Here is a 72,089-nt window from a genome sequence, read left to right on the forward strand (position 1 = left end):
ACACTCTATGTAAGAAAATAGGGAAAATAGATAATCAAGAAGTAATGTTGCTCATTTGCATGAATAGTTTGATATATCCAAAATCCATGAAAGAAATGGTTTGAACCCCTTGGGTTATTCACCACTTTAAAGGTTTATAGAAAGGATGTATGAGGGGTTATTAAGTGGAATGATCATTCCAAGTGCAATTGTAAGATGAGTTCATGATTAGGTCATTTGTTTTCTTTTCGGCCAGCTATTGAATTAAGTCATCATATGGAAGAATTGGTTATATGTTATTCTAATGTTAAATTTTGGATGTGTAGATTTAAGGGTGTGTTTTAATTTTTGGAGGTATAAGGTTGAACAGTTGATGAGCCATTCATTGATTCAAATCAATATTGTCATTTTTTTAATTTATGGCTAGATGCATATCTCAAAAATTACTTGTTCTTTCGAAGCTATCTTTGTTACACATGGCATAACCTTCAAATTCTCATTTGAAACATCAAATCGATAAGATATAACAATATCATATCAAAGGTTGGAGGCAATGGAGGCAAGATTTGTTTTATCATCTTGAGCAATTTTTTTATTTCTCAAGGATGATTCATTACATGAGAAGCACCCTATTTGTGTTATTGAAGAAAAGAGGGGTCTTGGCATGATGTTTATCCTTTCAAGGAGAAAGGGGGGGCAATATTTCTTGTGGGTCCATTTGGTGTATTCACATTTGGTTGGCGATTAGTGTAGAGCTTGAGGAGGCATTATGCATGCTTGAAGGAGATGTGGAATTTCAGAGGAAATGTGTCTTGAATGTGCAAATGTTTGTTTGGTGATTTGTACAACTAAGGAAGGTTTGTTTCCACAACACTTGAGGAGGCATTGGACACACTTGGAGAAGATGTTGACTTTTGGAAGGAAAGATGTCACACATGTGCAACACTAGAGGACACAGTAGACACACTCGGAGGATCTAGGCAATTTTGAGGGAAATTTGTCTCATTGTGCTTGGAAGTTGGGAACACTTTATGTTCTCTCATGTTGAGAAAATGGTTGTGGTTGTACAATTAAGATATCCACTGATTCAATCAGTTAGGTGTTTCTTGGGTGACCAGGGAGGGTAAAGGTGCTTCATCAAAGTCTCAAGAAGTGTTGTGTTCAACCCTTGCAATGTTCCACTCTTGTTTGAATTAATGTAATAAGGGGGGAATGTTGGAGTTTTACTTTAACTAATATAGTTTCAGGTTAATAGTTAAATAAAATAAATTAGTTGGTATGTTAGTTTTGGGGAAGTTATTAGTATAGGTATATTTCATAAGGGAAAATAAGGCTTTAAAAAGTCATTGAGCTATAATGTAATATTATCCTGTTGCATTCAAATATGAACTTCATGTTTTGGTTTTGTTATGTGTTCATAGTGTAATCAATATGTTTTGGAGAGTCAAATGTTAACTTTAAGGGGGGGGGTGGTCATGAGTACATTTGCAAGAACAATGTAACAAAGAAGGGAATGTTAGCTTAGCTTAGTATTACATTATTTAGCAATTAGTTATAAGTGGGAAATTATTACAATTGGATAAAATTGTTTTAAACATATTTTAATACTTGATGTTATCAAATAAATAATCAAACATTTTTACTCTCATTTTTTGATTTTTCATTTCTCCCATTTTACTTTTATTTTTGTTTGTTCTTCTATTTTCTTCTCTTTCATTTTTTTTTTGTTTTTTTGTTATATATTTCTAGGGTTTAGATATTGTATCATAAATCAAAATAAATCAAAGTCTCTAATTGCAATTATATCATAATTTAAATTAAATTAACCTTTAAATGAATCACAAACCTTAATTCTTATAAATATCAATTCACCTATTAATTAGCATATCACTTAGTATTTCTAGGATTGAACTATTATATCATAAATTAAATAAAATTAAACTCTATGTTGTAAATATTAAACCATAAAAAAAGTCATCAAAAAAATGTTGGTCTAGACGATGGCGTGCGGTCGAGCTAGGGCTTCACGGCCATAGCTCGCGCATTGTGATTGGCTCTAGTGCGAGAGTTGTAGGTGTCGGGGGTTTGGCAGGAGTGGAAGTGTTGGGCGGGGAGCAAAAGCCGTGGGGAGGGTTTCAGGGCTGCTAGGTGAGGCAGAGGCTGCACGGGGGCAGAGCTTTGGCAGCGTGGGGGTGGTGTTGAAGCGGTGCGGGGGTGGGGTTTAGGTGGCCTACAGGTGGGGATCCGGATAGGGGTGTCTCATGGGTCTCCCATGTGCTTGGGAGGCCGGCTGGCTTTGACCTCCGGTGGTGCTTGGGCAAGGTGGGGTCTCAGGATCCGAGCCACTTTGAAACAGTTGGTTGGGGTGTAGTTTTTTAACATTCTTTTCCTATTTGTCATTGCGATGTCAAGTTTTGGGGGTGAGGCCTCATAGGTGGCACCTACTTTGGATTTTCGTGCAGCGGTGGGATCAAAACCCCCACCTCAGAGTATGAAGACCTTTAACAATAATATGTATGCATCAGATTCTGGGCTGGGGAGTGGTGCAAATTCACGCATGACGAAGATTAATGGTTGTCTGGAGAGATGTAGCGAGCGACCAAAGTTAGTTATCCCTCCAGAGCTGATAGCGGAAGATATTGAGTATTTTTCAAAACACTCACTGTACTGCAAGTTTTTGGGAATGAGGGTTTCCATGCAGTTTTTGGAAAACTAAGTGCGGAGGACGTGGGCACCGGAAGGGGAAATGGAAATCATGTTGTTAGCCAATAGCTACTTCATGGTTACTTTCAATTGCATGGAGGATCGCAATAGGATCTTTGAAGGGGGCCCGTATTTTTACAACCAAGTGGGATTATTCATCAAGCCTTGGCATGCAGGGTTTAATCCCTCTGAGGAGCTACCAAATCGGGTTCCAGTGTGGGTTCGGTTACCTTGTTTTCCGGTGGAATGCTGCCTGGAGGATGTGTTGCGGATGCTTTCCGCTCTACTTGGGAGGCCTGTGGGCTCATCAACACAAACCCTCAAGAGAAAGGTGATGACCTATGCTTGCATCTGTGTTGAAATCGATCTTAGCAAGCCTTTGCCAGATGCTATAGATATGAGCACAGGCTCTTATTCTTGGGTTCAGCAGTTAGATTATGAGACTCTACCTTTCTGATGTTGGCTATGTCACGAGTATGGTCATCTGCAGCGTAAATGTACTAGATATAAGCCAGATGCACGCCAACCTCACTAATCTGACTCGAGCCTAGATAGGGTTGAGAAGGGGAAAGCTCCCATGATGGTCGAGGGTGAGGGTGCTGATGGGTTTGTCCCAGTTAAGACAAAGAATAGGAACCGAGGACAGAAGAGGCCATTACAGGAGCGTAAAGAGGGGGACTCATTCAACAGATTTGAAGTTCTAGATGACCTTGGCCATCAAGAAGTAAACCTGGGGTTTACCCCTTTGGATCAAGGTGCTTCAGGGGGGCTCCGGAAAGAGTAATTGAGAATCCTTCCCAGGCCTTGCTTGTGGTTGGAAGTCAACAGATGGAGATGGATCAACCTGTAGTGGCTCAGTTGGAAATCTCTTCAGGCCTTGAGGTGATCTCGGTTGCGGGGGAGGGGTCTCCACTAGCTCTGAATATGGAACCGGCTGGAGCTAGAAGTAATAAGCCCTCTGTTCACCTGGGGCTGCATCAGAAGGATATTAAGAAAAGTGCTTCAAAGAAGAGTTCAAAGGTGGGCAGAAAGAAAGATCTGGAGAAGATCAAATTGATGGGAGAGAACCTAGTTGAGTCAGGGTCAATGAAGACTTTGGATACTAACTTTTCCAACCCTCCTAAATGATTGTGCTTTCATGGAATGTGAGGGGCTTGAACAATGGCCCTAGACAAAAAGTTGTTCGAGATTTGATTAGGAATCATTCTCTTGATGTCCTATTTCTGCAAGAAACTAAACTTTCAGTGGAAAGTATGATGGGTCAGGTGCCTAAGCTATGGGGGTGAGGCGAGGGTCAATGTGTTGGGGCAGATGGTGCTTCTGGAGGTGTGGCCTGCCTTTGAAACCCATTAAGAGTTCGCCCGGTCTGGTGGGTTGCATCTAGATCCTCGGTATCCGGAGTTATGTCTAGTCTGGAGACTGGGGAACTTATCTTGTTTTCTAACATCTATGCCCCTACAGACTATCAGGGTAAGCAAAACTTATGGGCCTATATTTCAGGTGTGCAAAGATTGGCCCCCTTTCACCGTTAGATTATGGCAGGAGATTTTAATACAATCCTCGAGTTGAGTGAAAAGAAGGGGGGGTTATGAGGTTGGAACCCTCTTCCTACCTATTTCAGGATAATATAGCTTTGTTGCACCTTGTTGACATTAAGTCTGGCAATGGGTTGTTCACTTGGAACAATAGGAGGGTGGGAGATTTTTGGATAGCAGAGAGCTTGGATCGCTTTTTGGTCTTTAATTTTTGGATTGGGGGGGATTGGTTCACTAGCTCTGAGATTTTGGACTGGAGAGGGTCAGATCATTGGCCCATCAAGTTGGTGTCTTCTTCAGCTTGGGTTGCTCGCTCACCTTCTTTCAAATTCCAACTTATGTGGCTTTGGGATCCTATCTTGCAGGATCTGGTAGCGGGGTGGTGGAGGAAAGGGAGGCCGGCCTTTGGCACAGCTATGTACTCTTTTGCCAAGCAGCTGCAATTTGTTAAGCTTCAGCTTAAGTGGTGGAACCGTCAGGGGTTCGGGAACATCTTTCATGCTAAGGAAGCTGCTCAGAGCAGGCTGAATGGGATCACCAATGAAATCAGAGAGCATGGGTTGTCCAAGGACTTGCTTAGGGAGGAGGACAGGGCTCTCAAGGTGGTGGAGGAATGGGAGCTTAGGGAAGAAATTTATTGGAAGCAGAGAGCTCATATTGATTGGTTGAAGGAGGGGGACAAGAACACTGCTTTCTTCTTCAACTCAGTGAAAGTGAGAAGACATGGAAACTCCATCCCTATTCTAGTTAATGACATAGGCAAGCAGTGCCTATCCCTGTAGGAGATTTCGAGGGAGTTGCTTCATTTTTTCCAGACCCTCTTCAGGGAGGACTCACAAAGGGACATGGTGGTGGAGAATCAGGTTCTTGCTTGCGTTCCCTCTTTGGTCACAGGGGAGATGAATGAGAAGCTTTTGTGTCCTATTTTGATGGAAGAGCTGGAAAGGGTTGTCTTTCACATGAGGAAAGGAAAAGCTCCTGGACCAGATGGGTTCCCAGTTGAATTCTTCCAAGAATTCTGGGATATTATCCAAGTTGATCTATTGGAGGTTGTCCAGGAGTCTCAAAGAAATAAGAAGATGCTGAGGGCATTGAATGCAACCTTCATTGCTCTTATCCCCAAATGTGAGGGGGCTGACCGGTTAGGCCAATTCCGACCTATCTCCCTCTGCAATGTGATGTATAAGATCATATCTAAAGTGATTGCAGACAGATTGAAGCAGTGTCTGGGGAATGTTATCTCTGAGGAGCAGAGTGGTTTTGTGGAAGGGCAACAAATTTTGGATGGTGTGGTTATTGCTACGGAAACCATTCACTCTATGGCATCATCCAAGGAAAAAGCTATGTCCATCAAGCTAGATATGGCTAAAGCGTATGATAGAGTTCGGTGGTCCTTTCTTTAGAAGATCCTCAGGGCTTTTCATTTTGCTAATGAGTGGGTCCAGTGGGTTATGAGTTGTGTTACGTCGACCTCATTCTTAGTGCTTATCAATGGTGACCATACAGAGTTATTTGGGGCTTCTAGGGGTCTTCGCCAAGGGGACCCCTTATCCCCATATTTATTCATTCTTATGGCTGAGGGTCTGGGAAGGCTAATTAAGCATAATGTGGGGTTAGGTGTTATTCAGGGATGGAATTAGGGTAATGAATTGCAACTGCAATCTCACTTGCAATTCGTGGATGATATGGCCCTGATGGGGCTGGCTCAAATCAGGGAAGCTACTAATCTGCATAAGGTCTTGGATGTTTATCTTGCGGCCTTGAGCCAGTTGATCAATGAGGATAAATCTTCAATCCTATTCTTCAACACTCCTGATGCCATTTAGAGAAGGATTGCCCTTATCTTGAGATTCCAAGTTGGTACTGCTCCCTTGATTTATTTGGGTATTCCTATTTCTCCTGGCAACCCTCCTAGGGAGACTTGGCAGGGTTTCTTGGATAAGTTTCGATCGAAGGTTGAACATTGGACTCATAGATGGCTATCCTTTGCTAGAAGGGTTCAGCTGATTCAGTCGGTGGTTCAGGCTCTTCCAATTTATCGTTGTATGCTTCATGTGGTGCCTAAGTGGTTCCTGAAGGAACTAGATTCTCTGGCTAGGCAATTTTTATGGGCAGGCAATCTCTCCACTTCCAAATGGAGTCTGGTCAATTGGGATTTGGTGTGTAGCCCGAAGTAGGCAGCGGGGCTTGGTTTAAGGCAGACAGTTCTTTTTGGGGAAGCACTCGTAGCTAAACTTTATTGGAGGTGGTGTGTGGAGCAGGATCGAGGGTGGGCCAGGATTCTGGCTAACAAGTATATGCAAAGGATCCTGAGGGAGGATATCCCTAGGTATCCACTGGAGGGAAAGGGCTCTTCAATCTGGAATACTCTCAAAAGGGGGGCCTCTCTCATTAAGGATGGACTCTTTTGGATATGCAGAAGGGGGGAAGAGGCCCTTTTTTAGTACGACTCTTGGGATGGTTATCCTCCCATTCTAGACCAGTTCTCTAACCTTGGGAGTCTTTGCCTGAGGTTTTTGGAGGCGGGATGGTCTAGGGTGAGTGACTTTAAGGTTACTTATAGGTGTGGTTGGCTGGAGATGGAGCGATGGAAGGTGCCTTCTGAGTGGCCGGTTGTTGAGATGGAGGAAGCGTGCGCTGAGCTGCAAGGCATTTTGGTGAGTAGACATTGTAGCTCCATTAAGAGTAGGGATGGGTTGGCTTGGCTTCCAAATCCTAAGGTCATTTATACTGTGGCTAGTGGCTACTGGGAACTGGTGAAACGAAGATTAGAGGGAAGAGAGGTGGTCTGGTGGAAATAGGTGTCGAATAAGGTTTCTTGGCCGAAGTGTAATTGTTTCACTTGGACTTTGGCTTGGACCAGATGTCTAACTTGGGATAATATCCGCAGGCGACAATTTTTGGGACCCTCTATTTGTGCTTTGTGTGGTTATGGGGAAGAAGATTCCTCACATCTGTTCTTTAGATGTCCCTTCTCCCAGCTTATTTGGCATTACTGGTGGGGGACATGGAAGCATCCTTGTGTCCACGCAGATTCTCTGGTTGAGTTCTGGAATAGGTTGGGAAGACCTCCTATCCTATCCCCCTTCCCCCAGACTGTCTGGTATATTGGGCCCATCTTCATTCTGTGGTAGATATGGCTTGAGAGGAACAGGAGGATCTTTCGGGAGGACAGACTATTTGTTCAACAAGTTTGGAATAGGATCATTGCTATGGTTCGGGAGACAGTGGAAGCTAAATGTGAGGTGAATTTTCCACTGAGTAGAGAGGAGATTGATTTGGTGAGTAGGCCTGGTCTGCAGGAGATGTCTTCTGGTTTAGCGTGTGTCAGGAGAGGTAGAGGGGCTATGAAGAAGGTGCAAAGGGCGGGAAGGTGGATTCCACCCTCAGAGGGGATTCTCAAGATTAATACTGATGGTTCTTCAAGGGGGAACCCAGGCCCGGCTGGAGTTGGTGGTGTTGGCAGGAACAGCAGGGGGGAGGTTGTGTTCCTCTTTTCGGTGCACAAAGGGTGGCAGTCCAATAATGTTATGGAGGGATGGGCGATTCTCTATGCACTAGAGAGGGCTTGGGAGAGGGGTCAAAGGAAAGTGATTTGTGAATCAGACTCACAAGTGGTTGTTAATTTGTTAAATGATCATAAGCTTAGCGGGATTCAGTGGCAGTTGGCTGGGATTGTCCAGCAGATTCTCCAATTCAGTACTTTAATGGAACAGGTGTCTTTCATCCACATCCCTCGGGAGTGGAACAAAGCTGCGGATTGCTTGGCCAAATGGGCATCGGATCATGATAGTGGCTGGAAAGTTGATGGTTGGGAGCTTCTTTCCAAGGAATACAGTCAGGACCTGCAGAAGATTCTTACGGAGGACAGGGATGGTTTTGAAGTTGGTTAAGATGGGGCTGGTCTTGTGGCCTTGGGCTGGGGCCTCTGGGCTCTGACTCTCTTTGTAATTCTTATGATTTTATGTCAATAAAGTTTTTACCACTTTATTCAAAAAAAAAATATTAAACCATAAGTTTAAGTTTTATCAATTTTAGTTTAAATGTCTTAGGGTTTAGAATAGGTCCTATGATTTTCATTGTTAGTAAATATAGTTTGGTTAAGGGTATTAGGTTTGAAAAATAAATTTAAATTTAGAAATAGAAAACAATGTAGAAAGGACATAAAATAAATATAAACAAGAATCCACCTATCTAATAATAGATAAAATTACCTTTCATGGATGCAGGTCAAAAATAGGTGTTGTTAAGGTTTCTAGATGTGGGAATGTACTTTGGAATGTTCTTTTTCTAATCATATTTTCCATGTGAATAGAGGAATAAATGAGTGCATATGATAAAAATAAATTAACACCTTTTAAGAATTCATACTCATTCCTAAATTAATACCCAATCATTTAGAAATGGGTATGATTTTGTAAATGCATAACATTCCTAATAGAAAGACATTTAGGAATGGGATCCAAAATGACATGCATGTCCCTTATGTCAGTTACATCAGGTAATGTCAACAATGTGTAATTATATTATATTATGTGATGATTGTGCCTTCATTAGGATTATCCCTCCATTATGTTAACGGTAGGCAGCATATATAAATAAGTTGAATGTAGTTATAAGGCTGTGTGTGGAGTATGATATTATATTTGAAGTCTCTTTGAGATATATTATGATTTGGGAAAAGTTGATGATGAAACCCTAATTTTTAAATCCTCACCTATATCTTCCAAATGATTGAGAGTTTTATATTTTTATTACTAAAATCGGAGGATAATATAAGGGACCTATAGTCCACAAAGAACATTTTAATGAACGGTTTATTTCATGGGTTATTATTATTTTATTTTTTTACATAAATTAATTTCGTCGGCTACAAATGATGAATTTCTTTTAAATATTTTTTACATTTCTAGAAATCTCATTAAAATTCATTAGGGGTCTATTAGTTGCATTTTTGGATTTTAGGTTGGCCACATTAATGATTGATTGGGATAGTGATATATTGTAGAGAAGTACATTTAATGAAAGATTTTATTTTCTATACCCTAGTCTTAATTGATATTCCTAAACTTGATGGAAGTGGAGATACACTAGAATGGTGGAACCAATATAAGAGAATTTGTAGTTGCAAAATAGGTTTTATTCTATTCATAAATATAGAAACTAGTCATTGCATAATAGTAGTTATTCTTTGGATGAATTATAATAGGTATTCTAGATATATGAGCATGGAAAAGAAAAAAAAGAAGAAAAAGAATATGAAGAAAAATGAGACAAAGAAGGACAAGAAGGTTTTAAAAAGGAATAAAAAGAGAGAAAGAAAGAGTATAAATGATATGTACATGAACATGTACTTTAATTATAATGAAGAAAGATTCAATCCTTCAATTTAAAGAATGCATTCAAAAGTCAAAATTTATTCCTACATCATAACACCAAGTAGATGAAATTAGTAAGAAATTATAAATACAAACAAAAAAAATAAAAATTAGTTAAATAGTAAAGAAAAAACATTCATATCAATTTTTTTAAGGTTTAAAACTCTTCATACCAAGAGAAGTGTCAATTATGTAAAAAATAAATTTGTTGGAGATATGCCAAATGAGGTCCCCTTTAGCTAAGAGCCAAGGTGTGAGGGGTATCCATTTTGCCAAAATTCCCCTGAGGCCCAATCTTGTTGTCATCATTTATGGTGTCAGGGCTTTGCACTCAACAAGATTCGATTCCCTATGGGCTCAATTAGAACCTTTCAACTTCACCACCAAACCAGACCCATTGACAATTATGTATTTTTTGTGACATTATTTTATGATTGTATAATATGCATGATTGAGATAAGTAAGTGCAAGGTTATATTATTTTAAGGATTAAATCTTTTAAACACAATTAAAAAGTGGTGAGAGAAAGAGGTTAAGAATGGTACTAGTTTTCCACTATCTTCACGAGCTTCGGACAATGTGAAAAGCAAACAAAACCAAAATAAAATAGGGAAGGTGTGAGTGTGATCATGATAAGTTTTTGTAGCATGCTTGTTATGCATATACAGCTAAGGATGTTTAATTTAATGGTTCACCATGTGACACATGGTTGCTTCTTTTCCACAATATATCTTTCATAAAAAATTATAATCTTTCATTCATATAACCCAGTCTAACCACTATGCGGAGGCCAGCGCTGCCCACATTGGGTTACACATGGCTAAAAGAGAAGGCTTTAGAAAATTCTGGTTAGAGTCTGACTTGCTAAACACTGTCAACTGTCTGAATGGATGCACGGATCCTAGCTAGATGACAGCTAATCTGATCAAGGATTACCGAGAAATAATAAATGAGCTGGTTTATTTCAAATTTTTGCATGTATACCGGGAAGACAACAAAGCGGCGGATCTACTGGACAATCTGGTGGTGGGATACGTGGCGACTAAATGGTGGAGCAGTAGGGATTCATTCCCCAAAAACCTGTACGATTTGGCTCATGATGATTATGCCCACCTGCGTTAATCAATGATCTTTAATCATGATTTCATAGAGTTGATGGGGAAATGACTCTTTTTTATTTTCCCTAACCGAAGATCTAGAAACTTCCTGGTGACTGGATTTTCTGTCTTATAGTGTGGCCCTTCTTTTGCTACTGTTTGGAGACTTTTTTGGTATGGCCCATTTCCTACGACTGTTCGGAGACTTCTCTGGTGTGACCCATTTTTTGCTATTCGACGACCATGAGCATAAAGGGTGGGGACAAGAACAGGCAAGAACCATCTACTTGCGAGAAATGGAAGAAAAATAAGCATGTGTGGCAGGAAGTCGTTGATGGGGGAATCATCCCCTTTTTGGATAGACTTTATGGCCCTTCTCCTCTACTCATGGAGTCCTTTGTCAATGGGTGGAAAAAAGAGATCCTGAGGGCTTATGGAGCCGAGTATCAAATTGATGAAACCCTGGTGGCAAAGGTCACTAGTTTGGCGACGAATGACAGTAGATTTTATAAAGACAGGATGAATGGGGAGGAGGACTTGATGAGTTTCTTCGACAAAGATAAGGAGTGCTCTAGAGTTACCAAGATGGTTGATGGCGACTACAATAGGAAAGATCTTATGGCTCCCTGGATAGACATGGCCGAGTTCATCATGAGGTATATTACGCTCAATGGCAGATATGTCAGCATCTTTCCTATCATTTTACCATTTAGAATCATTTTAGGCATGGTAAAATCATCTCTGTTCTTTTCTATTTGGCCTCCTCTCTAGAAAATAGCCTGGAAAAACATTTGGAGAATCCAAACAATCCTGTTCTCCATGAAGGGCTTATTATGCTCATGATGGAGAATGCTAAATCCCTTGAAGTTGTTCCCTCTCTAACCGAGAAAGGCCAATAGACTAACATCCAGGATGTCTCTGACTCAAAAATTGATTTGGAGGATAGTGGGGGTGCCATTCCTTTTGATGACCCTGATTATAAACCTGTGGAAGAAGGACAGATGATGGTCAGCCCTGGAACATTTACTAGTAAGAATCCTCCCAGATGGGTGGCCAGCAAATATAAATCCACTAACAAACTGATATCTAAGGTCGAGCCCCTTTCCAAAAAGAAGAAGCTTGTGACAAAGGACTATGGTCCGAAGAATTCAGATCAGGATTTTAAACTAGACATCCCAATCAACATCCTGAAAGAAAAATAGGGGACCATGGCCAAAGAAGAGAAAGTGGGATACAGAGGGCTGGTAATTTGATGAACCTACTTATGGAAGCTACCAAAAGCTAGGAGAGCTGTTGGAAGTGGGTGGAGTGAGAAATTGACACCCTCAAAGTGGGGGTTAAAGAGATTTTTGATATCTTCACTACCTCCCCTGAGCCCAGCAAATCTGAGAAACTCATGATTATGACCCAGAAGCTCTCCTAGGACGTCGAGGTAATGAAATGCAATCATGAACAAAGAATTGAAAGGGTGGAATAGTCTATGTGTCTCTTTTGCTTTCATGACTGTTTGGGGGTGATCCCCTATTTTGTTGATGGTTCATCTCTATTTGGCTGATGGTTGGATTTTGTAAAACTTTTGGTTTCAGGTCCATGTAAAACCCGTTTATCTTTATCAAAAACTTGGTTACACAAGATGCATTCAGTGAAGCAATCAACCTCATAACATAACCATATAAATGATTGAAGCCAATTGAGGTTTAAACATGAGTATTTGACAAGATAATAAATAGAGTAACATTACAATTTTTCATTTTATAACAATTTAATTTAGATTGTGTACTTCACAAATTTGAATTAATGATTCTTAATGATTAACATTCTATTAGATAAATGATTAATGACTCTTTTTCAATGCAATACTAGTTTTATATTAGGATAAATAGGTTTTGAGGGGACCAGAAACCTCGTACAACAAGTTTTGAAGGGACTTGAAACCCTCAAATTTTTCATGGATTTGAAACCAACAAAGGGACACTACCGAAAGATATATCAAACACAAACAGCAGCATAGCCACAAACACAAATAAAAGATCAAACTTTACATAAGTTGTGGCAAAAAGGCTGAAAAAAATAGAGCAACCACAACCAAACCAATGCTAGCTAATCCACAAGGATAAACCAATACAAATCAAGCTAGCAAAAACAACATATCTAGAACACTTAAAGATCTAAAAAACAAAACATGAGGGTTTATCAAGCACCCACAGCCAACAAGAAGGGTTTTCCCAGGCTCCCTTAACCTGTAAAAGAGTCTCCAAGCCACCAAAGGAAAAACCTAAATGTAACCAAAAACAAAAACTAGCCAAACTTGACCCTTGAAAACTGCCAGCATCCAGCCTATCCTTGGAAAGAGCAAAAAACATAGGGCTTTTCTAGGCTCCCTCAACCTTGAAAGTGCATTTTAAGGCTCCCACAACCTAGCAGGGTTTTTCCAAGAACCCATAACCTTCACCCCATCTCTCCACAAGGGGAAAGAAAGAAAACCCAAGACCTAAAATAGCATAAAACACCAAGCAAAAAAAAAAACCCCTCAACCCACAAAACAGATTGGGATATAGGGTCATGATAGGTAACCCAAGATCTTCTATGAAGAACACCATGAGAGTAATGGTAGGTCACTGCCACCCATCAAACGAACAAAAGCAGATGAAGAGATCCTTCACCCCATCTCTCCACCTCCATAGGAAAGAAATCCACCTCTATAGGATAGGAAAGAAAGTAGACCGACAACCCAGAATGTCCAATCTTAGCATGCAGAAGTCGAACCACTCCATCCCTCCTAATCTCCACCTCAATAGGAGAAAGGGCCACCTCAAATAGACATAGAGGAGAGTAGCCTGAAAACCCATACACATCTCTCATAGTGTAGCACAGAAGCAACCTCTCCACCTCTAGAGGAGAGCATCCCAACACCAATAAGGCAAAATAAAACCCAACAAGAAGAGCATAAGCTATCAACATCATAGATGAATCCATAGGAAAACCAAGGCTCTGCTTACACCAGGGGCTAGAAACAACCAATAGAACCAAAAATCCTCCAAGATCATGAACCAAAGCCAACTTCAAGCACCTAGTCAGGATAGAGAACTTCTAGTGCTAGCAAATGAAAGCAGGGGAGAACAAGAAAAGAAGGGCGTAAGAGATAGCACCCACAACGATGCCACCAACCCTACTCCCCTCCCCACTACCCTCCCCCCGAACCACGCCCCGTGGCACACCCTAGAAACCATGTAGGACAAATCCCCCAAGGAGGAGACCACCAAATGCAGGACACAAATAGATGAAGCCCCACTAGCCACAAAGCCACAAAGGTCCAACCGAAAGAAACAACTGCAAATCCTCGAGGAAAACAACCCAAAAACAACAACCAAGCCAAGAACAGGGGCTGACAATCCATTCCCACTAGAAAACAAACTTCAGAGAACACATACCTATTAGCAAATGACACTCATCCAATGGATATTGATGCTTGATTAATGGTTTAGGGCTATCATTGATGGAAACTCTCTTGTAAATCTTATCTGGTAATCACAGATTTTGATAACTGGGAGTTATTGTGGTCCGGTAACCAGTAATCTGGCTCTGCTATTTCAGGATAAACAATGCAGTTTTAGTCTGGAAGCTTTCTGGTGATTGTGGTGGTGAGATTCGTGTATGGGGTGATAGGGCCAACTTGTGGAAGTCATTTTGACATCATTTGATGGATCCGCATATGTTTTGATGATCCGGTTCAAGTTGACTCATGATTACACATTACACTATAGGCCAACTTGATAATTGTTTATTTTATGATTGCAGATATATAAGACCGATGAAGAATATCTTTTTGGTGTGTGCTATGAAGTGATATAAGCGAATTGTGATCAATAAATCTTTTTGGCGTAGTTTTACATGCGCTTTCTTGATCTGGTAGCTGACTAAGACATAAAATAGAGAAAAGTAGCAAAGGTAGTACAGTCAGACTTTATGCACTTAACCGGAACTCATCCAGGCATTGTTTGATGCTATTTTGGAGTTCAATAATTTTAATTCATCATTGTAAATAATTTGTAAGGCAGTGAGCCTTCCAAATTAATTTATCTTGAGTTGTAAGCTCTAGGCAGTGTACCAGAATACTAGTGCATTCCCCTTTTGTAATATTATTTTGCTACTAGCCATAGTAGAATACTATTGTGGCTTCAAATCCCATCGTGGCTTTTCCCATTTGGGTTTCCATGTAAAAGTCTTGGTGTTATGATTTTGTGGTTAATTATCTTGTGTTTCTACATTTTACTTTCTTGCATATGCTTATGGTGGTTTGAGATTAAGTCAGAAAATTTGTTTGTCAGTAGATCATTGATTCACCCCCCTCTCAGTGATCCTTGATTCCAACAATTGGTATTAGAGCGTAGTTCCTCCAAGGAAGCCTAACCACTTGAGGAAGGTCTGGGAGATTGAATCAATGGATTCTGGTTTTTAGAGACAGCTTTGTGTCGCACTTGAGGATCTTGATGCAGCAAGAAATGAGATAAGCTCCTTAAAGAGAAACTTGAATGCAACTGAAGACTTCATTAATGATTTGAAAGATCGGGTCAACACTTCAAGAGACAAGAGGAAAGAACTGATGGACAAGCTGAATGAGAAAGAAGATCAAAGCATGGAAAATCAGGACAAAGTCAATGAATGTGACAAGATTGCTAGAGAGGATGTTGTATTGAAGAATGAAATCCAATCCATTGTGATGAAGTTGACTAAGGAGATTGAAGACCGAAAGAAGAATGAAGAAAGTTTGACTCAATCATTAAAGGACAGAGAAGATGAATGCTTCAGGATTACCTATGAGAATGATCAGTTGAAGCTTGAGTTGACACAATCAAGGAATAATGGTCAATAACTTGAGAGACAGATTATTGCCCTAAGAGATGAACTTGAAACTACAAATGATTACAAAGACAAATTCAATGCTAGCTCAGCAAGGCTTGATGAGATGTTGGAAAGTCAGAGACATGGAAAAGGCATGCAAGGACTTTGATTTGAGAAAGGTGAATCCTCTAGATCTAGGCAAAGCAATGCAAAACCTAATCATAAGAAGAGAAAGAATCCTCCGGTAAGACAACCTAATGCTCATAAATTCAATGGTAGATGTTTTACTTGTAATAAATTTGGTCATATGCCGAATCAATGTAGAAGTAGGATGAATGATGGAATGAACAATGTGAACAATGGTCCTACCTTTACCGGTCAATGTTTCATATGCAATAATTTTGGTCACAAGTCAAACATGTGTAGAGCAGTAATGAATAACTTTCAGAATAAGAGATGTTATGCTTGTGGGATGTTTGGACATATCTCTAACTAGTGCAAGATGAGACAAAATCAGATGAATTTCAGACATATGCAGAGAAATGTTGTTTGTCATGCATGCAACAAAACCAGTCACATTGTAAAGTATTGCAGAAGCAAGAATAATGATCTAGTAAACAAAGGCAAATCAGATGAGAAAAGTAAAGTGAAAGTAGAAGAGATCAAAGACAAGCATGAGAATATGTGGATTAGAAAAGATGAATGCAAGGCAGACAGTGGATCTGCACCTGAATCCGGTGCAAGATCTTCATCTGGTAACTAAGGCATTTGGCCTTAGTGGGTGGCATCTTCATGCACAATCTTACAGAACCCCCTGGAGAGATCTGTGATCAATCATGGTTGATTACAAATGATTATTCGAAATTCTTCATATCAATCTTGGAATCCAGTTGAATGGTTTATGCTGAGCAAGGCATCCAATTGAACCTTATCAATGCATTTATATCAACTTAAAATTAGGGTTTGTAAGGTTAAAAAGGGATAATGTGAATCATTTCTCACATTGAGAGCGAAGAGTTAAAGCAGCAGAGCGAGATGAACCAGTTTCCAAGGCAATCAAATGCTTCGAGGTGATCCAACAAAGACTATTGTGCATCCGTCAAGAATAACAGGTATTTAAAGAAGCATATTTTGAACCCTAAATTTCTTGAAATGGCATATTCTTCTTGTAGACACCTAAAAATGGTCAACGCTTGCGAGGTCATACTTTAACATTTGCGCATTGCCTCATTTTAGGTTTTTGCGTCGCATTAACATTTCTCCTATGTCACGCACTTGGTTTTTATCATTTGCGAACATCGAGTCATTCTTCTACATTCTTCCTTTGTCTTGTGTTTGAATTTGGTCTTGTCGACAACAATCTTCAGTCATGATTTTGATCAATTTTATCCTGCTGCATCAATGTGCATGCTTATTTGTCATCATTTTGGACATCGTCAATCCTAATTAAGGTTTTGTCCTCTTATCAATCTTATCATCAATCTTATCATCAATCTTATCATCAATCTTATCATCAATCTTATCATCAATCTTATTATCAATCTTATCATTTTGGACATCGTCAATCCTAATTAGGGTTTTGTCCTCTTTTCAATCCTGTCAATCTTGCGATCAATTTCTCATCGATCGTTGTCCTCTTATCAATCTTGTCGATTTATCATCAATCCTTCAATCTTGTCATTTTAATGATCGATTTGTCATCGATCGTTGTCATGTTCGATCTTGTCATTTGGCGATCGATTTGTCATTGTTCCTCGTCAATTGGCGCATTTTTCAGTCAAATCGTTTATCGCATCGGTCATTTATCAATCCAAAATCAAATCAAATCGAGTCAATTATCTTTCAAGACCTAATTCGTCTTCTAGGGTTTTATGATTTATTCATTTAACCTAATTTGTCATTTCTTCCTCTAGGATTACTAAATTATTTATTAATCCTAGGTCTTCTCATTACAATTAAATCTTTATTTAATTGGCTAATTATTCTTCCTCTTGTAAATTAATTAATAAATGAAAAATTATTAATTAATTTACCTAATTTCTAATTCCTAATTTTCCTCTTTTTCAATTTTTCTAATTTTCTTAATTTCTAATTTCTTTTCCCTCCTATTTCATCTCCTAATTCTATGGGAATGACATTTCAATTTGTCATAATTTGTCATAATTGACAATCAATCAATTTTGACATAGAATGTGTCATATTTTGTCATAAATTATCAATCAACAAATTGTGCATAGAAAGTGCATAATTTGTCATAATTTGTCATATTGATTTGCAATTTCCATTTGAATTGGATCATGCTAATCTTGTCATTTCTCCAATTTCTCTATAAATTGGATGATTTTCTACAACCAAGCCCTAATTTTTGCGAATCCTTAATCAGACTATTGAATTTACACTTCGAGTATTCTTGTGTCAATGTCAATCTTGCTTTCACAATTAGGTGTATGCACTTGAAGGTGAGATCCACAACAAACCTATTTGGAGAAGAAAGAAGAACAATAGAGCCACATGAAGGAGCATTTGAATCCCATCTTTGGTTTGCATGATCTTTGCTTTTGAATGTTTTATTTCATGTCTCTATTGAGTGTGCTTAGGATTAGATCATTGCAATGTGTGTTTGTGATTGAGCTAATAATGATTAATATGTCTTTATATATATTGCTTTAATGATTCCTATTTCCTATGCTACATTAATTGGTGAACCCGACATGAACACTAACCTTCTAACCTCTTTATGGTGTTTTGAGTGCTCTCAAGTTGATTTGCAGGCCAAAAAAAACCAAAAACAGGGTCGTGCAGGGTTTTCTGGAGACTTCTGCGCTTGTGTCAGACAACCTGCGCCTGTGTTATGCATTCTGCGCTTGTGTTGAAGACATTTTGTGCCTGTGTCATGACTTCTGCGCTTGTGTCATGACTTCTGCGCTTGTGTAAAGTCCAGAACAGAGGTAAAAAATGCAGTTTTTACTTGAAATTTGTTGTGTTTTTGCATTCTGTTTTCTGTGCTTTTGATTTTGGTACTAATTATCTGTGCAGAATCTTGGCATACGCATGGCAAAGACAATAAATCAAACTACTAACACACTTTGTGCAGATTCAAAAGTCAAAGAATAAGTGTATCAAATTTCTAACTTGGGTTTTTTGTAGGTTGCCTTGGAGAAACAACCAAACTTTGTGTTTGTGATTTTTAATTAGGCACCTAGTGATTTTTTTAAATAGGTTGGAATGAACATTTGTTTGCTTTGATTGTTGAGTATGACATTGGAGTAGGAGAGTATGCTCTCATCCTTCTTAGGGTGATCAGAAATCTAGATCTTCGATACCATGCTTGTATTGTTGATTGTGTGTCACATTTAGAGGGCCTGCCTTCCCGACCACTTTGCTTTTGCAAGCAAGTGATAATCGTGAGAAGGGGATGACCCAAAGTGAGTATGGCTAGAATTCCTTGGCATTCTAACTCACTATAAAAAAATACCCGATGAGCGAAAGCTTTGAAGGAAGTATTATGTGGGAATTGCAGTTACTTGGGAAGTGATGACCCTTGGACTCTTTTTCATATCAACATCTAAGTAGGGCCTCTTGGTCTAAATCATGCTTGCACGACTACATTTGTTTGGTATCTTGATGGGCTTAATGTCTCAATCACGCTTGCATGACATCAAGGAGTAACGCTTAACAGAAATCCTAACTAAACACCTTGTTTTAGAGGCCAAAAACCCTTCTAGTTGCTTGAGAAGGACAAATTCGGATACTTGGAAGAGATACTAAGTTCGCCATGGGGAGATTTCCATGGGGACTGATGCTTGGCTGCCCTGAGAAGTGAGTGCCGTGGAGGGGAGCCCGTGGGGTCAAGCATCTATGTATTCTCCTTGAATCCCATAATGAGTCTACCTCTCAAGTACCTAATGTCTTTGCCTACCATAAGAAATGTGGAAATAAGCATGATTGTCTTGAGTCTATGTTAAAATATCTTGTCTTATTTGCTTGTCAAAAGTTGAATTGCATCCCATTTCAAAACAAGGCAAATTGATCCAACATAAGTTTAAACACAAGAGACATTCATCCAACAAAAGTCTATTAAGATTCAAAACTTATCTTCAAACATGGTTGTCAAATATTGTTCAAAATCTTGTCTCAACATTCATGTCACTTACATTTAAGTTCATCCTAGGTTGCATTTTGCAAAGTCATTGTCAAGTACCAAGGTTAGTTTTCACCTAAGTCATATTCCTTTGCATATCAATAAGAGTCATTCATTTGCATATGTTCTCTTGCATTAAAGTCATATCATTGTCATACATTGCTTACCCTAAGTCTCTTCATTAAGCTTAAGTCATTATCATATCATAGTAATTGTCCTTTTGCATATAGTACCAAAGTTAGGTTTTGTCATACTTGAGTAATCCAAATCTTTGATAAACCCTAAGTCATTGTTAAGAAGTCTAGACCTTATCAAGTCTTTTGTCCTTTTGTCATCAATATCATTTCGTCAAACCTAGCTTAGTATCCAAGCATATAGGGGAGACATTGTCATCTTGTCCTTTGTCAATTAAGTCCTTTTGTCCTTTGAGGTCTAGACATCATTTCAATTTCCTAAAGGTCTCTTTTAGATTTGCATTCATAAGTTTGTCAAAATCTTCAAAAACAACCAAAAACATAGATTGCATTTTCATCTATTTAGTTTGCATTTAGTTGCATATCACATATTATTCTTGAAAAATTCCAAAAAAAAAACAAAACATTGCATAAGTGACATGCCTGTTGAGACAAGATCAAGATCTAAGAAGATGAGCGAACCAATGTATCAACCCATGGACAACATAGCAAATTTGCAGTTTCAAACTAGTCAAACAGTGCAAGTTGAAGGTTCATCAAACACATCTCTACCACCATATGGAACAGTTCAACTTGGACCACCACCATTATATGAACCAGTGTTTGTACCTATGAAACCAGGACAAGGGAGTGTCCCACCAACTCCAAGAGGAAATGCACCTTTCAATTGGAATCAGTCCAGCTTGCAACAGGAAATACAAACATTGTATGAAGAACCAACTCTCTCACAAGGATTTGGTTTGGGTCAAGGCATTCACCAAGAAACAAATTCAAATATTCAACCAGACTCTTCATCTGATTCTGATGATTCAGATGATATTGACATGTTCCTTCAGAATCCAAAGATAACAAAAAAGATGGATAAGCTCTTGAGTAAAGTCTTTAAGATGTTTCCACAAAAATATCTTAACATGATGAGTAATGTGACCTCTTCAAACGAACAAGTCAATGTGCAAAAACAACAAAGTGGTGAGTTGTTAAGTTTCTCTCCACATCCAACTGAAGAAAATGTGCAACCTGAAACTCAGCCTACCTTAATGAGTAAACGTGCTTCAAAGGCATTGACAGTGACTATTCCTCAAAAGTCACCATTTGAGACCATAAATAATCCACTATTCAATGTAACACCTGCAACACAAGATCAAACAAGGACTATGCAAATATTGACAAATATCCCTCAACAAGAAGTAGTTCCTAATATGCATAAAATTGGATCAACATCTAAGATACAAGAAAGCTTCACAACTGGAATGCCTAATATCAATAATGTCCAAAGCAATTCCACGATGCAAAAAAGTTCTTATGTCCCGTTAAATTCAATATATTTGCCAAACACTATTGCGACAGATCCTTCGATAATGGCGACACAAAGAGCTACGGATAGTGGTTTGTACCAACAACAATTGTTGCAACGATTGAATAATATACAAAAGGTACAATCGAATGTGCAAACAAATGATGTGCAACAACAACAATATCGCATTCGACAAGAAATTGCAGCTCCTTCGGCACCATTACAAGTTAACGCAAACTTGCAACCATCACAATGGATTGGACAAGCAACACAACAAGTTAATGCAAGTGCCATACCCCATCCTAAGGAGAAGCAACGAAAACCATCTAAACAAAGTTTTTTACAATTGATGGGATATACACCACGACAACAATTGGCACAAAGTCAACAAATTCCTATTTGTCAACCTCAACACCAACATGTGCCTCAATATGTGCCAAGGCAAGCAAGCTATTCTACTTCACAACCGCAAGTGGCGCCTATGCAATATCAACAACCTACTCAATTGCAATATCAACCTAGGCTCCAAGAAGCACAACAACAAGGTCAATATCAAGGCATAGCACAACCGCAACAACAAGAGATGTACCAAGAACTTTATGTGCCGGAAACGTCAAAAATGCCCATTGCAGAGTATCAACAACCGATCAAAAATGCGATATATCAACAAAGAATACCAACTGGGATTAATGATGGACCTCTAAAATCTGATACAATTGCGCAACAACTTGAGAAGTTGCAACAAAAAGTTGATGCATTAGAAACTAAAGGAATGAAGAAGTTGTATACAGATCAAGATTTATGTCCTAATCCATTTGACAAGAGTGTATACATGCCTCCATTCCCTAAGCATTTTGAGGCACCTAACTTTGAGAAATATAAAGGGAATGGCAATCCAAAAGATCATATTCGAGCATTTTTTGCGGCATGTACGGAAGTGAGCTATGAAGAGACATATTTAATGCGATTATTTGCACGAAGTCTCACGGGACAAGCCATGGATTGGTATTCACATCTCCCAGGAAATATAAAGACTTGGTCGGAATTGGCTCAAAAGTTTTTATCTCATTTCGCGTTTAATATCGACAGTGACATGACTATGTCAGATTTATGCAATACCAAGCAAAAGCAAGGTGAACCATTAGTGACTTTCTTGCAACGATGGCAAAGCTTGTATAGTCGTTCTTCTCTCGATATACCTGAAGAACAGCAAGTGAATCTGTTTATCTAGAATTTGGTCCCAGAAATGATGTATGAGCTAAAATTGAAAAGTCCTAGTACTATAGAGAAACTCATTAAGAAAGGAATGAGCATTGAAACGGCTCTTGTAGCTAAAGGAATTATCAAGCTCAATAAAGATAATGACAACACAAATTATTCAGGGGATAGAAACAGATTTTGGTATAAGAACAAGAATGTCACTAATGATGGTGTTGTTGATGCGAGAGCGGTGAATGCAAATCAACCCCCATTCACAATCAAGAAAATGAGTGTTCCTAACATGTCAACTATGGAACAAAATCAAGCACCAAGGAACAATGTTGCTCAACAGCCGCAATATCAACAACATGCTCAACAGTCGCAATATCAACAGCATGTTCAACAGCCGCAATATCAACAACATGCTCAACAACAGCATGCTCAACAATATAATCAACAACAAGGCCAACAACAAAATCAACAACGCAAACCCTTCCGATCGCGGGATGGGCCCCCTCGACAGTTTACGCCATTGGGAGAGCCTATCGAATCAGTAATGAAGCAATTAATACAAGCGAAATTTATCAAGCTACCAGATATTAAGGCAGAACCAGCGGTAAAGCCGCATTGGTGGAATGATAATGCATACTGTGAGTATCATCGGTCTAAAGGACATAAAACTGCTTCCTGTTTTCAATTAAAACACATGATTCAAGATTTATTAGAGAAAGGAGTAATTGAGGTAGATCCACCCCATCCGACCTCCAATGTTGATCATACCATTTTAAAAACTCCTTTGCTGGATCATGACAAGGGTAAAGCGTCTTCTTCCAACTCTGCTCAAATGGCCAATTATGCAAATACCGGTTATCACAATGTTATTAATTGTTTTATGCATCAAATGAGTATGTCTCCACCTTGAGAATAAAAGGACAAGATCCTTCTTGCACGGTTACCACTCGTCGATCCAAAATAGTCTTGAAAGGAGCTCCTGCAGCTCCTCCCAAACCAACTCCTGCAAGTCAGTATAATCTTTTGGATCATCTAGGAAAAACACCTGCACAAATATCCATTCTAGAGTTGTTGAAAATGTCTCCCATGAATCGTGCAGTCCTAGATAAAGCTTTGATTGAGTCCACTATCCCAACAGATATTGATGTTGACCAATTTCAAGCGCGGATTGGACATTTAGCTGTTTCCCAAAGTGTCGCATTTTTTGATAGTGATATCTCATCTGATAAGCTCCCTCATAACAACCCTTTGCACCTAGAAGTCTTTGTCCATAATTGCAAAATCCGGCGAGTCTTGATAGATGGCAGAGCGGGTCTTAATATCTGCACCTTGAGAGTGGTCATTGGCCTCGGATATACAGAAAATGACATTGATGCTTCCAAAAGGATAACAATTAAAGCATATGATGATGCTGAACGCCCATCCAAAGGGATAATTACATTGCCTATCAGAGTTGGTCCAGTGACGGAAAATACTTTCCTACAAGTCCTAGACCTTGATCTCCCTTATAATATGATTCTTGGCCGTCCATGTATCCATGCAATGAAAGCAGTTCCATCCACATATCATCAATGTCTAAAATATCCTTACAATGGAACTGAGATAACAATTCCAGGAGATCCTAATCCATTTCAGTTCTGTGCTACCTTAAAGGATACTCCTCAGCAGCAAGTCCCAGTCAATAGAGAAGCCAAATCAGATGGTTATGTGGATCCCAATGCATTGTTAGATGCTGTCAAAGGAAAACTGAAGATACAGGACCAAGGGTGTGGAGAATATTCAATGGACCAAACATTCCTCATTGGGAATTTGCCGATGTCTCCAAAATCATATGGAAAACCGCATTTATTGCAAAAGGAACCCAAGGTCATTATTCAATATCAGCCTCCCACTACATTTGCAAGATGGGGAGAACTTGACAAAGAAACTGTAGATGATGATGTCATAGATTGGCTCTATAAGGATCCAACTGAAACCCCACCTATCAAGTTGCCAGTGGAATTGTATGGCAAAGGATTTACTATGCTGCAAAAGAAAGGATATGATGGCTGCAGTGGCTTAGGCCTGAACAACAATGGAAGGCTAGAACCTGTCATACCCATGAGGCGACCCCCAACTTTAGGGTTAGGTTTTGTACCATTACGAATTGGATCCACATCTATCAAAATGTCCACGTGTCGAAAAGGGCGTGATTCTGATGATGAAATAACACCTGAGGATACCCAACCCGAGACTGACTCTAATGAATGGGAGTGGAGTTCTTTTTCTTCTAGCTCCTATGCCCTGGACAATATCTTCATTGACCTTGATAATTTGCCTATGGAGGAAAAACATGAAATAACTCCTCTTCCTAAAACATGTCCTCATGCTTGGATAGAGTCATTTTGGGATCCAAGCTCCGAATCCAATACAAGCAGTTCGGATAGTGACACCACAGATGTTCACATTTTTACCATATCAGCCCTCTCTATCCTTACAACTGATGATGACATGCCCCTCATATATCCCCAACTTATCCAATATGACCAACAAGAACCGCTCATGTTGGACTGTTTTCAAAATGACGAAGCAATTGTAGAACTCCTGGGACTACGGGAAGGCGTACCACAAGGCGATCATAAGGCAGGATTTGCTATCGACCTGGATTCCACAGCATATTTTGGGGAGTCAACTCCCTCTTCCAGTCATGAAAAAGAAAAGAAAAAAGAAAAAAATCAAAAGAATAGATCTTTGAGTGAAAACCGTAAGGCACTCTCTGATCCTACAAAAGTAAAAATAAAAGACGTACCTGCGGGCGAAAACCTTTCTGAGGCGCCCAAAGGTGGAAGAGTGGACGTACCCCTATCAATTCAGGACAAATCAACCTTGCTTGTGGAAATGACCGAGGAAATCAATTTGGGTACACCTGACAATCCTAAGGTCATTCATTTTGTTGCTTCTCTATCAAAACAAGAAAAAATAGATTTTGTCAATTTCTTTCTAGAGAAGAAGATCAGCTTTGCATGGTCCTATGCAGATATGCCTGGCCTCGATCCAGAGTTAGTCCTTCATCATTTGCCATTGAAAGCAGATGCCAAGCCTGTTAAACAAAAGCTTAGAAAGATGCATCCTCAGGTGGCTCTTTTGGTCAAAGTGGAATTAAAAAAATTACTAGATGTGGGCTTCATCAGACCCATTGATTATGCAGACTGGATTTCAAATCTAGTACCAGTTAGCAAAGTAACTGGGGGCATCAGAATCTGCACAGATTTTTGAGACCTCAATAAAGCATGCCCTAAGGATGATTTTCCATTGCCAAACATAGACATCATAGTGGACATGACAGCTAGATATGAGATGCTTTCACTAATGGATGGTTTCTCCGACTACAACCAAATCCGTATTGCACCTGAAGATCAACATAAGACCGCATTCACATGTGCTTGGGGCACTTATTACTGGAATGTGATGCCCTTCGGTCTCAAAAATGCAGGTGCAACATATCAAAGAGCAATGACGACAATTTTTCATGATTTCATGCACACTTTGATGGAGGATTATGTTGATGACTTGTTATGTAAATCTGTCACCAGAGATAGTCATCTAGCCATCCTGGGCCCAATCTTTGATAGAATGGAGACCTACAAACTCAGGCTCAATCCAAAAAAGTGTGTCTTTGGTGTTATAGCTGGCAAATTACTCAGATACATTGTTTCTCACCGAGGCATTGAGGTCGACCCCGCCAAGGTCAGAGCAATAATGGATATGCCTCCACCTTCAAACCTCCGGCAATTAAGGAGTCTGCAAGGAAAGCTCCAGTCAATTCATCGCTTCATAGCTCAGTTGGCCGACAAATGTCATCCATTCCAACATCTACTACACAAAGGTGTCGCTTTTAAATGGACTGAGCAATGTCAATCAGCCTTTCAAGCTCTCAAAGACTATTTGCTGTCACCGCCTATTCTAATGCCTCCTATAGAAGGAAAACCCTTTTTATTATATATCTCTGCAACTGAAATAGCATTAGGAGTTCTCTTGGCTCAACAAGATGAGAATGGCAAAGAAAGAGCTATTTATTATATCAGCCGGACACTGGTTGGTTATGAATTAAATTATTCAACTATTGAGAGGGCATGCTTAGCAGTGGTATTTGCAACACAAAAGCTCCGACATTATATGCTAAGCCACCAAACATTGTTGGTTGCAAAAATTGATCCCTTAAAATATTTGCTTAGCTGAGCAGCTTTGACAGGTCACCTAGCAAAGTGGGTCATGATCCTCAGTGAATTTGATATTGAGTAGATGGAGCGAAAGGCGATAAAGGGACAAATCATAGCAGATCAACTTGCAGACGTTCCTATTTCTGACGATCATCCCATGTTGACCGATTTTCCAGATGAATCAGTCTTTGCTCTCACACCATCTAATGAATGGAAGTTATACTTTGATGGATCCCATACCAAGTTTGGGTCCGGAGCTGGTATTCTGTTTGTCACCCCTCAAGGTGACGCTATTCCAAAGTCCTACAGAATAACTTTCCATTGTACCAATAACATTGCAGAGTATGAAGCACTAGTCACAGGACTTCGAGTAGCAGTCCACTAGAACATCAAGCATTTGCAAGTCTATGGAGATTCTCAATTAGTCATCCGACAAGTCAACGATGACTACGAAACAAAGGATGAAAAGCTTATTCCTTATAAGCACATGGTAGATTTCTTCAAGACAAAATTCATAGCTATCCATTTCAGTCAAGTGCCAAGAATGCAAAACAAGTCAGTAGATGCAATGGCTACGATTGCTTCCATGTTGAATATGCCTCATAATATGGACAAGTGTGAATTCTTGGTTGAACAATTGCTGGTTCCCTCTTTTGACATTCCGACAGCTGATGTGATGTGCGTTCTTGTTGGTCCCAACTCCCCATGGTACAATGACACATATCACTATTTGAAATCCCAGACCTTACCACCTAACCTTTCCGCGAACCAACGCCGAGCCTTTATCCGACAGACAGCCAAATATGTCATCATCGCCGACACTCTTTACTGCCGTTCCTTTGACCATACCCTCCTCAAGTGTTTGGATTCTGATGAAGCACAAACGTCTTTACATGAGGTTCACGACGGTATATGTGGGGTCCATTTCAATGGTCTTAGCTTAGCCAAAAAGTTGATTCGTGCTGGGTATTATTGGCCTACTCTAGAAAAAGATGTTCATGAGTTTCTTAAGAAATGCCATAAATGCCAGATTCATGGAAATTATATTCATGCACCAACTCAAGAGCTTCATTCTGTTATATCTCCGTGGCCCTTTTCTTAGTGGGGATTGGATCTTATTGGCAAGATTCACCCAACATCTGCAAATGGACACAAGTTCATCATTACAGCTACAGAGTATTTTACAAAGTGGATCGAAGCGATCCCCATGACTTATATCACTAGTGTCCAAATTTCAAAATTCTTGTTGAACTATATCATATGCAGATATGGGGTACCCCTTGCCATAGTCACAGATAATGGTCGACCTTTTAAAAATAAAGATGTCAAAGAGCTTTGTGAAAAATTTCATATTCAACATCGTTTTTCCAGTCCGTATTATCCACAAGGTAATGGTCAAGCCGAAGCATCAAATAAAACCATTATCAAGATCCTGAAGAAAGTTGTCAATGACGTTGGTCGAGATTGGCATGTACAGTTAAATCCAGCACTATGGGCCTATCGCACTTCTATCCACACCCCTACTGGCGTAACACCTTATTCCTTGGTGTATGGTGCGGAAGCCATTTTACCTTTGGAAGTCGAGATTCCTTCCTTGAGGGTTTCCTTGCAACACCTAATTGATGATGAGACACACAGAGTCTCTCGGCTACATCAGCTTGAGATGTTAGATGAGAAACATCAAACAGCTCTGACACATTAGCAAGCATATCAAAACCGTCTCCATCGCTCTTATAATAAGAAAGTCAAAGGGTGACACTTCGAAGTGGGAGACCTGGTTTTAAAGGCAAATCCCAAGAATGCACATTCTACTGACCTCATCAAGGGCAAGTTTGAACCTAATTGGGTTGGGCCTTTCATAGTAACTGCAGCCTATGGCTCGGGGGCATATCAGCTTGCGACTCCAGAAGGTGAACCTCTATCTGATCCTATCAATAGCATGCATCTTCGCAAATACTGGGCATAGTTTTCTGTCAGATATTTCTTCAAATATGATCCTTAAAAAAATACAAAAAAATGAAAAAAAAAGCCAAAAAAAAACAAAAAAATGAAGAAAAAAATCAAAAAAACAAAAAAAAAGAGAAAAAGAAGAAAAAAGCAAAACAAAAAAGTAAAGAAAAAATGATTCGCCCTCTAGTGAAAACCTGGCAAACAGGCGCTTTGGGCAAGTACCATGGTGAAAACCTGGCAATCAGGCGCCATGAGTAATGAGATTATTGCTCCATCATCTATCATGACTTCTAGCTATGCTTTCTCTCGGCCGGTTTATCATGCCTATCTTTGTCTCGACCCAATATTATATTCCAGGCCTGTTATTGGTCAACATCACTGTCTTGCCTACTCCAGTTTCTTGTACATATGTTTTGGTCCCGGTCTATGTGTCTTTCAAGTGCGCATTGGGTGCCTTCCCCTTGTCATGATCAATCACTGGAACTTTTGAATCCATAAATGTCCTAAAAAAATTCCAAAAAAATCAAATAATGTCCTGAAAAAATCTCCAAAAAATATTTTAAAATGTCCTGAAATAAATCATAAAAACTGAAAAATGTCCTGAAAAAATTCATAAAAATTGAAAAATGTCCTGAAAAAAAAAGGTCATAAAAACTGAAAAATGTCCTAAAAAAATTCATAAAAATCAAAAAAAGGTCCTAAAAAAATCTCTAAAAATCAAATAAAGTCCTGAAAAAACACAAAAAAAATTGTAAAACTCCAAAAACAAAAAACAAACATTTTGCAAATAATTATTCCTTTTGTGCATTAGACAGCTCACTGAGTATACATCCAACAACTCGCAATCAAACATTATGCTTTAATGAAATCATGCTTTAACAGATGACCTTTTTCAATCAAATCAAACATTCAAACTGATCAAAATTGTCTTATCAATCAAATATCAACATCAAAATCATTTGTCCTTGTTACTGCTATCATGGGTCTTATACAGGGTGTGGTATACTCGAAACCAGACTGTGTCCTGTCTTAGACGGGGTACCGCATTTCCTGAAACCAGACAGCATGATCGTCCTATCAGTACTTTCAACTTTTGACAATGAAGATCAAGATGTTTATCTGATTTGCTTGAATTTGTGTATCTTATCTTTTTATTGATTTATCTTTGGCTTCGATCATGTTCCTATGTTGCTCGATGATGTCATTGAGTGATTTAGAGTGACCGGGATGGCTCATGATCCCTTTCTTTTTTGTTGTGATTGTCGTTTGTCTGTGATGTGTCTGTCTTTTGCAAAAAGGGTTGCATTTCAGCTCTGGCCTTCAATGCCATGATGCTACGCATCCATTTTGCTACATTAAATAAAGGTTCTCACCTACCAAGTGCATTAGTGAAAGCAAGTTTTTCTTTGTCTCTAACTGTCCTCTGTCTAATTTCTTCTTACTAACATTTCTTCCGTCAGTCTTGGCAGTCCATTTGATCCTATTATCTTCTATCATTTTTATCGATCAATTGGCCTCTTTTCTGTATGTTTCCGACCAATTCCTCAAGGGGGCATGCATATGTCATTATTATTGTCTGGGGCATTTTCACTATTGTTCTTTGAAACAACGCTTAAAATCGCATTGTCTCAAAGAGGGGCAAAATGTAGACACCTAAAAATGGTCAACGCTTGCGAGGTCATACTTTAACATTTGCGCATTGCCTCATTTTAGGTTTTTGCATCGCATTAACATTTCTCCTATGTCACGCACTTGGTTTTTATCATTTGCGAACATCGAGTCATTCTTCTACATTCTTCCTTTGTCTTGTGTTTGAATTTGGTCTTGTCGACAACAATCTTCAGTCATGATTTTGATCAATTTTATCCTGCCGCATCAATGTGCATGCTTATTTGTCATCATTTTGGACATCGTCAATCCTAATTAAGGTTTTGTCCTCTTATCAATCTTATCATCAATCTTATCATCAATCTTATCATCAATCTTATTATCAATCTTATCATTTTGGACATTGTCAATCCTAATTAGGGTTTTGTCCTCTTTTCAATCCTGTCAATCTTGCGATCAATTTGTCATCGATCGTTGTCCTCTTATCAATCTTGTCGATTTATCATCAATCCTTCAATCTTGTCATTTTAACGATCGATTTGTCATCGATCGTTGTCATGTTAGATCTTGTCATTTGGCGATCGATTTGTCATTGATCGTGGTCATTTCCAATCTTCTCGTCTTGCAATCTATTTTATCATCGATCCTCGTCCTTTTGTCAATTTTGTCATTTTGCGATCATTTCGCTATCGATCGGTGTTTGTCTCAATTATGTCAATTTGGATCAATTTTTCATTGTTCCTCGTCAATTGGCGCATTTTTCAGTCAAATCGTTTATCGCATCGGTCATTTATCAATCCAAAATTAAATCAAATGGAGTCAATTATCTTTCAAGACCTAATTCATCTTCTAGGGTTTTATGATTTATTCATTTAACCTAATTTGTCATTTCTTCCTCTAGGATTACTAAATTATTTATTAATCCTAGGTCTTCTCATTACAATTAAATCTTTATTTAATTGGCTAATTATTCTTCCTCTTGTAAATTAATTAATAAATGAAAAATTATTAATTAATTTACCTAATTTCTAATTCCTAATTTTCCTCTTTTTCAATTTTTCTAATTTTCTTAATTTCTAATTTCTTTTCCCTCCTATTTCATCTCCTAATTCTATGGGAATGACATTTCAATTTGTCATAATTTGTCATAATTGACAATCAATCAATTTTGACATAGAATGTGTCATATTTTGTCATAAATTATCAATCAACAAATTGTGCATAGAAAGTGCATAATTTGTCATAATTTGTCATATTGATTTGCAATTTCCATTTGAATTGGATCATGCTAATCTTGTCATTTCTCCAATTTCTCTATAAATTGGATGATTTTCTACAATCAAGCCCTAATTTTTGCGAATCCTTAATCAGACTATTGAATTTACACTTCGAGTATTCTTGTGTCAATGTCAATCTTGCTTTCACAATTAGGTGTATGCACTTGAAGGTGAGATCCACAACAAACCTATTTGGAGAAGAAAGAAGAACAATGGAGCCGCATGAAGGAGCATTTGAATCCCATCTTTGGTTTGCATGATCTTTGCTTTTGAATGTTTTATTTCATGTCTCTATTGAGTGTGCTTAGGATTAGATCATTGCAATGTGTGTTTGTGATTGAGCTAATAATGATTAATATGTCTTTATATATATTGCTTTAATGATTCCTATTTCCTATGCTACACTTCTATTAATATGCCTTTGGTAGTTGAGGTTTCTGAAAGATCAAGGCCGCAATTCAAGAAACATCTATTTAACTTGGTTGAGGACGATCCCAAGGGTGCTTTCTCATCCGTACCATATGGATTTCTACATGTTGATGATGTGAGAGTTTATATTCACTACAACATTGAAGAGACTAGAAATGAGGCGATCCTAGCACTTTATAACAGACACCTCCGGGATAAAGATAGAAATATCAAACCAGAATATGCTCGGTTGCAAAGGAAGGGTTTCATGCAATTCGTTCACTTCCCATTGTTCGATGAAGATAAGTGGGTGAGATACATTCTAAATAGTAGGTATGATGAATTTATTTGTCTAGACAGACCTTACAAGATGACCAAGCAGGCCATCCATGCAGTCACTTGCCTGAATCAAACAGGTGACAAACCTAATTTAAGGAAGGTAACAAACCCTACTATCACTAAGCTAACCAATGCACAATTTGATAACAGTTCTATGACAATTGATGATATTTTGGAACATGATATGAGATTTGCATCCATGATCATTGGATATAAGTTTACCAATCTAGCAGATTGAATTCTATCTTCGGTACAATAATTTATGCAATGTATCAGATGGTGAAGGAAGATGTGTAGTATGATCTATGTTCAATCCTTCTTGAAGAGCTTCTCAGCAATTTAAAGAAGATTAAATCATATAAGAATAATGTTTTTAAATTTGGTTCTCTAATAATATATCTTGCATTGTATTTCATGAATGAGATTCCCATAATAGGGAGAGTCCAATGGGATTTTGACTTATCGGTGGCCAACCAAATCAAGCAAGGTATGCAGAGATTGGGAAATAGGGAGAATCAGACTGCTTCCCTATGGAGCTTTTTCAAAATCTTCCAAGCCAAAATGAAGGATAGGGAAAGGATTCCTAAGTAAGTGGTAGAGAAGTATGAAAATTCTATATGTTTTATGGTCAACAACGAGCAATGCCATATAGAGGCAGTAGAGCCCAGGTCTGTATGGATTTTTCCAATGGGATATGAGGTTGATGTGCAAACACTTGAGGTCTATGCTCAACATCTTCTGACCAAACTAGTGGATCCAAATGAACCAAGATTTGGCACCTTCAAGGAGAAAGATATGGAGCTTCATAAGAAGTTTACCCAGCCAGCAAGAAAAAGAAAAGTATCCAAAATGGCTGAAGAAGTGGTTGTGTAGATGGGATTCACTAGAGAGGAAATAAAGAAACCAAGGGAAAATGTGGCACAAATAGAAGAATCAAAGAAGCCTAAGGCTGAATCGGTCCCTTCCAAGGCAAAGCCTAAGGAAACCAAGTCTGGCCCTACTCTGGTAAAGCCTTCTACAACACAAAGCTCATCCGAGAAAGGATTTTTGAAGTAGAAAGAGAAACCAAAGAGGACATATGTTGTTGTATCTCCGGTTTCCTCTAAGACCAAATCAGGTGAGGAAGCAGAGAAAGCAAAGAAGAAAGGTAAATTTGTCAAAGGAATTAGGAAACCTCAGTCTGGTGGTGAGCAAAGCAAGAAGTCAAAATCAAAACCCTCTCTAATCAGCAGGCCTAAAAGAGGAAGAAGTCTAAGAACAAAGTTTGATAAGGACCTTGAATCTAGAAAGGTAAAGGGTAAATATACCTTTATTCCTCTATTAACTATAAAAGAACTAACTGATCAAATTGTTAAGGATGGTAGTCTTAAGAATATCAATGTATACTATGATGATTTTGATGAAAATGAGCAAAGGGAAGTTGAGGAAGTTGTTGTGTTGCATCTTCATAACTTCAGCAAGTCATTAATTGAGTTGGAATGTAGTATTCCCAAAGATTTGTATAATATTCTTGATGCCAGGAGGCTAACAACAAGAAGATTAGATAAAGAAATGAAAGAGAGAGAATTCATAAACATAAGTGCTTTCATATCTCAAGAAGAGGTTGATAGAATTATGGAGCTGGCCAACCAGAAGGAATTCAAAAGCAAAAACAGAGTGAACAGGCTTATGGTTGGCAGGGTTGAAGAAGTGATAAAATAAATAGAAGAGATATGGAGAAAGTTTCTAAAGAACAATCGAGTGCCAATCAATGAAGATGAATCTCAAAAGGATGACACCTCTCATCCGACAAAACAGACCCATTCAACCCTTGATGATACAGATAGTCAAAATCCTCCAAACATAGTGGAGATGAAAGGTGAAGAGGCTCAAGAGACCCCTAAGGATGTTACTGCACCAAGTGGCAGCACCAATGCACAAGTAGAGGATAAAGAAGAAGTTCTTATTAAGAAGCAACCAATTGCAGAAAAAAAAGAGGCAGAGAAGGATAAGGCATAGAAGAAGATAGAGAAGATAACTCTCAATGTCCCGATAATCATGACAATTGACACTCCTAAGGAAAAAGGGAAAATAATTCTTCCACGGGTTTTTATTGATTTTGATAAACCTATTGATATCGAACATATGTCCCTGGCAAAAAGGCTAATAGTAGCTGCAACAATCCAGGCTCAAGCTAGTCAAGACTTAGTAAATTCTGAGAATGAGGACAAGAAGTTAATTGAGATGTCTATAGGTATTCTACAGAAGGTGGTACCAAAAGTACAACAAGATCCAAACTCCAACCCCTCCTGTAAGCTTTCACAGTTGATCAAAAACATCAGCACCAATTTTGAATCATTAGATAAGTCTACCACCAAGCGAGTATTAGATAGATTTAAGGAGGTTCGTATGTAAACATTTGCGAAGATGATAGAGGATGATAGAGTGAGTCGATTAAACAAGGGTTTGCAAACAATCTTGGAGGCACTGATTGAAGGTGCTAAGATATATAAGTCTTGTCTTATTTTGCCCAAATTTATAGTTGATATAGACAAGCAAATTGGTATTTGTCAGGGTAAGCTATCTGGAATTTCACAATCATTTGACTCAAATGTAACCCTAACCAGCAACATAGAAGGGCAAGTACTAGCTCTAAATGATCAAATTTTGAGCCTTAATGCAGATAATGACAGATTTTTTAGGAGAGTTGGTGAACTCTGAAACTTGATTGCCCCTCGGATGGATACCATGCTAAGTAATAAATTAGATTGTATGAAGGATGTGGAGATTCATGCCTATGTTTTCAATGCATTCAACACGGTTTTGGACAACTTGAAGAATGGGTGGGATACTCACCTAGGATTTTTGAAGACGATTTTTGTAGATATCTTCAAGTCTATATAATATATCCAGTATACACTCTTGTACATAAGTTTTTGAGAAGCACCCCTACTTTGGCATTGTTGTCAAAGGGGGAGAGTAGAGTGAAAAATGTACAAAAGGATGCAAGTTTTTGGGTTGATAGGTTTCTATAGGTTTTTTGAGTTTTTGATCTAAGGGAGAGCCTTAGAAATTTTGATCTGGTGTACACGTTTCAACACCAGACCAGGGAACCTCTAGATTCATCATGGAGGACTTGGATATAATTAATAGGAGTATTATTCAGAAAATACCAAATTGATGCACGCTCTTAGCTGAGTGCGTGGCCCTATTTTTTTGTTCATCTTTTTTTTTTCTTTTTTGGTCATCGGCCTGTGTGGGGTTTGTCCCCTGTTCTACTTAGTTTTTTGTCCTAGTTGGTTGTTGGCCTTGGTCTATAATACTTTGGGTTTCAGGTCCCTTTAAAACCTGTTTATCTTTATCAAAAACACATAGTCATTTTTCACGAGTGATACCATCAATGCCAAAGGGAAAGATTGTTGGCAAATGACACTCATCTAGTGGATATCAATGCTTGATTAATGGTTCAAGGTTATCATTGATGGGAACTCTCCTTGTAAATCCTATCCAAAAATCACAGATTTTGATATCTAGAAGTTATTTTGGCTTGGTAACTAGTAATCTGGCTCCGATAATTCAGGATAAGTAGTGTAGTTTTGGTCCAAAAGTTTTTTCCAGTGATTACAGTGGTGAGATTCGAGTATGGGGTGATAGGGTTGACTTGTGGAAGTCATTTTGACATAATTTGATGGATCCACATATGTTTTGATGATCTAGTTAAAGTCGACTCATGATTACACATTACACTATAGGCTGACTTGATAATTGTTTATTTTGTGATTGCGGATATATAAGACTAGTGTAGAAGATCTTTTTGGTGTGTGGTATGAAGTGATATGAGCAAGTTGCGATTGAGAAATCCTTTTGACACAGTTTCACATGTGCATTATGTTGCTTGATGATGATTGTAATGAATTCATCATATGTTGTCATTGATGAAACACATACACACACATATGTTTATATTGTCTACCGGTATAACTTCAAGTTGTTTATACTACAACCGGTATGTTAGAAGTTATACTAAGAGGTTTATCTCTAACCGGTACTTTGTGATAGCTGGTATATGTTTAGAAGACAACCAGTGCATACACATTAGACGGCATCAAGATGAAGATCAAGCAGAGATTATAGAAGGAGATTCATGGATAACAGTTCATTTATTTAACTCTAACCAGTATTGATTGTTCCAACTGGTATTCATTGATTTTGTGATGAGTTACTACAAATTGTGGTGAGTTATCCCACCGAAAAATTTTGGCGATATTTTTGTGATGAGTTATGATCACTTGGTCAAATACACTACACCTAGGAAATTGTGTTATGATTTCTCTAGGCCGACATGAAATCTTAATGTCTATATATTGACATCACGATGAATTATTTCATATGAGTGAAAGTGTTATGTTGTGTGTGAAAGACAAAAGAATTATGTTGTAGAGTATGCAGAAGAGCAGTGTTGAATATTTCTAGAAGGATCTGATCAAGCAAGTATTGTGCTACTCAAACAGATCAAACCAATCCTTTTGTTTTCTAACAATCACAGCAAAATTCAAAATCCCCTAACCGAGTAAGCTTTAACAAGATTCTTTGTATAAATCCTCTAATAGGGTGATCCATTAGTTTGGATTCAAAAATCCTCCATAGAGGTTACTCCCAACAAGGTACTACCTTTCACAAGCTATAAGCTTCTAATCAAGCTTTGGGATCTCTAACAAGATTCGCTCGGACTAGCAGAGCACTTTGTAGACCCTAACCAGTTAGTTATCTATTACTGCAGATAGTTAACTTGTGAGTTCCATCTCACCGTGGTTTTTACCTATTTGGGTTTTCCATGTACAAACACTTGTGTTATGGTGGATGTTTTACTTATTGTGGATGTTATTATATCATTTTGGATTACATGCATTGTGATTAAAAGTTTTGTTAAGTTCATCTACCAGTTAGTGTTTGAAGTAGTTTTATTTTTAGTGTCACTGATTCACCCCTCCTCTTAGTTCTTTTCAAGTCCATCACATTCTTGACCCAATAGTTGACTGAGACATAAAACAAAGCAGAGTAGCAGAGGTGGTACAGTCAGACTTAATGCACTTAACCAAAACTCATCCAGCCATTGTTTGATGCTATTTTGGAGTTCAATAATTGTAATTCATCATTGTAAATGATTTGTAAGGCATTGAGCCTTCCAGGTTATTGTATCTCGAGCTATAAGCTCTAGGTAGTGTTCCCGAATGCTAGTGCATTCCCCTTTTGTAATATTGTGGTTGATTATCTTGTGTTTCTATATTTTACTTTCTTGTATATGCTTCTAGTGGTTTGAGATTAAGTCAAAAAAAAAAATTGTCGATAGATCATTGATTCACCCCCCCCCTCTCTCAGTGATCCTTGATTCCAACAATACCCCTGGTCGTCCAACCTTGCCACAACGTCGTCCTCATCATCTGCATCATCCTTAGAATTGGCCACCTCCACTTCGCTTGAGGAAACCCTAGGTCCAAAAAACCCACCTCTCCTACTCATTTCAATGCCCTAGAAATTTTTTGTGTGTTTCTATTAAATTCAATGCAATACTAGTTATTATGTATGAAAATAAAAATAAATCAATCAAAAGAAACCAACTATTTAATATAATCATTTAAATTATGAAGAACATAGAAAATTAGCTCTCACAAAAGGGATCTTGACAATAGGTATTTTTGAGCTTTCTTAATGTAGGTATGTATTTTGGAATTCTCTTTTCTTAATCAATCTTTCCATGTGAATAGTGGAAAATAAAAGTGCACCCAATAAAAATTAAATTAATACCATTTACATTCATTCCTAAATGGCTACCCATTCATTTTTTAAATGGGTATAAATTCTTAAATTTAAATACACAAGATTCATAATAGGAACTCATTTAGAAATGGGATCCTAAATGACACACATCCCTTGTGTCAAATTATATTGGGTCATGTGAACATTGTGTAATCAATTATATTGGGTGATTTCTCAGCCTTCATTAGGATTACCACTCCATTATATTATCTATAGGTAGTCTATATAAATAATGTGAATATCCAGTTATAAGGTTATGTGTGGCATATGATATTATATTTGGAATCTCTTTGAGATATAGCATGGAGTGTCTTCTTCCATAAGGAGTATTGTATGGTGTTATCATATCTTGAGCATTTATTCTATTTCTACATATATTAAAAATGAGTCCATCTTAACCCAAATACATCTCTTTTGATAAATGCAATATCCATTATACATCAAATAATTATGTTAATTATTATATGGTAATCTTACCAAGTTTTATAATTGTATATACTCAAAATTGGCTATGAATAATTAAGTAAATATTTATTATTTATTTAATGTTAATTTCTCTATTAAATAATTAAATTGAAAAGTTTAATTAATTTAATTCATTTAGTCATTCTTCTAATTCAGTCTTATTAAATATTTAATATTTAATCATGCACTATGCATTCTTCTATAGTCTCCATTAATTAAATAATTCTACAATTATTTAATCTCCTTTTCCAACTCATCTCATCCCCACATCATTCAATCTTGTCAACTCACAATTTTGTGGCTAAGCAAATTATTAAATTTTCAATTATTAATAGCCATATTTATCTTCAACTTCCATCTCCTAAATGAAATAATGTGTACATACACAAATTTTTAATTCTTCTATATTTTCTCCAACCTCCCTACATCTTTGGAGGAAGTTGAATCCACTTGTCTCAATATCCCTAAATCTTCTCCAACCATCCTATATTCTCTCAAGTCTTCCACTCTAGTCAAGGTGAGCCTTCTGACACTTGGCTTCTCCTTCCACCTTTTCCTTTATCCTACATGTGTAGGAGGAACATCTTCCTTCTTTTTCTCTCACATACCAACCAATCTCTTCATAGTCATCAATCTTGCAAGATTTAATCTCAACCATTGATCTCTAGCACATGGGATTTTTGCTCATGAAAATCTATAAAAAGGGCATTTCATAAGCATTTTTGAGAGTTAGTAGTCATCTAGGAGTTATCTTGCATTCACGTGAGCTTTGAATATCCAAGAATTTTAGCAATTTACAATGTGCCTTTGGCATTTTAGCTTAATCATTTTCATATAGTTGCATATTTAGCTTTGCATAAATCATTTAGCTTTTATTAAACAACTAGTCGTCAGTCTGTTCATCATTGTCTTCTTGGAAGAAACCACTGTGCATGTCTGAGAGAAAAACATATGCAACCAAGTTCAAATGGTGATAGGAGACAATGAGATAGCAGGATGGAGGTATAAGCTTTCAAGTTTTGTACTCCTTTATTTGTTTCATTGCTCAAATTTGGAGTTTTCCTACAGCTTTTATCTTTATTTTTGTTGAAAACTAACAAGTTGCAGGTATATTTTGAAGTGAAATTCCAAGTTGACACATTTTGGTGCCCACTGTGGGGCTCAGGCCTCAGACTTTCTATTATCTTGTCTTTTTCTCACAATTTAGTAGTTTCACGCATTCATTTAAATTAGCAATGCATTTGTAAGCCTTTTCACACATTTATCACTTTTGGTAGCACATTTGTTTGATTTAGAAACACATTTGTTTAGTTTAACAATGCATGGCTTTTGATCACGCATTTAAATAGTTTTCACACATATACACTGCAGGATAACACATACACTATGCAGAGTTGCGCATTTATTGAATTTGGTAGCGCATTTATTGAATTTGGCAGCACATTTACAGTTTTTGGTCATGCATCTATTCTTTCTGTGCATTCACTCTAACATCCTACAAAATTTTCAAATTTTTCACAATCTCTTAACTGACACTTTTTGCAGATTCGACCGTCGAAGACCAAAAATTTTCAAAACTGCTAACTTGTGCTTTTGCAGGGTATTTCTCATGTATTTCTCACACATTTAGTTTAACTAGGGATTTTGTAATTCACCATCCTTATTTCACATCGTTTAACTAGAAGGTCAATTAACAACATTCAAACTTGCATCTTTGTGTCTTCTTTAAATTAGTTGCACTTAGATCAATTTTTAGGGTTTTAAAAGTAACATTTGTTTACTGTGCTTGCAAAGTGGTACGTTAGTATGCTCTTACTTTAACTAGGTGATCAGAAAATCAAACCCATTTTTTAATGTGCAACCTTTAGAGGGCCTACCTCCCGAGTTGCTAATAGGGCCAGTAAGAGGGAACGACCCAAGTGGTAATGAGTTAAAGACAAGCTCTTCCAAACCACTATAAATAAATTGTGAAAGTTACAGGCAACAAGTGTTGATTAGTCCATACCGACATTATGACTCCCCATAAACCCTATAGAGCGCAACCTCTATAGGTTGGGAGACCTTCCTTAATGGAGTGTAACACATTGCATGTATGGCCACTTGATCAAATGCCCTTACTAAAAACTTGCTTGTATAGAAGCCAAAATCCTTCTAGTTTTTTGTATAGGAGATCGGACCTTTGATGAGACTCGCAGATATACGATTCTTAGTAGAGATATGAAATTTTCCATTAAGATTTTTCATGGGAACTAATTCTTGGCTTCCCTGGAGAAGTGAGTGTCGTGGAGTGGAGCCAGTGGGGTCAAGAATATAAGTTTCCACTTTGAATAGCGTAGCCTTGGGGAAACCCATGTGAGATTCAACAACTATTGTCCTAGTTTGCCATAAGAATTGTGCTTATCTCTTCAGTTCTATTTTTTGAACATTGTGTCTACTGTGTTTGCATTGTGTTCTCATTCAAAAATAGAAAATAACCATCCTTTTGAAAAACAACTTGAAATTGGAAAACTTGCTTGGAAAAACACAGAATCGCGCATTTATAGCATAGAGTCGCACACATACAAACTTTAAAAATGCATTCACATAACATAACAACGCATTCGAACAACAAAGTCGTGCATATATGATATCTGATAGTGCATTTATCAAGAATTTGTGCTTTTGCAAAATTTGGTCACGCATACACTCTACAGAGTCACGCATTTGCATAACGCGATGCATTTGTCGAATTTGGTAGTGCATTTATACAATTTGGTTGAACATTTGTTTTTGAGCATTCACAACAGAGGACACTTCCCCTTATCAACTCAAAATTTTGAATCCATTTCAACTGTCAAACATTTCATAATTAGTCAAATAAACAAGGCTCTTGAGCATTATGAGTATAAAAGATAGATCACGCTTAAGGTGTATACAAGTATTCAACTTAACAAGTTTTAGATCCAACATTCTAAAGTGCATAATCACTTATCTTTGATAAATTGAGCTTACAAACATAGTTTCTCATCAGGATATATCATCCTTTATCATGAAACTAAAAAGATTGATCAAAATAACCTTGTTCTTTGCATTGGATATATCGTTCCTCTTTGAACTTGGTTATGTAAAAATTTCACAAAATCTGCACTCTCATTAGGATCAAAAACCTGCAAATTATCACAATACATGTATGACCATTGCATGTCATCTCAAAAGGAGTCAAATTAGTTCTAAATCACTCTTGAAAAAGAAAAGGTTTCTATACATAAACCACAAAATTTTGTTGAAGCATCGCTTATTCCTACACCGTTTTTGTAACTATCTACGTGGTTGTTGAATGGACTTTGATGAAGAAACCTTACAAGCACATTCTTTTCAACAAAGAGACACTTTATCTCAATGTACCAATAGAGGTGGTAGAATTAACTTAGCATATTTACCTGAACAATTGGTCACCTATTGAGTCACATCTCAAAAATCAAAACATTCAATGCTAGTTTGGACTAAAGCTCAACATGAGCAATTGAAATGACAACAAGAAATGGAGGAAAATCCTGCTTACCATCAATTTGGATACTCAGGTAAAGAAGAGGAAGAAATTAATGTGACCATTAGAGAACTTCAACAAGATCCTAAATTTGACAAAATGATGGAAAGAATGTTAGAAACCCAAAAACAAAAACACTTCTTGATGTTGGCAAATTGAGGGGCTAAATTGCCTCAAAAAATTTATCTAGAATTCCTGAGACAAGATGTTGAATCAAGTCATACTCAACACAAAAATGACCAAGATGATGAAAACATAAATTGGGTGAATAGTGATTCTAGAGGAGATCAGGATGATACAACTAGAAACCATGATGAAACCACAAAGAACAAAGATGAAACAAGAAGGGATCATGGTGATAGAAGAACTCATGAGGATACAAGGAGAACCCGTGTTTATAATCCTCTATTAACTCTCACTCAACAAATGAAAACATTGCAACAATAGATACAAGATATGCATAATGGAACAAGTTCTAAAAGACACTCCTTGGAGGATATCTATCCATATCCTTTTGACAAGAGTTTAAAAATGATACCATTCCCACAACATTGTGAGATCCCAAAATATGATAAATATGATGGAAAAACAAATCCTCAAGATCACATTAGGGAATTAGGTACCATGAGTATGGAATTTGTGCACAATAAAACTTATCTCATGCGTTTATTTCCTAGAAGTTTGAGTGGACAATCAATGGAATGGCTCTCTAAATTACCACCTGGGATTAGATCATTTGAGGAGCCCATAAACAAATTCATCTTACAATACTTATATAACATACTGCATGAGATAACAATTTGTTTGATGTGTGTAACATCAAGCAAAGAATAGGGAATCTTTCATGGTCTTTTTACAACGATTGAGATGATTGTTTAATAGGTACCCTAGACCAGTGCCAAATCAAGAGAAATTGGAGATCTTCATTGATAATCTTACCAGTGAGATGAGTTATGTACTCAAATTAGAATATCCTCCTAGTTTTGAAAAGATAATTGAAAATGGTTTAAAAATAGAGGATGCTATGGTCAAGAAAGGAGAGTTGAAAATCTACAACCACAACAATAACAACAACAATTACAACCACAATTACAACCACAATTACAACCACAATGATAAACCAAAGTTTTGGACAAAGAACATAAATTTTACTAATAAGGGAGTACCGGATAACAATGGTGGTAAAACACAACAACCCATTTTCAATCTCTCAAATAGAGCACCAGTAAATAACCAAGACAATGTTAAACCAAAACCTTTCTTTTCAAACACTCGCAGAAAGTATTCCAATATTGGGGAACCCTTGGAATCGACTCTAAAAATGCTTCTTGCAAACAAGTTAATCGCATTACTAGAAGCAAGATATTTTGAGCCCAAGATTAAGCCTAGTTGGTGGAATGACAACCATTTTTGTGATTTTCATAGAAACAAGGGACATCAAACTAATGATTATCAAAGGCTAAAACATCTTGTCCAAGATTTAATTGGCAATCAGTTTATCACAGTGGGGGGCCACAAAATGAATAAATCACATCTAGCCTTCAAAGCTACACTCCCTAACTATGAAAAGGGTGGAACCTCGAATTCACAAGATGATAAGGGAAAAGAAAAGGTAAATTATGCGCACACCTACACAAATGTAGTAAACATCATCATTGTTAAGGATAAAATACCCTCAAAAATAGTGCATGTCATTACTCGGAGTAAGGCTAAGGTAACATTCCTCGGTGTAACAAATGAGACAACCTCTACCTCGAGGTAGTATAACTTAGTAGATCAATTGAATAAAACACCCGCACAAATATCAATCCTAGAGCTCTTAAAAATATCACCTATGCATAAGGAGATATTGGAAAATGCTCTAGTGGAAACAGTAGTCTCTAAGGACTTGGATTTTGATCAATTTAAAAACATGGTGGGATGTCTCATAGCCCCTCATTGTTTATCATTCACCGAACATGACGACATATCATTGCAACATCCTCATAATGCTTTGCTCCACATTGAAGTTCTTATTCATAAAACACGGGTCAAACGTGTTCTCATAGATGGAGGAGTATGCTTGAATATTTGTGCATTGAGTTTGGTAAAAGCTTTAGTAGATCCTAGAAAGAGAATAACAATAAAGGCCTATGATGAAGAAGAACGTTCTTCCAAAGGAACAATGGTTTTACCAATCAGAATAGGATTGCTTCAAAAGGATACAGTTTGTCAAGTCTTGGAATTGAATTTACCCTATAACATTCTTTTGGGAAGACCATGGATTCATGATATGCAAGCGGTTCTATCAACCTATCACCAATGTGTAAAATTTCCTTATTATAGACAAGAGATAAGAATTACAGCAGACTCAAATCAATATTGCAATAATCTTGAGCAATCTCAAGATGCAACAGTGCCTTATAATAGGGAAGCAATCTCTCCTATTGTGTCATCTCAAGAGACATCATTCATGTCAATTTTAGAGAGTTTTGATAAAAAGCTGAAACTGAATGATGAAGGAATGGGAAAGTATTCTTTGCAAACTTTACCACTTTCTCCAAAATCTTGTGGAAAACTGACAAGTTCACAATCACAAAGCCCACAGAATTCTCTTCAAAAATTTGATGGAGCAATTGTTAGAGCTGGGACATTATCAGAAGAAGCTAAAGACAAAGACATGATTCTTAATTGGTTATATAAGGATGAAGAAGAGATCAGAGTAGCAACTTTAGAGGTCACTATCCTCACAAAATAGTATGGTAATGGGTTCAAAATCATGCAAATAATGGGATATATTGGAAGAGGCCCTATTGGCAAGCATCAAGAAGGCATCACAGAACCTATCCAGCCTCACATCCAACAAGCTTATGAAAAATATGGACTTGGGTATGGCCAGCATACTCAACCTACACAAAGTCAAGATCACCAATATCATCACCAATTGAAAAAGAAAACAACACAAAGGGAACAATCATCACAAGAATTGACACAACAACGAGCAGCTAAAGAAGTAGTCAAAAAACAAAGAGAAGAAGAATATGAACAACAACAAGAAGAAATTTTCATTCAAAGGGAAGAGTATTTTTATGAACAATCCAAAGAGTGGAAGCAAGTACAGAACTTGAATCAAAACAAGCAACAAAACTTGTATCAATTATCAATAAACTCTTCTCGCCATATATCATCCCTATTAGATATAGTGGTGTAATCCTAGAAAGTGATTCTGAAACATATTCAAATGAGTATGAGTGGAATTTAATCTCACCATCTAATGAATATACAACAAGCTTAGGGAACAAGCAAGATACTACAGAGAAGGAAACAATTTTCACCAAACAAAAGGATGAACATGCTAGAAAATGAGAAGAAGAAAACAAGAAAAAACAAAAAAAAGTTACAAAAGAAATCAATAATAAAAAACAAAATGGTACAAAATCCAAATCAATCCCCAGTAAACAAGTTCTAAAAATGGGAAGAAGTCAAGAAGAACTAATAGCAAGCCAAATAGGAGAAACAATCAATCCAGAGGAAGCAAAGTATGAAAGAAGACAAGAAATAACAAGAAAAGTAACAGATGCTACTCAAATATGTCAAATACAAGATAGCAAGGAATTTGTCTCAAACACTGAGGCATTTTCTAAAAAAGTGTGTTATCCAAACGATATATATGTTAATATGATCCATTTGTTTGAGGGGAAAACGTCAACAAATAGGCCACTTGAGGATGAATCAAAAATTACTCATGCAAAATTTGTTAGAGCTAATTGGAGAGTGATCAGGAGAGTATATCCTGAAGAGACTGAAATACTTAACTTGACTAATATACCCAAAAACTTTGACAACTATGTGATGACCATTGAGACCTTTGAGACTGATCAAGCAACCAATTTACCCTTAGTCCATCTAGAACTCATTGAATGGGATGATACTGAACTCATTGAAATCAATACCTCCCCAAACAACCATGCCATATCTGTATACCTTAATGCTATTGAACCCATAACACCAAAGAAAGCTTCCATTAGTGAATCAAATAATGCTTCTTGTAGTCAAGAGGGTGCCAAATCTTACAGTCACAAAAGTCAAATAATAAAACAAAGAAGAAGGTCTACTACTGAAAAACCATTTTATGGTATATCAATCAAAATATAAAATAAAGGATGTATCTGATGGTGAAAACCTCCTTGAGGCTCTAGAAGATGCAAGATTTTACACTCTACCAGAATACTTTTAAGAAAGATCAGCTATTCTAATAGAACCTACAGAGATAGTTAATATTGGTACTCCAGAGAGTCCTAAGATTCTTCATCCAGCAGCATCCTTATCAGAACAAGAAAGACATGAATTTACCAAGTTTTTCAAGAAGAGGCAAATCAACTTTGCATGGTCATACACTGATATGCCAGGACTGTTATTATGAGGATCCAGTTATTACTAAGAGGGAGGTTGGATCAGTAATAAAAAAAATCTGCAACACTTCACAAAACTGTACCGGTAACAACTCAAACAATCTGCTAAGCTGATTTAACAAACGATTCACTCAAGTGTTCATCAATATGCAAACAAAGTAAAGATATCAAATGCACAAGTCAACAATGCATCCACCATATAAACGCATATTTTTAACATGGAAACCCAACTAGGAAAACCACGGTGGGAATTAGCACCCACAATATGTATTCGCACTCTTTTGGAATGTGCATGGTTAAAGGCCTAGCCCGGTTAAGAGCAAACCCTGTTAGGAGTCACCCTATCAAGGGATTTTGCCTCAATCCTGTTAGGAGCTCTACCATGTTAAGAGTAACCTTGTTAGAGGATTTCAAACTCAAGTTAATGAGCCAACCAGTGAAGGGATTTACAATATAAGACCTATTAGGATCCACCCGGTTAAGGGATTTCAAATGGTTGTAATTGTTAGGGAACAATAGGACAAATGATCAGATTACAACACTTCCTTTCTTGCTAGTATAGATCCTTTTCAGCACAACTTTGCTACACACATGCAGACACTTCAAACTAGTTCGGCAATACCTTCTTCTCAAATCACCGAAATAAAATCTCTTCTCAAACTAGCCCAAAATACACTTTTCAGTTAGGGCGGCTACAAACCCTAATTACATTAACAAGATACAATGAATTTACATTTTGTGTGGCAAAACACTCTGCCAAAATATATTACAGATTATTACAACAAATTTCTAGATGATTTCCATCATTGAATGATCACCACACATCGATTTGATAAGCAATCAAACCCTTGTTTCATTCTTCTAAGCACTTTGATGTTTCCCAAGAAATTTGATCCTTGTATGCGCTCAAATACATTCTTATCATTACACATGGATTATGATATGTCATCACTAAGTTATGATTATGATAAGATCCACCGCCAAACCTTAATCATTACCGGTTAAAGATCTGATACTGGTATTCATTCTTCTTCACATAGATCATAACAGTCAATTACAAATGTTCTTTCCAATTCACCAAACTTGATGTGATTTCAATCACAGACTCACACCAATGTTATGAACATATATTCTGAACTGCAACACCTGAATCTTCTCCAATCATATGTACCAGTCGCTTGATCATCACTATGTTCTTGTTTACCGGTTGACAGCAACTTAGCAGTTTTGTTGTCTAACTGATTCCACTACCAATTAGGCTATATCGGTTGGTCTAGATGACCTAGATGACTAAAAAAATGTGGTTGCCATCAATAACAACAAATAACTGATCATATCTACTTTACCAGTCATCTTCTCATCTCATCATCATCTCCATCAGTTATGACAACAAACTCCCCCTTTGGCATTTATGGCAACACCAAAATCTCAACATGCAAAACTGGAACTCTAAATGTTATGACCATTGTATTATTCTTTTCTTCTTCTTTTTTGCTTCACTTATTCTTCTCCCTTCATCAGTTTGTTCTTCTCTTTTTTCTCTTCACTGTTCTTCTCTCCCTTTACTTTTCTTCTCCCCCTTTGACAACAATGCCAAAGGTACAAAGTGTCAAATTCATCTTTTGTTGCTATTGTTTTCTTCATCTCTGCTTCTCCCCTTGAGGAGTGGCCCTTTTCTCATCAATCCATAGTGAAAGATCTTCATTTAGTTCACTGGATTGATGTTGCAACAACATCTTAGTTGACCTTCTATAGGGGTATAACCCCTATCTTGCCTCTGAGATACTCAAAGGTTTCTTTAGGCAATGGCTTAGTGAAAATGTCAGCCAACTGCTCCTTGCTTGACACATGATCCATCCTAACTTTCTTTTCATGCACTTTTTCTCTCAAATAATGATACTTCGGTTCAATATGCTTTGTTATAGCATGCAATACAAGATTTTTTGAAATGTTTATTGCACTTGTATTATCACAATATATGACCGTCGGTTCTGTCATAACCTCCTTGAATCCTTCTAATACATGTCTCATCAATATTTCTTGAGTATAGTTCATAGATGCAGCCACATACTCTGCTTCTGTTGTAGAGTGAGAAATGCAACTTTGTTTCTTACTAGTCTAGGATACCATTTTTCCTCCTAGAAAGAATGCACCACTGGTTGTGCTCTTTCGGTCATCTACATTACTTGCCCAATCAACATTTGTGTACACCTTCAAAGAGAAGTTTCCTTTGTATGGATACCATGATCCATAATCAATAGTTCCTCTAAGATACCTAGAAATTCTCTTCATTGCCACCATATGAGTCTCTTTGGGACTTTTCTAATATCTAGCCACTATACCAACTACATGAGCAATGTCTGGTCTGCTATGAACAACATAGTGTATTTTACCAATCATTGATCTATACTCAGTTTCATCCACTGGATCTGAATTATCTTCCTTGGATAATCTACAACCAGTAACCATAGAGGTTCCAACTAGTTTAGAGTCTTCCATTCCAAAGGTTTTCAATACCTCCTTCACATATTTGGACTGGCTGATAAAGATTCCTCCTTTCATCTGTTGGATCTGCAGACCAATGAAAATTTTGATTTCACCTACCAAATACATTTCAAATTCCTTTTTCATTTCTTCTGCAAAAGTTAAACTCATGTCATCATCTCCTCCAAATATGATATCATCTACAAACAATTCTGCAATCAATAACTTGTCTCCTTCAATCTTCAAGTAAATGTTATGTCCTCACTGGTTCTTTGAAATCCAATCTTTATCAGGTGTGAATGGAGTCTCTCATACCATGCTCTTGGAGCTTTCTTTAACCCATATAAAGCTTTATGAAGTTTTCACACCATATCCATGTCTTCAATCAATGCAAACCCATCTAGTTGTTCAATGTAAACCTCTTCTTCTAGAATTCTATTAAAAATACAAACTTGGCATCCATTTTGTATACCTTGAATCCTTTGAATGCTGCAAATGCAAGTAGAATTCTTATTCCTTCAATTCTAGGAACCAGTGCAAAGGTTTCTCCATAATCCTCGGCTTCTTCTTGTGCATATCCTTTGCAAACTAATCTAGCCTTGTTCCTAACCACTTCACCATCTTCATCCAATTTGTTCCTGAACACCCACTTAGTACCAATCACATTTTTATTAGATGGTTTGGGTACAAGTGACCAAGTGTTGTTATTCTTGAGAGCTTCCCTCACTATCTTAGGTTTAATTGTGGAAATCAGACAAGCACTTTCTCTGATCTTTCTTCTTGTTTGTACTCCAACATTCTTGTCTCCAATTATCTGATCTACAGAGTGATTCAATATTACATATCTAGGTGTAGTCACACAAATCTATCCAGCTTAACTAAATAAATATTCGCTATTTATTTGATTCAAAATCCACTAGCCATCAGTTAATTAAATTAATATTTAATTAATTCATCTCCAAACATTCTTCTATTAATTAAATAAATTATTCAATTTATTTTAATTAATTCATTAAATCAAATTCCAATCAATTAAATAAATAAAATCTATTTATTTAATTAAATCCCCTTTTTCCTCTTTTAAATAAATTAAATAAAACATTTATTTAAATCATTATCCCACCCCACTTGCATTTTCCTACAAATGCAACTTGCACACATTTATTGAAATAAATGAATTTTTATTTTAATAAAATCCTATTTTCCCTCACCCACCAAATCCACTTGCAAAATCTAATCCCCTTCTAGATTCTTCTAACCCCTTCCTAATTAGCCTAATCCATCCCCTAATTATTGTCACATTCCTAAGTAAAATGGAGTCACTTCTCAAAGATTCCAAAGTCTTTGAAAAGCATTTAATGCTTTGTGTGCTCAACAAATTAACCCCTAAAGTCTTCCAAGACCACTAATGGCTCTTACATGACCATTTATGGCTCTTACATAACCATTTATGGTTATTTCAAACTTGTCCCCCCAAACATTTATTGTTTTGACCATATTCATCCATTTCACATTTGCACAAGAATTTATCCATTGGATAAAAGCTTTATTCTTTGAATAAAGAATTTATTCATTCAACTAACCTTGACTTTAACTCCCAAGGTCATATCAAGCATTTAATGCTTATTCCCTCCCCTCTCAACCTATCTCACATTGACACTTGTCATCCTGGGATTGGGTTGAAAACCATCACATGGATTTGAAATCATTCAATCCTGACCCTTGTTGAGATTGCTCAATCTCAACCATCCATTGCTCCATTTTTCCTATAAATAGAGCCCATTTCTTCATAATCCAGATCCTGAAAACTTGTATGCATTTAAGCTATAGACATTTTAAGAGAGCATTTTAGCATAATTAACTCATATATTGTCATCTTGGATAAAATAAATCATTTTAGTATCAATAGCTTAGTATTAGCTTTTCATTTCAGATTTGGAGCACAATGCTACAATCTCAATCCTCCATAAGCATCCATAGTGCAAAAAGCTGCTGAGAGCTACACTATTTTGGAACTTGGAGAGGAGAGGAACAAGGGAGAAAGAGCTAAGAGCATGTTAGGAGGTATTTGGAGATGCCTCATCATATTTGCTTCTTTAGTTAAATATGCTTTCATGTTTTTAGTGTCTCTCTTGGTATGCCTATTTAGATTAGTCTTTGATTAAATAACTCTAATGATTTTCTTGTGTGTCTTGTGTTGTTTGTCTCTTAGACTAACCTTGTCCATTTTGCAGGGCATCACTAGGTATAACCAGTTCCGATGTAGAAGCCTCTCCTTCTTCATCATCTTCTTCCACCGGTTGAGCAACATCCTCCACATTGTTCTGCTCAACATCATTTTGAACTTTTGGTTCAATGATCACTATCTTATGTTCATCTACTGCATCAGACTTGCTGGTATCATCAGATTTGTTAGAATACTCATCAACTTTCACATTAACACTTTCTAGAATCTTCTTGGTTCTTTTGTTAAAGCACTTGAATGCTTTTCTCTTATTTGAATAACGAAGGAAAGTTCCTTCATCACTTTTAGGATCAAACTTTTTGGTATACTCATCTCTCTTTATGTAACACCTGATGCCAAAGACTTTGAAATAAATAACATTAGGAGTATGATGATACCATAATTCATAGGGATTTTTGTCACTACCTTTCTTGACCAATATCTGGCTCATTGTGTATACTGCAGTGCTAACTACTTCTCTCCAAAACATTTTAGGTATATCCCCTTGTATCAACATTGTTCTTGTTTCTTCAACTATGGTCCGTTTCCTCCTTTCTGCAATCCCATTTTGTTGTGGTGTCCTTGGTACAGATAGTTTTCTCTTGATTCCATTCTCATCACAGTATTTCATAAATTTTGTTGATGTGAATTCTCCACCCCGGTTAGATCTCAGGCACTTTAGGTTCTTACTATTTTCTTTTTCCACTAAGGTTTTGAATGCCTTAACTTGGTGAAAGCATCAGACTTCTCCTTCAAAAATGTAAACCACATCATTCTTGAATAGTCATTAGTAAATATCATGAAATATTTATCACCTTGAAAACTCTTAGTCCTCATAGGACTGCTGCCAATTTAGAGGAATTGATTATGTGTTGCAATGATGTTTTGTCATTGATCGTAAAACCGATTGTTTTGGTTGTTTACCAATTTCCAGTTGGTTCTAGTAGAATGGTTGGATTATGATATTGATCTGGTATGCTCTAGTATGCTTTGGTCTATGTAATTGGTTTGGATTGGTTGTTCATGTGTTCAGATGCATATCACATTCAGTTGGTTTAGGATTTGATGACTCAAATACTATCATTTGTTCTAGTAAGCCTTTTGGTTATCGGTAAGGGTTTTACCAACAACGCTTTGTTGAAGATCTTTTGATGAATCTGATAAGTGGTGTCGGTGCAACTTCTAGAAGGTTATTGAGATGTTGATGGTTATTATGTTCGTGTTTCAATTGTTCATGGTGTTTCATTTGGCTTATGGTGACCTATTATAGGTCTGGTGGTTATTCTAGTAGGTTATGGACCGATTTATGTAATGCATGGGTTGATGCTCCCGATGCGTTACTGGTTGGATTCATTGATTGGATTGTGTTGTTTTGGTCTTAGGATGACTTGGTTGATCATTAGATTGCAGGTTTAAGTTATGAATTTATTGTATTATCTTTTAGGTGGCTGACCTAATTGTTTAGATCCTGGGTTGGTATAAATGTGATGTAATATCTCTTTATAGATCATGTATGGTATGGGTTATGGGATTATCTATATGCGAACAATGTTGTAATCATATGCAGAGGTTTTGGTCGATCATAGGTGATCAAATTGGGTTTGTGGAAGAGGTTTAAGGCCTCTGATATTGAGCTTAACCGGAACTCCATTATGAAGAGAAGTGTGCTCTAGGTTGTTGGCCTTCCTATATGTGCAAGCCCCTTATTGTAATATTTATTCATTTGATTAGTGGATAGATATTGTGGGTCTCCAATCCCATCGTGGTTTTTCCTCTTTGAGGTTTTCCATGTATAAATCTGTGGTGTTATGGTGTTCATCTTTGTGGTTGCATTTTTTCTTATTGTTATATGCTTTTATGTTTAGTGATTGTTTAGTTGTTGTATTAATAAGGTTAAATTTCTCCATTTTTGGTAGAACAGTTATTCACCCCCTCCCCACTCTTAGTGTTCTTGGATCCCAACAATTGGTATCAGAACCTGGTGCCTCAGAGTAAGTCTAACATCTTAAGGAAGATCCTATATCTGGAATCTATGGAGATAAGTTTAAGGAAGGAAATTCAAGTAGTACTTGAAGACTATGATGTTGAAAGATTGGGAACATGAAGATACAAGATGAGTTGAGATCTATGAAGGAATTCATTTTTACTCTATAGGATGGGTTGTCATCTACCCAAGCTAAAAGAAAGGAACTTTTACAAAATCAAGATGATGAAGAGAAGGATGCCCTTAAGGAACAATGTCAGAAGCTGAGTCATGAGGATATTGTCATGAAGAATGAAATGCAAGCCCTAACTATGAGGATGTCCAAGGAGATTGAAGACTGGAAGAAGAATGAAGAAAATCTTGCTAGATCTTTGAAAGACAAATCTGAGGAATGCATTAGGTTGGCGCATGAGAATGATGTGTTGAGAACTAAATTGGTGTAATCACATAACAATCAGAAAGAGTTGGAAAGAATGTTAGCAATCCTAAGAGTAGATCTGGATGTTGCAAATTAATATAGAGATAAGTTCAAGGTTTGTTCTATTAAGCTTGATGAATTACTGAAGGATCAAAGGGACACTGGAGACACTAGAGGTCTTGGATTTGAATATGGAGAAAGCTCCAATACTGCAAATTAGGATAACACATCCAGTTAGAAGGACAACCAAAATTAGAGGTCACCTGTAAGGAAACCCAATGCACATAAATTTAATGGTAGATGCTTGGTTTGCAATAAATTTGGTCATATGGCAAGACATTGTAGAAATAGAGCAAATCAAAATAATAATGCAGTTCCTAGTCAGTGTTCAAATTGTAAGCAGTATGGTCATAGGATAGAAGATTGTAGAATGAATGTGAAATGTCATGCAATTCAGAAGAACAATGCCACTTGTTATGCATGCAACAAAGTAGGACATATTGCTAAATTTTGCAGAAGCAAGAACGTACCAGGAGGAAGTGATAAATCTAATGAGAAGGGAAAGCAGAAGATTGATGACATTCAGAAGGAGCATGAGAAGGAGTGGGTTATGAAGTCTGAGGCTAAACTAGCAGAATCAATTGCCCCAAATGTTCATTTGGTTGAAGGATATACCCCAGTTACTCAACCGACATAGCAAAATGTTCTTGCACCGGCAGGAAACTCATCTAGTAACTAAGGCATTCACCTTAGGGAGAGGCAAATTGATGACATATCTTTCATTGCCTCTAGTAGTGTTTTGAAATCCTATTTCAGATCTTTGGAAGTAAGTTTGAAGGTTAACTGGGAAATATTTGTTGGATCTTGGATCTAGTTTGGTTTACTAGTAAGTCACTTTATAAGTTATGGTTTGGTCATACATCTACAATTAAGTATTTTCGAATCTCTGGTAGTCAATTGGAAGTTTGATCCTAGATGTGATGAAGGGATATTTAATGGTCACTCTAATAAAAGAAAAGCATATAGATTTTATAACAAGAGATTGCAGAGAATTGTGGAGAGCACAAATGTCAAGATGGATGAGCGGTACAAAGGTCAAATCAGAGTGAGAATCAAAAGTGGAAATGGTCATAACTGAACCGATAGCACCTCTACTGGAACAAAATGTTGAACCAGTTACCCTAGCAGTATCAATAAATTCAACAGTAACTAAAGATCAGAGCATAGAAACAGAAAGTCAGCAGACTCCTAGGTATGTAAGGTTGAATCATTTAGAAGATCAGATAATTGGACAAGAAGAAGGTTGGAAACTGATGAGGTATTCTAAATTTCTTTAATTGTACCGACATCAGTTATTGAAGCTTGTAAGGATGAATGTTGGATGAAAGCTATGGAAGAGGAATTGGATCAGTTAGAAAAGGACATCACATGCACTTGGGTGTTATTGGAACTAGGCTTGATTGGATTGTAATGGATATTCTCAGAAGGAAGGAATTGATTATGTTGAATCCTTGCTTCGGTTTTTTTCTAGTATGGTTTTTTGATGACTTTACACTATGAGCATGTTCAAATGTGGATTGGGCTAGAGATATAGGCAACCAGATAGGCTCATCCAATGAAGCTTTCTTTCTTGGAAAGAAACTTGTTTCATGGATCAACAAGAATCAGTCATGTACTTCTTTATCTACTGTTGAAGTTGAGTATGTCGTTGTTGCTACTAACTGTACACAAGTTCTATGGATGAAGCAAATGTTAAAGGATATAAATCTGGATTGTAATGAACCAATAGTTATTCATTATAATAACTTTGCTGCAATTGACATATCAAAGAATTTGGTATATCTATCAAGCATAATTTTTTGAAGGAGTAGGTGGAAGAGAAGTCAAATTGGTTTATGAAATCATGAGTACTTCAGAGACAGGTTGAGGTTTTCTGCCCCTCTGGTAGAGACCTAAGTGATGTTGATTGGCATCAGGTCGATATGCATTATCAGAGCTATCATTCATTCTGGACTGATGTGTTGGTTCTACTACTCAGAGGGAGTATTTAGCAATATGGTTCGGAGGATTTATGATTTTTCTTTAATGTTTATGTTAGATTTTTGCCATTGATGTCAAAGGGGGAGAGATATTTAAGTGAAAAATAGAGCTTAACAAAGATATTAGTCTAAGGGGGAGATTATTGGCACAAGGAGAAGGAACAAAATTTCAAATTGGTTTTATCCCATTGGGGGAGTTTTGTTAAGGTCTATAGATGGTTAATTGGTGTAGATATATTTGGTTCAGAATCTCATTGTCATATCATCTTGGGGAGATTGTTGGTTGTCTTCCATTGGGGGAGACTTCTTTGGCATTTCTTGGCTTTTGGTTTTTTTTCACATCTAGTGTTGCCATCAATGCCAAAGGGGGAGATTGTTGGAAATTTGGAGGAATTGATTATGTGTTGCATTGATGTTTTATCATTGACGGAAACACTGACTGTTTTGTTTGTTTACCGGTTTCCAGTTGGTTTTGGTAGAATGGTTAGATTATGATATTGATCCGGTATCCTTCGGTATGCTTTGGTCTGTGGAATTGGTTTGTATTGGTTGTTATGTGTTATGATGCATATCACATTCAGTTGGTTTAGGATTTGATGACTTAGATACTATCATTTGTTCTAGTAAGCCTTTTGTTTACCGGTAAGGGTTTTACCGACAATGCTTTGTTGAAGATCTTTTGATGAATCTGATAAGCAGTGTTGGTGCAGCTTCTAGAAGGTTATCCGGATGTTGGTGGTTATCATGTTCATGTTCTATTTTTTCGTGGTGTTTCATATGGCTTATGGTGACCTATTATAGGTCTGATGGTTGTTGTGCTAGGTTATGGACTAGTTTATGTAACGTGTGGGTTGATGCTCTCGATGTGTTATCAGTTGGATTCATTGATTGGATTATGTTTTTTTGGTCTTAAGTCAACTTGGTTGATCATTAGATTGCAAGTTTAAGCTATGAATTTATTGTATTATCTTTTAGGTGTCTGACCTAATTGTTTAGGTCCCGGGTTGGTATAAATGTTGTAGACACCTAAAATTGTCATGTCTAATTAAATAAATATTTTATTTATTTAATTACTTTAGCCAAATTCTTCTATTAATTAAATGAATCTTTATTTATTTAATCAATTCATTTATCCTCTTCTAGCTTTATTTCTCATATAAATAAATACATTTATTTATTTAAATTATCCTTTTCCTAAATTAAATAAATGTCGTATTTATTTAATTGATCCCACTTCTACTATTAATTAAATAAATCTTTATTTGTTTAATTAATTCATTAACCTTTTCTACCTATGACACATGTCATTCATCTCTTAATTCCTACACTACCTACGCTCTTATTATTTTATTATTTCCTCTACCTACCCTCTAATCATAGCCGACCATTTATCTTTTACACCTCTCAATCTTACCCCTCCATTTTATATAGTGTCTTCTATATAAGGAGATGCTTTCTTCATTATCAACCCCAACTAACTAGTGACCTAAATTAGGCACTCGACTACACTATGCTTTTGAACTTTCATATGCGATCCTACTTGCAACCACATTTCCATTCTTTGTTGAGCTCTTGTGCACATATAAAATCTGAGAGAAAATATATCAACCAAGATCAATGGAGATAGGAAAATGGAGATCCAAACCCTATTGGACATGTGATGGTATAGTCTTTGTGATTTCATTTGATTTGCATTGTCTTAGGTAATCTTCATATGTTATGGTGGATCTTTGTTGTTGTTAGGCTAGGGTTTTGTGGTTGAATTCATTTAGCCTTTCAATATTGTTGTTATCTATTTTCACCGTATACATTTTGGCACGCCCGATGGGACTCTTGTCCCTTTTGCATTTAACATCCTTTGTTGCAGATTTTGTGTTTTTGAAGTTGCAGATCTGACATTTCTGATGACATTGTGATATTTTCGCGTTTGCAAACTCTCGGATCACATTTTTGATTTTATGTCATGTCTGTGACACCTAGAATCGCGTCCTTTGACAGTATTTTATTTTTCTTTGCAGATTTTCGGGAACGCTTCTGTGTTCCCTAGTCGCATCTATGAGGTTTTTAGACACGTCTGTGTTTAGGAACCATGTCTGTGACACCTGGAACCGCGTCTATGTCAAATTGAACCATGTCTATGAATTTATATAACGTTTGTGTTTCTGATAACTGCGTCTGTGTTTCTTTGATTTGGTTTTTCGCCATTTGGATTTCAGATCTAGTTTACTTTGAGCTAACATTTTCAGATCTAGCTAATGAAATTGGTGCAGCTTGTCTTGAAAGCGGAATCATTTTGTTGAAGGTCCCTATTTTCATAAAGTCTTTTGGATCTAAAATTTACCTAACTTGTGTGCTTGCATGAGGGGTATTATTGCAAAACTACTAACAAATCTTTGTTGCAGAATTTTGGTAAGGGTTTTTTGATCTTTATTATGTGCCTTATTTTCATAGACTAGCAAACACTTTGATTGGTGCACTAAAATTGAACCATTGTCTTTTGTGTCTTGAGCAATAGGCTCTTTTTGTTTAATCTTTAGAGGGCCTATCTCCCTGTGTGGTCATTAGGACTACTAGTGAGGAGAGAATGACCCAAGTGGTAGCAAGGAAAACCCACCTCTTCCGAACCACTATAAACAACTATATTCATGGTGAAAACTATGGATAACGTGTGCTGATTAGTTCATACCGACACTATGTCTCCCCATAAACCCGTTTGATCAAATTTATTTGATCAGTTGGAGGGCGTAACCCCTACTGACTGGGAGCCTTCTATATTTATAGAGCTAAAAGTGCCACGTGTATGGTCACACAAGCAAATGCCCTTACTAACACCTTTTTGTTTTAGAAGCCAAAATCCTTCTAGTTGCTGGGGCAGGAGGTCAGACCTCTGGAGCGGCCCACACACATACGGTTCTTAGTAGAGATACAAAGTTTGCCACGAGGAGTTTTCGTGGGGACTGATGCTTGGCTGCCCTGAGAAGTGAGTGTCGAGGGTGAAGCCAGTGGGGTCAAGCATCTAAGTATCCGCTCTGAATAGCATAGCCTCATGTGGGAACCAACAACTATTGTCTTAGCTAGCCATAAGAATTGTGCTTGACTTATTTTTAACAGTCAAACATTCAAGATCAAACATCAAAACATTGTCTTTTGTGTCTTCAAGTGTATGCAAAACAATTTTACATCAAACAACACACTTTTCTTTGAGTCATTTTTGAGTCTAAAAACTTGCAAACATTAAGTCCTCATCAACATTGTGTCTTCTTGTCACAAAAAATAGTCAAACATTCAAATTTGGTCACAACAAAACAACTTCATAGATTGGAAAAATTGCACAAAGTTCGCTGAAATGCGTATGTGTCTGACAGAACCACGTCTATTTCATCTAAACACATCTATGAAGGGCAGAAATGTGTTTGTGTCTTTTGAGAAACATTGCATTTACAACATCTCAGAAACATGTATGTGTCATTTAAGCACGTCTATGTTTGACAAAATAGCGTCTGTGTCATTTGAGCGTGTCTCTAAAGTATACATGCATGTCTGTGTTCAGAATTGAAAACTCTCATAATCCAGCAAACAAGGAACAGTTAGTTTCAGACTTATTGAGCTTCCTAGGTTATCTCTCTGGGTTTTCATCTAGCATTCAACCTATCTTTGGGTCTCACAAAGTCCATCATTGCTTTTCATCTTGCATTACATTCACATTTGTCTAAACTTGAGTCAAAAGGTCACTTGTTTGTCCTCATCATACTTTGTCAACACACTACATACAACAATATTTTACTAAGTGGTCCCTCATCAAGGTCTATCACCTTTGGGTCTTATTTGGTCTTACTTAGAGTCACAGTCAACTTACCTCATCAAGAGAAACTATCATCTCTTTGGAAGCCACACCTACTCTACTACATACATACTTGGTCTTACACTTTGGACATTGCAAGTAAACCTCAGATTCATTTACATTACATCCAACTCTTGGTCTTCCATACTCTTTCCACTTTCATCTAGTCTCACACATCTTGGTCAATACCTAGTTCATGGTTGAAACCCATTCCCCAAAATCTATGAAAGAAGCTAAAGAGGCTCAAGAGTCCGCAAACATGAGTTCCTATGAGTATGACAATGATATCTTTTTCAATTCTGATCATACTACATTACCTGACATGGATGCTTATAGAAACATTCCAAATGTTGAGAACATGGACAACACAAACAACAATGACACACACAATGACAATATGGACAACTTTTCAGTACATTCAGTAGAAGTGGAAGACACCATTATGGATCCCCGTTTCAATAGAATGGTTGAGGAAATAATGAGAAGGGATAGACAATACTTCTTACAAGTGATGGCACAAAGTGGAGCCAAGATCCCTCATGATTTTGACGTGTCTCAAATAATGGAAAATTGACCTTTGCAACAACCTCATCCCAACATGGATCAAAGGAGGCCTAATAGTGGAGGCAATAGAGGACCACATATGATGCCTGAATCACCATCATCTTTGTTTCAAAAACCAAAGGTCCCACATACACATGGTCAAGCATATGATAATCACCTTCGCAGACAATTATGGAAGTCTTATGCAGAAAAATATACTCAATCACATACCAATGCTAAGGACCAACCACCAAAGCAACTGGATATCCAAAGGCATGATCAAAATTTGGACACAAGGAAACCCCGTGTCAAATTTGGGGGCAACACATTAGAACAAACTCATGACATGCCTGTAGAGTATGGTATACATGGACAAAACAAATATTCTACTCCTCATCATGAATCTATACCAAGTGGTCCATATACACAACATCATTATAGACCTCCTCCATATGACCATGTGTATGATCAATATCATCCATATATGCAACATGCTCCTCCTCCACACATTGGTTCAGGCATGGGGTATGGTTCAAGAAGTTGGTCTCCACCTAAGAACAATTTGGAACAGCAAATTAAGGATTTACAAAAGAAAATGGAGGACATAAATACACCGAAGCCAACTTACACAATGAGAGACATATGTCCTTATCCATTTGACAAAAGCATTCCAATGCCTCCATTTCCTACACACTTTGTGATGCGTAAGTTTTATAAGTATAGAGGAAAAGGGGATCCTAAGGCACATATAAGACAGTTTTTCACAGCTTGCATTGAGGCAGCAGCAGAAGAGACATATTTGATGAGATTATTCCCACAGAGCTTAGGTGATCAAGCTATGGAATGGTTCTCCCAACTTCCACTTGGTATTAAGTCACAAGGTGACTTAGTAGAGGCATTTATCCAACATTTCTCATACAATATAGAGACAGACATATCAGTCACTACTTTGTGCAACACCAATCAAAAGAATGGATAATCTTTTTCATCATTTTTACAAAGATGGAGGAATCTAGCTAGCAGATGCTCTTGTGAAATTCCACAAAAACAAATGGTAGAGATGTTCACCCAGAATGTCAACAAAGACATTGGTTATGACCTAAGAAAAGCTTGTTTGTCCACCTTCAAGGATGTCATTGAAAAAGGATTAGCAACAAAGAAAGTCCTAATTGAGCAAGGCATTATCAAGATATTCAAAGAAAAGAAAGATGACTTTAAAGAAAAAGACAAGCCAAGATTTTGGAATAAAAACAAGAACACAGTCAATGATGGTGTTGTGGATGCCAATACAGTATGACCCAAAATCATTTTTTTTGGATCAAGTTCTACAAACAATCAAGTGAATACTCAAACAATTTCAAAGTCATGGAGGAAGTACACTCCATTGGGAGAACCACTTGAGTCCATTTTCAAAAAGCTAGTGGCAAACAAGATAATCACAATTCCAGATTTTCCTCCATATGAGCCAAAGGTCAAACCAAATTGGTGGAATGATGATGAATATTGTGAATTTCATAAAAGCAAAGGCCATAAAATAGGAAACTACCATCGACTAAAGAACATCATACAAGATCTCATTGATAGAGGTGACATTGAGATTGAAGGACACTCATCCTATCAAGAACATGAGATGTTTAAGGAACCATTCTTGAAGCATGACAAGGGAAAAGCTAAAGCCACAGATGATCAAACCAACTATACCAGAGCATCCTATAACTATGATTCAACTATCAATCACATTTCAATGGATAATTATGTATCTACCATTATCATCAAGGACAAAATGCCTGAGAATTCCACCCAAAGACCCAAAATCATCCTGAAAGGAATTGGATCTTCTTCTGAACCTACCTCTGAATGTAATGTTACAACTCATCGAGGTAAATTCACTTTGCAAGGTGCTCTAGCTAAAAGCACCACTTCCTCATCAACCAAATCTGAGTATGACCTTGTAGAACAGTTAGGGAAGACACCCACGCTTATCTCAATTCTTGACTTCTTACGCATATCCCGCGCACATAGGCCATTCTTGACAAAATCTTGAGAGACACTACTGTCCCAACTGATTTAAACATGGACCAGTTTCAAGCCATGGTGGGATACCTTTCCATTCCACACTCCCTTACATTCATAGAAGCCGATGACGCCTCCGTAAGTCAGCCACATAATGCACAATTACACATTGAAGCCTTCATACACAAACATCGAATAAAACGAGTCTTGATAGATGGAGGAGCAGGTCTAAACATTTGCACATTGAGCACTATTAAACAATTGGGATATTCAAATGAAGCCATGAATTCCACAAACAAAATTACCATCAAGGCATATGATGATGAAGAGTGTTCATCCAAAGGCACAGTCACCTTGCCTCTCAAAGTTGGGCCAGTTACAAAGTATGTGGTTTGTCAAGTCCTAGACCTAGATCTCACATACAATATATTACTAGGACATCCTTGGATTCATGAAATGAGGGCAGTCCCATCTACATATCACCAATGCATTAATTTTCCTCACAACGGAGTTGAAATAACAGTTAATGGTGATCCTAATCCATTCATATACTGCAATAACTTGAGACCAAAAATTGAGATGATCATTCCAAGTAATCGGGAAGTTGTCCCTTCTTCTACATACATTGATCCTAAATCATTAAAACCTTCGACATCAAAACAAGGTGAGCTTAAAGGGAAATTCTAGGACAAGGGCATGGGTGAATACACTTTGAATCAAACCATGTGCTTACAACAAGTTATGAGTTCACCAAAAGAATATGGAAGAGCACATCCTAATAAGCAGGTATCTATCATTATACTCAAATGGGATCCTACTATCTTTCAAAGATGGGGTGAACTAGGAGAAGAAGACTTATACAAAATGCTTTATAAAGACCCTAAAAATGATACACAAGATCACATTAGCCTACCATGTGAAAAATATGGCAAAGGATTCAAAATCCTGCAAAAATTCGAGTATGATGGCAGAAGTTCTTTTGGCTTAAGGAAGGAAGGCATCATTGAACCTTTACAACCTAAATTGACATTCAAAAAGGAATGCTTGAAAGGACTTGGTTTCATGACTTCCAAGGTAAACACTCAAAAGACAAGAGAAGCATTACAAATCAAAGCTCCAAGAAATCAATAAGAGAATCACTATTCCACAGACTCCAATGAATGGGAATGAGATTCAAACAAATTCTCCAGTGACTATGAACTCACCGAGACATTCAGAGAACCAGGTGAACCCATAGAAGAAGAAGAATTTTATAGAAAATTCAAGGTTAGTCAAGAAACAACCCCTAAGGATCCCACACAATCCTTACTTCTAGGTTCTAGGTTGAAATCACATAGAATGAGAACACCTGTCCTAGAATGCGCTACTAGTGATAATAATTTGGATTCATTCACGATCGAGACAAATGAGGAGAGTGCCAATGATGACCTCTATGATTACCTCAACATACCTGAATATAACTGCATCTTCACTCTTAGCCCCGCTAACTTCGAAGACATCAAAGGCCTTCCCCTTGTTCACCACCAACTTATAGACTGGGACCATGAAGGACCTACACAATTTGACACATTCCAAAATGATGAAGCCTTTATTGACTATCTAGGCATACGATATGATCTTCCCCTTGCGGACCATAATGTTGGCATTATGTGAACTAGTATGAAGACATAATGATATTGTATGTTTTTCATTGATGTCAATATGTGACATGATGTGAACCAGCACATGTGATATGTGAGAAGAGAGAACTGACATATGTATGAACCGATATATATGCCAAAGTAAAGCGATATATTTGTTCAAGATGAACCGGCATGTCAAGATGAATCGGCATGTAGTTATGGGAATCGGCACATGGAAGCATTGTGTGACTACCGGTTGGTAGGTAATTTCCACTTCAGGATTTCCGGTTGGAGTACCTCAAGCCTGTGCGACTCAATCGGTGATCTTTGTGTGATGAGTTAGCAATATAACGGAGAACAAATCGTGTTGCCACATAAGCCCTGTGCGCGTGAAGGATCTTGCATGAAGAAGACTATCCCTATCCACCTTGGGAATGTGCAAAGTTTGTCAAATGGTGATAATGCGTGATGGGTTATCATCCGCCATGAAATCGGTGGATAATGGACGATGGAGAATGTTTGGTGGATAATGGACGATGGAGAATGTCTTGAGATTGATTCAAGAGTGTTGCATTTAATGCAGTATGATTCAATGGTCAGGATTGAACCGTTTGAATTGCTTAACCTAATAGGTTTAGGGTTTAGAGTTTTTGCTACCGACCTGTCTATTTCCTATAAGGTCGATGTTGTGTTTCTTTCTAAATTTGTTGGAAAAAGTTGTATGTGTGTATCCAAGGGAAGTGATATGTGATTCTTGCCACACCAAAGGAGAGAAGAGATATCTGCAAAGTGAATGTGCAGAAGGTGAAGAGGAGCCAAAACGGATCTGCATTAGCTTTGAGTGTTGTTACTAGATCATTGTAATTCCTATTGATCTTTAACCACTTTAACAATTGTGAAAGCCCTTAACAGGGTAGCCTTAACCAGCTTGATACAAATCCCTTAATAGGGTAACTTGAAGTTATTGAGTTTTGAGAAGCTATGGAGCTCTAGAGATCCTTTAGCTATTGAGTTCTTGAAATCCTCTAACAAGGTAACTCTAACTAGGTTTAACCCTTAACCGGGTATTATAGCCATCCCTTAACCAGGTGATCCCTTGCAGGATCGGTTCCTAGCAGAACCTATTGCAATGTCTTTAACCGAACAAGGCTCCTAATAGAGCAGACTTCTAAAGAGTTCAAAAAGTAGCTTGTGGGTATTCATCCCCACCGTGGTTTTTCCCTGTTGGGTCTCCATGTGAAAAATATGTGTGTCATGTGAGATGCTTTTATCTTGTGATGCTTTGTTATTACTTGTTGAGCATATGATGGTTCTGTGTTTTATGCCTGTCTATAAAACTTATTGAACTAACTATTGCGAAGATCTGATGATAGTTTACATGTTCATGCATGAGGGTGTAATGGTGTTGTAGTATTGAGCTAAGAGGAAAGCTTAGTGAGTAACCTGTTTATGATTGTTTTAGTTGTTCTGGGTCTTACCGGTTGCACTCTGTTTCAACTAGTATCACTGTTTGCCAATCATTTGGAGTATTTGCTATCAAATCAGTTTTGGACTATATTTTTGTCTGTACTGATTCACCCCCCCTCTCAGTACCGGTTTGGTACTATTCGTTCATCTTTGAGTTATCAATTGGTATCAGAGCACTCTAGGTCCTCTGTGTTGTAAGCTTAATCGCTTGAGGTCAAGATCCCAGTCAAATGATGAAGAGGGAAGGTCCAAAGTTTAATAGGGAAAATTTTGGTATATGGAAAGATAGAATGAAGATATTCATCAGAAGCATGGGTGCTCAACACTGGATTTATGTTGAGAATGTCTATGTTGTTCCTACCGGTACTCTCACCGATGACCAAAAGAGAGAGATACAAGAAAATAGGCAAGTCATGGAAGCCCTTATTAGTAGTCTATTTGACATTGAATTTATTGATGTTCAGGACAAGGTAGATCCCAAAGAGGTATGGGATGCTCTTGAAAATATCTATGGTGGTGATGAACATGTAAAACAAGCTAAGGAAGAAAGCCTGAGAGGGAAGTTTGAAGATATGCAGATGGTTGAAGGTGAGACCATTCAGCAGTATGGAATAAGAATCAAAATAGTTGTTGGAGAAATTAAGAGTGCAGTGGTAAAATAGAAGATTCCACTATAGTAAGCAAAATCTTGAGATCCCTGTTGTCGGTCTATGCAATAAGATTTGCTGCTATTTAGGAGCTGAGATCAATAGACAAGACTAAGGTAACCTTGGACTCCATCATAGCCAAGATGATAGCCTATGAGCTAAATAGTTTTGATGGTAGTGTTCAAAAGACTGAATCAACATTTAAAGCTTATGCTATATCATCCAGAAAAGGAAAAGAAGCTAGCACTAGTGGTGAACCTAGACAAAGCAGAGAAATGAATGATGAGGAGATTCTGATGGCATTTGAAGCTATCCTTGCTAGAAAGCTTCCTAAAGGAACCGATAAATACAAGGTAAGCTACCTTTGAAATGCTTTTCCTGTAACCGGATAGGACATATTGCTATAAACTGTCCAAATGGCGATAACAAGGACAAACCAAAAAGGTTCAAGAAATTCAAAGGAGGAAACCAGAGAAACTATTTTGTACCAGTTGATGAAGGTGTCACAGATGAGGAATCAAAAGATGAAGAGAATGAAGACATTGTGTTTGTTGCTATAAAGGAAGATGTGGCAGACAAGAAGGCTCTTGTCTCCCGATTTGATAATTCCAATGAATGGATAATTGACAGTGATTGTTCTCACCATATGACTAGTGACCAGAGCAAGTTTCTATCCTTGGAGGAGTATGATGGTGGTGTGGTTCACTTTGGAAATGATGCACCATGCATGGTGAAAGGCAGAGGGTCCATCTCTCTGAATGGAAAGAGTAGTGCTGACAATATGTACCAGGTTGATGGCCTCAGACATAACCTTCTGAGTGTTGCCCAGCTGAATGACAGTGGCCTCACTCTGGAATTCAAGAATGGAGTTTGCAGATTCAAAGGAAAAGAGGGTGAATTGGTGGCCACCGGCATGTAGACCAAAGGTAACCTATTTCATTTGAACTCAAATATAAGCACATGTCTTATGGCTAAGTTTGATGATAGCTGGATATGACATAGGAGACTCTGTCATGTAAACTTTCATAACATTGTGAAGGCTAGTAAGATCAAGGCAGTTAGAGGGTTTCTGGTGCTAAGCAAACCGGATAATACCTTGTGTAGAGAGTGTCAATTGGGGAAAATGTCTTCCTCAACCTTTAAAGGTAAATCTTTCACTGCTGACAACTTGCTTGATCTTGTGCATACTGATTTGTGTGGTCCTATGAAAACTAGAAGTGTGCAGGGTGATAGGTACTTCATGATTCTCACTGATGACTACTCAAGAATGATGTGGGTCACATTTTTGAAAGACAAGTCTGAAGCCTTTGTGAAATTCAAAGCTTTCAAAGCATTAGTGGAGAAGGAAAGTGGTAAAAGGATCAAATGTCTCAGAACTGATCAAGGAGGGGAATTCACTTCTAGTGAATTCAACAAGTATTGCGAAGAATTTGGCATCAAGAGACAATTGTCTGCCCCCTAGACTCCACAGCAGAATGGCCTAGCAGAGAGGAATAATCAGACTGTGGTTGAAGCAGCTAGAACCATGTTGATTCAAGGGAAGGTAGCTCACACCTTTTGGAGAGAAGCGGTGAGCACTGTAGTCTACACAATGAACTGGGTACTCATCAAGAAAGGTAAGGACAAAACTCCTTATGAGTATTGGACTGGTATGACACCTGTGGTTAGCTACTTTAGGGTATTTGGTAGCAAATGTTACATCAAGAGGAGTAAACATCAAGGAAAATTTGAAGCTAAATGTGATGAGGGAATATTCCTAGGATATTCCACCAAGAGTAAAGCTCTCAAGTGCTACAACAATAGGACTCAGAGAATTATGGAAAGTATCAATGTAAGAGTTGATGAATCCTCTGAGAAAACTAAGGAAACCGGCAGTGAGCAAGCTGTAAATGAACCGGTTGCAACCTTCTGGGAACTGGTTGTTAGTCAACCAAGTACTAGTAACAGTGTTCCTGAACTGGTGAATGCTCATACTGATGAAGATGAGGATGAAGAGGAAAAGAAAGAAGAACCAGTTAAGACCATTCCTCAGTATGTCAAGCTGAATCATGATCCCAAGCAGATCATAGGAGATAAGGATGCAGGAATCCTTACAAGAAGAAAGATCAGAGAAAACTCATGTATGATCTCTAAATTTGAACCTAAATCATTCAAAGAGGCTCATAAAGATGAAGACTAGATCAAGGCAATGGAAGAGGAACTTGACCAGATAGAGAAAAATGGTACATGGTCCTTGGTACCCAGACTGGAGCATAAAAATGTCATTGGCACCAAATGGGTGTTCAGAAACAAGTTGAATGAGGATGGCACAGTGATTAGGAATAAAGTCAGATTGGTGTGCAAAGGATATGCTCAATAAGAAGGAGAAGACTATGGAGAAACCATTTCTCCTGTAGCCAGATTGGAAGAAGTTCGTATGCTTCTTGCATATGCATCTTTTAAAGGGTTCAAAGTATATCAAATGGATGTAAAATTTGCATTCCTAAATGGTGTACTTGAAGAAGAGGTGTATATTGAGCAACCAGATGGGTTTTCCCTATCTGAAGAGGTGTATATTAGTCAAGGCAAAGCTTGAGAAATTATTGGATGTCGGGTTCATACGCCCAATTGATTATCCTGAATGGATCTCTAACTTAGTGTTTGTCAATAAACCAAATCGTAGCATCCGAATATGTACAGATTTTAGAGACATCAACAAAGCTTGTCCTAAGGATGATTTTTCATTACCAAATATTGACTTAATCGTTGATCTCACAGTAGGTCATGCAATGTTATCTCTGATGGATGGATTCTCTAGTTATAATCAAATAAAAGTCGCATCTGAGGATCAACACAAAATGGCATTTACTTGTCCTTGGGGAAATTTCTGCTAGAATGTTATACCCTTTGGGCTAAAATATGCAGGTGCTACATATCAAAGAGCCATGACTACTATCTTTCATGGTCTCATGCATGTTACTATGGAAGATTATGTTAATGACCTCTTGAGCAAATCAATAGACAGAGATACACTCTTGGACATACTTTCAGTCATTTTTGATTGGTTGGAAAAATACAAAGTAAGATTAAACCCCAAGAAATGTGTCTTTGGAGTAACCTCTGGGAAGCTCCTGGGATTCATTGTCTCAAAAAGAGGAACCGAAGCCAATCCAGCAAAAGTCAAGGCCATCCTAGAGATGCAACCACCAAGAAACATCAGTCAACTTTGATCTTTGCAAGGGAGACTCCAGTCCATATGAAGATTAATAGCGCAACTTGTAGATAAATGTAATCCTTTTCAGCATTTGCTACATAAAAACATCAAATTCAAATGGGATGATAATTGTCAACAAGCTTTCCTGGCACTCAAAGATTATCTTCTGAATCCACCAGTTTTGATGCCACCAGTTCTAGATCAACCTCTACTACTATACATATCAGCTACTTCAATAGCATTGGAGGCACTCTTAGCACAAGAAGTTGTTGAGGGCAAAAAAAAGGCAGTCTACTACATTAGTCACACATTGGTGGGATATGAGCTAAATTACACACCAATTGAGTGTGCATGTCTTGTTGTGGTCTTTGCTTCATAGAAATTATGACATTACATGCTAACTCATAAAACTAAGTTGGTTTCCAAGGATCGATCCATTAAAATACCTTCTCAATAAAGCAACACTTACTAGGCGACTAGCCAAATGGGTGATGCTCCTCAGTGAATTCAACATTGAGTATGTGGATAGAAAAGAAATAAAAGGACAAGATATCACAAATCAGTTAGTAGATGCTCCCATGATAGATGATGTTCCTCTAACTTCAGAATTTCCAAATGAATCCATCCTAATAGTGTCACATGCAAAGCCTTAGCAGCTATACTTTGACGGCTCATACACACAGCATGGGGCAGGAGCTGACATCCTCTTCATAACTCCTCAAGGGGATTTTATACCAAAATCATATCGATTATCATTTCCCTATACTAATAACATAGCAGAATATGAGGCATTAACAACTGGATTATGGATTGCAGTTCAGTGGAAGATCTAGGAACTTCAGGTTTTGGGGGACTCTCAACTTGTAATTCATCAAGAAACTAATGACTACCAAACAAAGGATGATAAATTAATGCCTTATAAAAGAATGGTGGATGACTTGAAACAACATTTCATGAAGTTAGACTTTGAGTAGATACCAAGAGAGCAGAATCGAGTCACGGATGCAATGGCTACAATTGCTTCACTAATCGATCTACCACGGAATGAAACCCGCTATGAGTTCTTGGTAGATAACCTTTTAGTTCCCTCATATGAGATCACTCCTAATGAGATGATATGTGTTGTCGGTCCTGAGTCCCAATTATATGGTCCCATTTTCACATACCTTCATGACAATACTCTTCCTCCTGACCTATCCAATAACCAATGTCACACTTTCATTCGCCAATCTTCTCGATACGTCATTTTAGCTGATATCCTATACTGTCGAAGTCTAGATGGCACTCTTCTTAGATGTTTAGAAGGGGACGAAGCTCAAATTGCGTTACGTGAAGTTCATGAAGGGATATGTGGTCCACATTCTAGTGGTCCTACCTTAGCCAAGAAACTCATTCGGATTGGATATTACTAGCCCAATATAGAAAAAGACTCATATCAGTTTGTCAAGAAATGTAAGCAATGTCAAATTCATGGAGACCTCATTCATGTGCCAGCACAAGAACTTCAACCAATTGTCACTCCTTGGCCCTTTTGTCAATGGGGACTCAATCTCATAGCCAAGATTCACCCTCCTTCCTCTAATGGTCATAAATTCATCATCATTACCACAAAGTATTTCACAAAATGGATCGAAGCGGTGCCTCTTACACAAGTCACTGGAAAACAAATTGCTACATTCATTCTCAACTATATCATTTGTCGATACGGTATTCTTGTTTCCATCATCACCGATAACGGGCATCCCTTCAAAAATCAGGATGTTTGTGAACTTTGTGACCACTTCCATATTACCCATCATTTTTCCACACCTTATTACCCCCAAGGTAACGGTCAAGATGAAGCATCTAATTAAACAATCCATAAAATCCTAAAAAAGACAGTCAACGATGCTGGCCGCAATTGGCATATCCAACTTAATCCCGCACTTTGGGCTTACCGCACAAGTGTCCGCACACCTACAGGAGCTACACCCTATTCACTTGTTTATGACACTGAATCTATCTTGCCTATTAAGGTTGAGTTACCCTCTTTACGAGTATCTTTGTAAAACATTATCAGTGATGAAGACTATAGGGTCTCTCGCTTATAAGAACTTGAGCTATTGGATGAACAAAGACAAACTGCTTTTAATCACCTAAAGGCTTATCAACAATGAATGAGTCATAGCTACAATCATAAAGTCAAGCCTCGCACATTTGAGGTAGGTGACTTGGTTCTCAGAAAATCCTAAAAATCAGCAAGACAAAGAGAAGAAGGGCAAATTCGAACCAAATTGGCTTGGTCCTTACATCATCACAGCAGCATATGGATCTCGTGCATATCAGCTCTCAACCAAAAAGGGTGAACCTTTGGAGGATCCTATCAACATCATGCACCTTCACAAGTTTCACACATAGCTCTTCAAAGTATCCTAATTAAAAATACAAAAAAAAAAAAATCAAAAAATCAAAAAAAAAAAAAAAAAGACAAAAAAATCAAAAAAAAAAAAATTGAAAATCATAAAAACATTTCGTCCAACAGTGAAAACCACTTCGGTGGCACCTTGTAAAATTACCATGGTGAAAAATGGGTCACCAGCGCCATGCATAGAGACATTGCTCCTCCCTCCTTCAAGATTCACTTTCATCCTTCACTTTGCACACACTCACAACCTCTTCATTCATAATAAACTTACCCATTCCCATCATGGCTTGTTATTGATCTACCCAAGATTGGTTAGCCATTCATAATAAACATTCCTTTTCATCCCTTTCCATCCATAATAAATCAGCTCCTATCTGTGGCTAAGGCAAATCCCACATCTAGTGATGGGTGTGAAACTGAAAGCATCACATGTTTCGAGGAGTACAGTTTCTTCTACTTTTCTTTAGTCTATCCGCGCACAATCTGCAATAAAGTAGCACTTGCATCACAGATCCACAATAAAGTTTCATCTTCTCTACAATAAAGTATCAGTTGCATGGATTCAGTTAGTTCCAGATGAGACACAACAGCAACAATGGACTTCAACAAATCAAATCTTTCAACAGACTCAGACAACATTATGGTTCAGTGCTATCTATCTTTTTTTGTGAAAGAAAACATTGTGACCACAATCAAATAAGACTTATACAAGTGACAAGAGACACTAAAATTGAGGACTACAGTGAATGTTGGTGTCGATTCCTAGTTTTCTTTTTTATTTTTATCTTTTGGTGACATGTCTTTTATCTTTTCCAGGATGTCTCTGACTAGAGATTCTATCTCCAAGATGTCTTTGACTAGAAAGGTGACGATGGG

Source organism: Cryptomeria japonica, chromosome 10 (assembly GCF_030272615.1).
Source record: "Cryptomeria japonica chromosome 10, Sugi_1.0, whole genome shotgun sequence".
NCBI lineage: Eukaryota > Viridiplantae > Streptophyta > Pinopsida > Cupressales > Cupressaceae > Cryptomeria > Cryptomeria japonica.